Genomic DNA, 72,089 nt, shown 5'->3' on the forward strand with positions numbered 1-72,089 from the left:
TTCAGGATCAGGCTTCAGGGCCACCTCCGCTTGGACCAGCACCGTCAGAGCGCGGCTGCCCAAGGAAAGCCTTAAGGATGTTTAGCCCATCATCAGCAGCAGCAGCTTCATTCACCTTCTCCACCACTGGATGCGGGAAGGCAGCGTACTGGTTCACAGCTTGGTCATAAGCAGCTTCAGTATTAACATTGAATAAAGGGAAGTTGGAGGGCGGAAAGCCTCTCTCAGCAAACCCTAGACCAAGCAGGAAGCCAGTCTTCTCCCCATCCTCATGAGAAGCGTTGAGGGCTGCGCTCATCGCATCGTCATAAGAGGTCTCTGAAAGGACCCGACGCACAACCTACAAAAGAATACAAGTTAGAACATTTTCTAATTACGAGCGGAAAGCGTAAAGAAAAAGATAAAGATACCTGAGGCAACGCTTCTCGAAGCAGCCATTGGAGGGTAGCTTGACTTTCTTTGTAAGCACGTTCGGCTCCGCTTTTATCAAGGTTGGCAAGTTGAACTTCCTTGGCGGCAGCCTCTTCGACGCTTTTGAGTTTCCTTTCAGTGCGGTCAAGCACCCCCCTCTGGTCAAGGATCTCCTGCAGCTTCTTGGCATCTTCCATTGCCAAGGCGTCATGAGCATGCTGAAGAGCCTTTAATTTGCATTTAAGCTGCTCATTCTCTTCGCGAAGCGGCTCAGCAACAGCTTCAGCCTTGGCAGCCCTCTCAGTTGAGTTTCGCGCAGTCTCCTTAGCCAGCCGAAGCTGTTCATTCACAGCTTGGGCAGCCTTGGAGCGGGCCTCGAGTCGCGCCTGGACTTCAACCTCGAGGGCCTTGAATGCTCTCTCCTTCTCGGCGGCGGCAGCGGCCAACTGCCGGTTCTCCTCCCGCAGAGCCCGCGTCTCAGATATTTCTTTGGCGCGAGCTGCTTTTAACTTGTCGTTTTCACGACAAAGCAGCTCGACGCGGGGCTGCATCTGGGCTTGGAGAACCCGAAGCTCATTGGTTAGCCTACCCTCCTGGTAGCTAGCCATGGCTTCCCCCAACGCACCATGAGGAGCAGCGTGGCGAGCCCAATCCACGCACTCCACAGGGGTGCGAAGGGTTGTTCCTCGGCGTATGTTCCATCTTGAAACATACACTTCATTGGAATCCGACACTGCAAAAGAAACAAAGGCAGTTAGGAAAAGATGACAAAAATATACAAAGGAAAAAGAACCCTACGTACCTGTAGGGTCAATAACAGGCCGATAGCCGCCAAACCCATCACCTGAACCTAAAGGAAATCCATCCAACAGGTCAGGCAGACGGGAAGGTGGCATAGATCGGCGGGAAGCCCGGCGCGTACCTGATGGTCCGGCCGTCGGTGCCGGTGGCGCAGGTATAGTGGCAGCCGCTGTGGTAGCCATTGTTGGCGTCGCCTCCTCAGCAACAGTAACCGCCGGCTCCGTGAAAGATGCTGTAAAAATTGCACTCACGGCCGGCAGAGACACCTTCTCAGCTGGAACAGCCTCAGGAAGGCTGGAACCAACGGAAGCAGGCGCAGACGCCTGGGTCGACGCCTCGGGAAGGCTGACCGAGCCTTCCCTCATTGGCGGGGGAATACTTGCTCCAACTCCACCCTGGAATGCGTCAACATCCACACCTGCACAAGCAAAAGTGTTAGAAAAATTTATTTGAAACAACAAATCTAGACAAGAATTATGGGGGTACTTACGGGGTTTCTTGAGCTTGAACGTACGGACGAGCGGGGGCGAACCCGATGGAGCCGGCCTCTTGACACCGGTAACCGTCGTCGTCGCTGCCTCCCCGGAGGTAACAGCTACAGCCTCCGGAGCGGTGGTCTCCTCACCACCGAGCTTCCCCGCCACCTCTGCACTATCTGACTCCGAGTCAGATAGGACTACCGGGTCGGCCGTAGAGGCGACCTTCTCCTTGCCTTTCCCGACGGCAGCCTTCTTTTTCCGCACCAGCGGAGGACCTTCTGCGGATTCCTCAGAAGAAGACATGTTAACTCCAGCAGCAGGCACAGCATTGAGGGGTTCAGGATAGAAGATAGGCTTACCTGGCCGTCGGTGGCTCAAGATCTCTTGGCCCGGCGGGTAAACCTCCACGAACCGACCCGCGGTCTGCTCTAAGATGGGCAACTCGTTCTCGTCCAGAGCACGAGTACCCATCCGCGCGGGACCATCTTCCTCCCGCGGGTTCAGGAGCGACTGAAGATCGTTCCCCTCTGAAATCAACAAGAAAGTTAGAAAAAATCGAAGTCAGCAAAATGAAACAAGACGTACCATAAGGGACAGAGTTCGAACCATATTCGAGGACGATCGGAACCTTATCCGCATTCGCCGCCTTCCACACCCGGCTCATCCCCAGCATCACCATCGCCGACTCCGGAAAACGGAAAACCGGGGACTGGACCCGGGATATCTTCGCGAACCATTCCGCCTCCTCATAGTTGATGGCGGGAAGGTTCGGAAGCGTCTGGCCATTCTTGAACTTCATGGCAATGGGGATGGCTCGAGCGGATATGAAGAAGAACTCTCTTCTCCATGAGCGAAGACTCCGCTCGGTGGTACAAATCTTTAAACCCTTGATACGGGTTGTAAGAGTGTACCACCCTTGGATGCACCTCCAAGTATAGAAGGTCATCAGGCGGTCAACGAGGGGCTCAAGGCCCAGTATCCGGCACACCCACTCAAAGTGCCGGACCTTGGCAATGGCCATGGGGTGCACCTCTGTCAGGTGCACACCGTGCCTCTCTAGGACACGGTACACAAACTTTGTCAACGGAAACCTAAGGTTCCCGTAGACAAAGAATGCAGCATAAACCCCGATCTTGCCACTAGGGGCATCGTACACAGTATGGTGGGGCTCAGGAAACTCAGGCTCGAGAGACTCGAGCATGAACTTCCTGACGATATACTGGTACAGCTCGACAGGAAGAGAACACTGGCATTCGCCAGCAGTCTTCTGATCATCAGCATCGTGAGAAGACATGGTGGAAGAAAGAAGAGATTTCAGAGTAATGCTTTACCGAAAAAGAGAAATTCGCCGGAAATTACTGGAGAAGAAGAGATGAAAGTGGAAAGTGTGAATTGCAAATAACCCTCTCCCCCTTTATATAGTAATCGCAATTAATGCGATGAATTTAATACGGAAGAGAGAGAAATCAAAGGTGCAATGAAACTATGACGCGTGGCAAAGGCAAGCTGGCAACAGCTGTCAAAAGGACGTGTGCCAGAGATTTCGCGGCTACGCGCCCGAAATCCCGTGCCCACGCGCCTGAAAAAGCAACTGGAATGACCACATAATGTCATGTCGCCATAACTTCTGGCACGTCCTGACACCGTCAGAAGAAACCGTCACACGACGTTTGAGGTATTGGGTTGTTCTTATCCATCTACCAACTCTTCAAATTTCAAATTTAAAATTTGAAGACAAGATTCAAAAAAAAAAAAAAAAAAAAAAAAAAAAAAAAAAAAAAAAAAAAAGCGGGAAAATACCCCTTACCTTGGCAAACAAGTAACCGTAAGACGGATGCGGGTACAGTGTAAAGGCAAAACCCTTCACGCACCGAGCACCCGCAGGGAATTGGAGCCAAGTAAAACCTTGGCAAACAAGTAACCGTAAGACGGATGCGGGTACAGTGTAAAGGCAAAACATTTCACATACCTAGCACCCGCAGGGAATTGAAGCCAAGTAAAACCTTGGCAAACAAGTAACCGTAAGACGGATGCGGGTACAGTGTAAAGGCAAAACCCTTCACATACCTAGCACCCGCAGGGAATTGAAGCCAAGTAAACTTTGGTGAACAAGTAACCGTAAGACGGATGCGGGTACAGTGTAAAGGCAAAACCCTTCACATACCTAGCACCCGCAGGGAATTGAAGCCAAATATTCCTCGGCAACCAAGTAACTATAAGACGGGTGCGGGTACAGTGTAAAGGCAAAACCCTTCACATACCTAGCACCCGCAGGGAATTGACGCCAGGAATACCTTGGAAGTAAAGTAACCGTAAGACGAGCGCTGGTACAGTGTTAAGGCAAAACCCTTCACATACCTAGCGCTCCGCTGGGAATTGAAACCAAGAAGGATCTTCTGGGCAATGCTTGCGGAAACGGAAATAACATCCCCGCATAGCGGGAACGTCGAGAACTACGTTGTTTGAAGCTCTAGGATGGAATTGGTGGTTTTAACATAATTGATCACTATGTTCAAAACCACCAAAACCTCATGGAGAATCTAAACAAGTAGGACTCAACGCTCCCGACTTGCGAGGAGGTTATAGACCTACCCGCATCATACCCAAAGACCAAGCAGGAAACTCGGGCATTTCTGCAAGTGACAAGGACTTCCGCGGGAAGAATCCCCATGGAAAACCTTACAAAAACCCTTTTCAAAACCCTCTGCTTAAGTCCAAAAGTTCACCTCACTTTATTAAACATGCATGAGACGAACATTGGACTGGGGGGACTTGAAGAGGTAGGTCCCAGCAGAGCCCAGTTGGACCCGCAAGACTCACCTTAAACAGGGACGTCTGCGCAAAGACCAACTGGTTCCGCAGAACCAACCATGCTCGGAGACATGACGTCCTTACGCGCAGTATGCAAGCTGGTCCCGCAGGAAATGCCTCCCAATGGTGAAGGACTCCGCCTGTCCCTGCAGCCTCGGATACAAGCCATTAGGGACTGGCCACCCGCGCAGCATGGCTACACGCACAAGGCACTTAACTCTCCCCAGTGTCACCTGAAGGAATGAGCAAAGGCGGGAGGGGGAAAACTCCCGCCTAAATGAGCCAGTCCGTATGATGGAGGATCTTTTGTGTGATACCTGACGAGGTACAGACAAAAGATCTGACCAAGAATGCGACAGCTCACTGACAGCAGCATGGCAGACAGCACGCCACAGCACTGTGACCAATAGCCGCCGCCTACCCACCAACTCCTGCCATACCACGTGCCTAGCCTGTAGTTGGCAGAAGAGGAAGAGTGCACGACACGCCTGCTCTGTGTCAGCCGCTACCTATCCACCACTCACAGGCAGGGCACGTGCATAGGTTACAGTTGGTAGCGTGTTGGGCCGGCTAAACCCCTTGGAAACCTACCTTCGGCTATAAATACCCCAATGGTATGAACATCTTATCTTATCATATATACCTGATATCTGCTCTAGCAATCTCTTAATATACTTTTATATAAAAAGAGCAATCTAGTCTGATTCTCACGCCGGAGGGTGGTCACAAGGAGGAACCCCCCCCCCTTCTCAGTGACGAGCTCACGGTGTCTGTTTTGCAGGTTATCAGAAGAACCATCTTCCAAGGGTCTAACCCTTCGAGGGAAACATTACTTAGCCCCCAGATTACCCATAATCTGCCCGGGGTCACTTAGTGTTTCTTCAGTACCCTAATGGGCCTAGCCCAGTTAGGGTTACCTCCACAAAACCCCCTCAGCCCAATAACATTGTATTAGTCCATGTAATAAAATAAGCCAAACATAATAGATTTAGGGTCGTAGAACCGGGTCGTAGAACCGGGTTTTAGTACCATACCCCTACAAGCCCCCCAAGTCCAGCGTTGCTCCTGGGCGCGCAAGCGTCTAGGTGGAGCGCTGGACTTAATAAGGTGTGAGGCGGTTTTTTCCCTTTTCTTTGGCCTTGTCTTTATTGTCTTTTGAGTTTTGGGAGGTTTTCTTCATGATGGTGACATGTTGTAATAAAAGCCTGCGCGCGAGGCGACTTACAAGCTATGAGAATAATAAAGCTTGCGCGCGAGGCGACTTACGAGCTAAGAATGATATAGCCTGCGCGTGAGGCGTCTTACGAGCTATGAGAATAGTAAAGCCTGCGCGTGAGAGGCGTCTTATGAGCTTTGAGAATAATAATTAAGCTGGCGCGCGGGGCGACTTACGAGCTAAGAATAATAAAGCCTGCGCGCGAGGGGCGTCTTACGAGCTGTAGCATAATAAAGCCTGCGCGTGAGGCGTCTTACAAGCTAAGAATAATAAAGCCTGCGCGCGAGAGGCGACTTACGAGCTAAGAATAATAAAGCTTGCGCGCGAGAGGCGTCTTATGAGCTTTGAGAATAATAATTGAGCTGGCGCGTGAGGCGGCTTACGAGCTGTGAGAGTGATAAAAGCTTGCGCGCGAGAGGCGTCTTATGAGCTTTGAGAATAATAATTGAGCTGGCGCGTGAGGCGGCTTACGAGCTGTGAGAGTAATAAAGCTTGCGCGCGAGAGGCGTCTTATGAGCTTTGAGAATAATAATTGAGCTGGCGCGTGAGGCGGCTTACGAGCTGTGAGAGTAATAAAGCCTGCGCGCGTGAGGCGTCTTATGAGCTGTGTGAATAATAAAAGCTTGCGCGCGAGGCGTCTTACGAGCTATAAGAATAATAACAGCTTGCGCGTGAGGCGGCTTACGAGCTATAATAATAGAGCTTGCGCGCGAGGCGTCTTACGAGCTAAAAGAATAGTAACAGCTTGCGCGCGAGGCGTCTTATGAGCTGTATGAATAATAACAGCTTGCGCGTGAGGCGTCTTATGAGCTGTGTGAATAATAAAAGCTTGCGCGCGAGGCGTCTTACGAGCTATAAGAATAATAACAGCAGCTTGTGCGCGAGGCGTCTTACGAGCTATAAGAATAATAACAGCTTGCGCGTGAGGCGTCTTATGAGCTGTGTGAATAATAAAAGCTTGCGCGCGAGGCGTCTTACGAGCTATAAGAATAATAACAGCTTGCGCGTGAGGCGTCTTATGAGCTGTGTGAATAATAAAAGCTTGCGCGCGAGGCGTCTTACGAGCTATAAGAAAAATAACAGCTTGCGCGTGAGGCGTCTTATGAGCTATTATTAATGAAGCTGGCGCGAGAGGCGACTTACGAGCTATAATAATAATACCAGCTTGCGCGCGAGGCGTCTTAGGAGCTGTATTATGTCCCGTGCCAGGCGCAGATGTTGCATGCGCGTGCGCGTAGACTTTGGTATGTGTTATGCGCCACGCGCAGATGTTGCATGCGCGTGCGTGTAGACAGCGATATGTGTGAGCATGTGATGCGTAAGCATGTGTAATATGTGTGAGCATATGTGATGCGTGAGCATATGGTATGAGGATTCCCAACCCTTAAGTTTGGCGCGTAGCCATATGGGATATTATGAGGATTCCCAACCTTGAAGTTTGGCGCGTAGCCATATGGGATATTATGAGGATTCCCATCCTTGGCGCGTAGCCATATGGGATATTATGAGGATTCCCAACCTTGGCGCGTAGCCATATGGGATATTATGAGGATTCCCAACCTTGAAGTTTGGCGCGTAGCCGTATGGGATATTATGAGGATTCCCATCCTTGGCGCGTAGCCATATGGGACATTATGAGGATTCCCAACCTTGAAGTTTGGCGCGTAGCCATATGGGATATTAGGAGGATTCCCAACCTTGAAGTTTGGCGCGTAGCCATATGGGATATTAGGAGGATTCCCAACCTTGAAGTTTGGCGCGTAGCCATATGGGATATTATGAGGATTCCCAACCTTGAAGTTTGGCGCGTAGCCATATGGGATATTATGAGGATTCCCAACCTTGGAGTTTGGCGCGTAGCCCTATGGGATATTATGAGGATTCCCAACCTTTAAGTTTGGCGCGTAGCCATATGGGATATTATGAGGATTCCAAACCTTGAAGTTTGGCGCGTAGCCATATGGGATATTAGGAGGATTCCCAACCTTGAAGTTTGGCGCGTAGCCATATGGGATATTATGAGGATTCCCAACCTTGAAGTTTTGGCGCGTAGCCATATGGGATATTAGGAGGATTCCCAACCTTGAAGTTTTGGCGCGTAGCCATATGGGATATTAGGAGGATTCCCAATCTTGAAGTTTGGCGCGAGGCCTGATGCGCACATGCACGGCGATGGAGTGGTGACTCGTGTGTGCGCGTGCATGGCGGAGGTCTCTTGCGCAAAGCCCAGATGGTGGTTTCCGCGGCGGCACATGCACGGCTGTGGAGTGAGAATCCGCGGGCGCGCGTACATGGCGGCGGAAATCTGGCACTTTCTGGATCTGCATTTTTAAAGTCAGATCTGCAACTTTAGACCTAAAATCCAGGTCTGTAATCTAGACCTAGATCAGTAAATCAGATCTGGACAGATCTGAAGCTCGGAGCAGATTTAAAACCTTCACAGATCCGGAGACCTGATCATTCGAATCAGGCCGTTTCTTCTTGCCCAGATCTGGAAGCCTCTTTTTAGATCTATGGATCTTTTTGAGCTTTAATAGAACAAGCCTTGAAGCTTTTTTCTGTAAACTTCCAGATCTAGGTTTTTCCTGGGAGAGATCCGACAGCCGAGATGAAGATCGAAGGGCAGTTCGTTGCCGTCCCACGGATGGCGCCAATGTCGAAGCACGAGATGAATCTAACCTGATCCATGACGATGTTTCCACGGATTTTCGAGATGAACGAACCACGTCTTGATCTTCTTCTTCAGCTGCGCCAGGTGACCTGCAATGGTTTTCGGGGGAGTGGAGGTGACTGCTAAGATATCCTGAGGATTTCTTGTTCACAGACACAAAAAAGTGGTGGTGGCTCTTATTGAGCATGACCCTTGATAAGGAGGTGGAGACCTCCTTATATAGAGTCTCATGGCCACCATCATGGTACCCTAATGGGCCTAGCCCAGTTAGGGTTACCTCCACAAAACCCCCTCAGCCCAATAACATTGTATTAGTCCATGTAATAAAATAAGCCAAACATAATAGATTTAGGGTCGTAGAACCGGGTTTTAGTACCATACCCCTATAGTCGTTACATCCTGTCGTCGTGTCTTGTTTGTTTGAGTTGGATAGAAGACAAAATAATGACGGAGAAATATACTGGGAATGTAAGTTGTTTTGAAATGATAATGATACGGACGCAACATGATATGTAGAATAGATAACTTTTAGTGTATTGTATTTTAATAAGATTATATAGCTATACACAATAGCTCACGATAGATTGTCTTATACCTGTCACTGTCAAAAGTTATATTGTTAAATACTGTTAGAAACTTTGTTGTACTTGTCGTTACGTTAAATTTTGCTACTAAGTATCTCAAACGAGTCAAAAAGATTAGGTTAAAAAGTCTGCAAAATAGCAAATGTGTCAAACGGATTAAATACACCAAAAGCTTCTCATAATTTCATCCCCCATTCTACAGCAATAACAACGATACCAAGTAAAATCTTACCAATACCAAAGTTACTGTCTTATTTGTAGACAACCCATATACACGTCTATCCCAAAGGGTCAGAGAGTTGATTCCATCGAAACCCCCGACTCAAAATCTACTATTTAACTTGCAAATATATCATGACCATATACACAGTCAGCAAAAGAAGCTAAAAATATATAAGAAACTAAAGAATACATTAAATATAGTCATAATTAAATTAAATAAATATATAAAAAGTTTATAGCGAGACGAGAAAAAGAAGATTATGACACGCGAAAACACTAACAAAAAGCGTACCCCCCCCCCAAAAAATCGATATAACTTTATTTAAATTTTGTACAAGTAACATACCCAAATCTAATAAAAAAGATATATTATATTATATTTTGAACCCCAAGTACCATTCAAAACATGTAACTATTGAATAAAGTTGATGTTACATATGTATATAGCTAAGATATAAGGAAGCAATTAGAAAAAACACAAAATTGTTGATGGGTGTGATGGGGGGTAGGTTTGATGATGGGTGTGGGGAAGATGGCTCGGTATGGTTAGATGGGCATGGGTCAGTGGGTTAGTGGGTGTGGGTGAGGATGAACATTAGGCCGACAAGAAGCACCTCTTTGGGCTCACATGCCCCCCAACCCTAACTTCCATGAACCACTCAACTTGGACCACTCTATTTTGTTTTATAGACTTCTTTTGAAATAATAAAATAATTAGGTTGAGTCATCTTTTTTTTTAAAAAAAAAAACTTTATGTGCTTCTTCTTTTTAGAAAATTTAATATCCAAAAAGGTTATAATAAAGGTATAAACGAGCCGAGTCGTTCACGGGTTATTTGAAATCAGACCGATAAAAAGCTAAAAATGAGTTAAGATTTAACGAATAGGGATGAGATCGATACTGTACTGGCTACCGATTCTAAATTTATGGAAGAAATGGGTGAGCAATACCGTATTGATACTATTTCAATACGGTGCATGTACACCTTACAAAATATTCGTCTTTATATCGTATCGATGTTGTGCCGATACCGAATTTCTAGGAATACGAGTACCGATTCTATTGGCAAAGTATAGGTTCAATATTGGTACTCATACTCAGTAGTCGGTACCATATACCATATGCTCATCACTATTAAAGAGCCTAAGTCACAAATAATGCTTGTTTAGGCTTGTTAAGCCTTAACAAGCTTAGTGTATTTTTTAATTATAATTTTTTTATACTTTTATGTATTGGTTTCACACTACACAACCGACTAGTCGAGCTCGAACCTAACTTTGGCTTGCTTACGATATTGTTCACGAACTTGAGCCAAGCTTAGGCTCGTTAAATTTTTATCAAAATATATAAAAATAATTAAAATATATATATATATATATATATATAAGTTAAATAATAAATTATATAGGAGTCAAACACGAGTCGAGCTCATGCTTGAAAAACATTCACGAGCCGACCTTTATATTTAGGGAAAAAAAACCCGAAACAAGCAAAGCTTGAGCTCAATTTCTTATAAATCAAAATGAGCCCAACTCGAGCATAATCGAGCTCGGGTCTTGCTCGACTATAATCTATATAGGAATTCTAAAGTAGTAATTAAATAATTACCATTACATGTATACTCATTTATAAAAAAAGTATACATATTAAAGAAACACATAAAAAGCCTTACGTGAACAATGAATACAAAATACAAGAAAAGAACATGAAATGTTGCATGTGCAATAGTCACATCTCATTTTTGTGTGTATTGGATTTTAGTTCATGTGCAACGTTTATGTCCTAACACATATACATATACAAGTATATAGACAGAGGATATGCTAAAATGGAATTTAGTTACATGAAAAGAATGAGAAATTATCATAATCCATTACGCGTGTCAAAGGTGGAGGTTAAAATGATCAAAATTTTTATACAAAAAATTGAAAAAAAAAATAGAAAATAATAATAATAATAATAATAATAATAATAATAATAATAATAATAATAATAATAATAATAATAATAATAATAAACTAGTAAGATTTTGACTCACCCGAGATAAATCCTGACAGGTCGTTTGAAAAAAATCACAACGCATTGTGATATGCAGTTCCTTCCTAAGGAGTTTTAAATTTTTGTAAAAATTTCTAACACTATTTAAGTTGAAGATAAGAATCTTCAGTTTTATGGTGTAATCTTATAAAAAAATAATTAATGTTAAAAAAGTAAGAAATCCTAATAAAAAATAATAGTCGTGGGATTTTTTTTCCTTCGCATTTTGTCACACTTACACCATCTTAATTGTGATTTGTTTTGATCCAAAATAATATATTAACAACAATTTAATATACTCGTAACTTGTCTAGTAACTTAAAAATCGTATATTTTCTCTAATAATGATTCAAAAAATCGCTAAAAGGACTCGACTGTTATCTGCTTCAGCCTTCGGGTCTGGGGGCTAGGCGGACATCGCAAAGTAGGGTTTATTACACATGTTTCTATCCAGTTTGGAATCTTAATGCAAACTAGTTACAACAAAAGGGTGGAAACAATGTTTTAGTTACATTATTTACTTACAATTGTGTGTGTTTTGATTTCTTATCTAGTGGCAGCTATCACTTGGCGATATGGGCCTTGATTAGAATTGCATATTTGGATGTTTATGTTTCACCTCTTATTTTTGTAGTTATCATTTATTTTATGAAAACTGTGTTCCTTTTATTTTTGTAAAACATATAATAATCATGATGTATATATGGTGTATGCAATTAGGGCGTATTTGAATTTATGATCATTAAAAAAAAACTATCATTGAATCCAATGATCAAAAGTTTTTACAATTGTAATATGGCCTTACCAAGCATCATGGGCCTTAGAGGACCCGGGGCATCGCGTGATGGAGCACCCATCACGCGTGATGGGTTTTTGAACACCGCCGCCACTCCCTTATCAACCCTTATCAAGCTTGATGGAGGTTCTTTGCGTAATGGCCATCACGCGTGTGATGGGGTGAAAACCAAGAAATCTATCCGTTGGGGTGAAACCAAACTCAAAATCTTTTATTTTTATTTATATTTATTAAAAAAAATCTCATCACACCACACCACCACCCATAGTAAAAACCCATCACATGTGATGGATTTGGGGTTGGTGATGTGGCACCATTTGATTGGGTGGGGTGTGTGATGAAATTTCACATCCACCCCCCCCCCCCCCCTTTATGTGTTAGCCGAGTTGCTTCTTCTATGAGAGGTATCCAGTTCAGGCCGTGGTGCCTGGTTGTTGGGGCTTTCGCTTAAGGGGTGTTTTCAAGTCGACTTAAAACGTCAAATAAAAAAACTAGGGATAGTTGAAGTCCCGCCACAAGTAAACTCGGAAAAACGCTAATAAGAAAAGATGGTGTTACCAAACTAATAAATGATTTTTTTTTTTGTATAATTATTCTGTAACATCCCGAAATTTCTAAAATAATATCATTTATATTAATTATTTTTGGTGAGAAAGTTTACTCGGGTTAGCGGATAAATAATTAAATGAAGTAGGAGTTAATACGAGTCGGGCTTGTGTTGGGTTAGGTAATATGGGTAATGGACTTGGGTTAAAATGAAAGGAAGATAGACCATGGGCTCAAGCCCATGACCCATCATATAAATACCTCCATTATGCCCAAATCCCTTCATTTACACATATTCCATACACCACCAAAACACACACTTAGCTCTCTCTCATCCTACTCTCTATCTCTGTAGCCGAAACCAAGAGGAAGAAGAAGGAGAATAGGTTTTCAACCCGAGGTAAGATTAGTATGTTGTTGTATGAACCCAAACCCGTTAGGTTTAGTAACTAAACGACGAGCCGACACCGTTAAACCGTTAGAGCCATGAGATCCAGGTGGATTCGGGTATAAACCGAACCTAAGATGAGCTTAGGGGTCACCCTTGCTCAGATCTGGATCGAACGGGACGAAAAACGGTGCTGGAATGCGTTTTTCCGGCCACCGCACGGTTTTCCGGCGAAGGCGGTGCCGGAGTTGGTTGTACGAGGTAAGGATGTCAGAGAATGTTCTCTGACATTCTGACCTAACCCTAGTTCGTTAGCGGTGACTTGACGAACTAGAAGTTAATTCGTTAATCCATTTCGTTAGGAGGAAGTAACGAACTAGAAGCAGTTCGTTTAGTCGTTCGTTAAGGATAAGTAACGAAGAAGCTCCATTTCGTTAAGTAGTTCGTTAAGGAAGAACTGACGAATGAACCCCAATTTGTTAAGGGTTCAGTTCGTTAAAGACCAGTTCGTTATAATAGTCAGTTCGTTATAATGAATGAGTTCATTTGTTAAGAACCCCATTCGTTAAGGGCTGGATAACGAACTAGAAGATTGGCAGAATTACAGAAGTGGTCCCTAGACTTAGAAAATAATGATATAAATACATAATAGCCCTTGGACTTTGTTAATTAATGAAAGACACCTTAAAGGTCAACGAGTAACGATTAACTAACCGGGTAATGATTCAATAAAGTAAAACCGGCTTAGACGCGTAAGGCTAATTAAGTAGCAATGAGAATGACTAGAGCGGTACTTAATATTGTAATTATTAAACAGTTAGACGCGCACAGCTCGAGAAGGAATAACCAGTAGCAGAAGAAGTAACCGAGTTCAGGTGAGTTTCTAGCCCCATTTCCTTGTTATGTTTTCGGGGCTGTGTGCATACTCGATGTGAAGTGTGAATACACTTACCCTAAGTGGTAAGTGTATGCTATAGAAGTCATACGAGGTAGTTATTATATAATGCTTGTCGGTGCGTGAACAATCTTCGGATATTGCACGTATCGCCAAGGATAGTGATTTCCAAGAGGTTGTTAGTGTGTATGAATGCTATGATGTGACTTGTTTATTATGTAAATGATGTAATGATATGAAGTGTGTTGTAGACGAGTAGAGGTAGAGTGTGTTAGAAGTGGCAAGAGTCTAGTAAGAGTGTTAGTGGCATGACGGCAGTCGTGGTAGGGTAAGTCTATACGTGACTTCGTTATTAAAGTGGCAAAGTGGCATAACGTTAATTCGTTATTAAAGTGGTTAAGTGGTAGGGATAAATAAGAGGTTAAGTGGTAAGGTGAGCAGGTCAGATAGTGGACTACGTGTCTTCGGATACGTATATATTGCATGTAGTGGTTGTATGATAAGTTGCTTGATTAACTAGAACTCACTCAGCGTAGCTGACTTTTAGTATGCACGCAGGTGAGTAGAATGAGGCAGCTCGCTTGAGGGGACACGTGGCATTGAATAAGAGGCTGGCATCGGAAGACTCAATACGTTTAAGTTTAATGTTTTGTTTATACTGAAAGGCAAGATGTTGTTTTAAGACAAGTTATGGTTTGATTATGAAATGTTTTATGAAAGTTTTTTATATTCCGCGAATGTTTTAATTAACTATAATAATTAGAACTGTGTTTATGAGTAAATCCAACACTAAAGTAGGGCTACCGGTAACGGGGCCTTACATATTCTTATTTTCGTTTACTAGTGCACAACCCGGTTAACCGGATAGTTGAAAATGGTTGTTTTCAAACCGGTTAGTGGTCAATGGTCAAATAACCGGTTAGACCGATTAATCCGGTCAGATACTAGCCGGTTTTGAGACAAAAAGCCCCTACCCGGTACAACCAATTTAGGGTATAACCAAACCGGTTAACCAGTAAATGGCCGGAAAAAACTGGTTTTAAAAAAACAAAAAAAAAACAACCAAATAACCGATTCCGTTAACCCGTTTGTAACTGGTTTCGGGTATCAATAATATATATCGGTTGCTAACCGGTATGTTAGAATTGGGTATAAACCGGTTAGTAGTGGACTGGTTACTAACCGGTTATGACTTATGATTTCGGTTTGGAACCGGTTAACCGGGTTGGCCATGGAACTCTACTTTTGTTGGTCACGTTTTTTTTATTTGTTGTTTTAAACCGACAATGGGCTTTGTTGGGGCTTCATATACCTTATGGACAACTATCTAAAGCAAAATGGCCTTATGCATCGGCCCAACTAAAAATTGGGCTAGATTATATCGTTACTGGTCATGGAGAAAAAATTCAATGAAATAAAATAACGAAATTCGAACATTTGTACACAATGATCGATTACTACTTGATCAAATGCTTTTGTTTTAATAACATCATAAAATTAATTATAATTTATAAGTTTATGATAATATTAAAATAATTGATTAATACGTAAATAAAGTGTTATAAAATATCGCTAATATAAATTAGAACACTTCATTTCGCTGAATCAATAGTGCAAAACAGTTAGATTTCATACTAGAAGTTTTTAATTTATTAACGTGTAACAAGTACATTGTTATTGTGCCTTATTCTTAAGGTCGCGTATGCCTCCACCACCTATAGCGTTCATGCCACCTAACCCGGTCCAATAAAATCTTGCATCTCTTTGCATAACCACACTAGCAACGGTGAACTTGGTCCAACCACTGAGCACAAGTTTCAGAGAATTCATTATAATTGCCTTATCCCACGCAAAGCAATCTAGAGGTACTTAATCGAATTAGTGGAGATTGTGGGTCCCAATCCAACCGATTAAGGTGACTTGGTTGCGAAAACCGTGGTAAAAGATTACAACTGTTGAATTTTGTCCAATTTGATACTTGAATAAAATTTTGCAATTTAAAACACAGTGATTTTCACAACCCGGTCCAACCTAGTATTTTAGTAACCAAATAACATACTAGGTATGAACATATGCAATATTTTATATTCTTTTATAACAATAATTTTATTTTATTTATAACATGTAATCATGTTACTAGAATGAGAAATTGTATTGATATGTATCATCCTTCTTATAGAAATTAAAGATATGCTTGGGATTATACTGAAGTTGAATATTTAGGAGGACATTTATAATTAATTAATTAATTCTCATCTATTAAACAATCTTTTGCATCTTAAAAGGTGTTTGATGAAATATAAAATACTATTAATACTATTATTTAATTATTCTTCACCTTACTTATGATTTACAAAGTCGTATTGGATCGTGAGAATTTTGGTCAGTTTCCATTTTATATCATGGATTGAATATTTAAAACATTTAATAATCATTCAACTTGTTAATTTCAACCTTTTAGCTGGAATCATCTATGAAGGGTGAAGAACAACTTAGGACTAATATATAATATTTTATATTTTGTCAATGGCTTTCTCTTTTTCTTTTTCATGGTTAGTAACTATATATAATATTTAATTTATTTATTTACAATATATGATTTTACTAAATTTTGTTAGAGTTATTCATACTGTATTTAAGTAACTGATTATAATACATAATATCTTCATATTTTATTAATTTTTAAATATTTCTAGATTGCGTATTCATCTTTCTTTTATTTTTTTAATGGTAACAGTCCTTTTAATCAACATAGTTTACTTTCATAGTTTTCGTATTTTGCAAGAATAAATAGAAAATTTTAACTCACCAATCTCATTATAACATTTTCTACTATGCTAACAACAACTTACAATCATATACCCAGTAATATCCCACAAACAGCAATGTTATAAGCATGGTTCACTTACTTTGAAATAAGTCGTTTTTTTTTACTGAAAGCATGTAAAACCATATTTAGTTATTAATCTATTATATTTACTTTTATGGTTAATGGCGAGTGAAGGTAGTGTAAGAGGTGGTGATGTTGAGCGAATTAGATGACAGATATAGTGGTCAATACAATAACGACAATGATAGAAGTATGGCTAATTGTGGAGGCAAAGGCGGCTGATAGGAAGACACTAACCATTTTACTGCATCAAATAGCGCTAACTAAATTTTAAAGACATAAACGAGATGATTTGAGCAGAGTCCGAGCTTAGAATAAAAAATAAGCTAGCCACTGGATATTCATTTATTAATTATATATACACACACAATTCTAAGTTCTATATATAAAATAATATATGTTTAGTGTAATAATTAAAGCCATATAAATATCTCATACTTAGTAGCCTAGTGGTGAGAGGTTTGAGTTTCCAATAAAGACCTAATTTCGATCCTCACTAGTGGCACTTTGGGTGAATATTGGCAATAAATGATTTAAGCTAGACTTTGTGAGATTGTTAGTTCAAATCTTGAGCTCACCCGAGTTTTAGTCCAACCGTGCGTTACGCCAGAGAGTTCTGCTCTTGTGATAGCACAATTGTCAAGTACAGCGTGAGGCCGGTTAAAGACAACATAGTCTAGCCAGAGTGGGTCAACAGGACTATCGAAATTGAAAAGTACAATGGCCTAACATATAAGAAAATCGTCGTTCTATAAATTTTTTTTAAAGCAATATATATAATAGTCTTGCGGGCTTAATGAAAAGTCGATGCGTGATAATCAGCTGGATTTAATTTATTAGCGATTTCACGTCAAATAGCTCATAAGCGGCTCGGTTTTTTTAGGTTAAGATGTTGTATAATATTTAGCTTTTTACACATTTATATTATTCATTAAATTATTTATACCTAAATTGACCCAACTAGTGTGATGTGTGGTGTATATCAATCTTTGAACATTAAAGCCCTACAAACTACAAAGTCCACTAAAGTGAATATACATTTTTTGTCCAATATTTAAAGTTAAAATTCACTTGGTCATAATTTGCAAAATATAACTAACAAATTCATAACTTCAAAAGGTTCTAACCATCACAAAAGAATAAAGGCAATAAACTATATTAAGACAACATTTTTTTATCAAGAAATAAAGGGACACCTACCTAACAAAGGTTTTAATCATCATAACATTCATGTACACGGAGCAAGTGCAATAACTTCTGAATCCCAAACCTTATACTGTAACAAATCTTTTGTTAGAAACACCAAACTCGCTCGTTCACCATTTCGTTGACCTGCATTTAGCTGCGGCTTTTCCACCGTCGCTTAGGTGAGGCCTAAACGTCTTTATAACCTCCTCATACGTCGGCCTTTTGTAGTCCACTGCCTGCTTGTTATTATTAATATATATGTCACGTTGTCTCATAAAAAATGATACACAAATGTATAAGGCATGCAGTATTCAAACACCAGGATGTTATATACAGACACCGTATGCTATCTATACGATTCGTATAGGCCTATAGAGCTTCTAGAGACGTTGACCAGTAAAACATACCCCTTGTATAGACCTACACGAGTCATATACGAGTCATATAGGCGCCTATACAAAATGCAACTATACGAGTCATATAGCCCAATATGAGTCATACTGACACCTATACGGTCGTATAGGCCTAAGGCTCTATACGAGACATCGGGTTGGAGACTGATGTCTGGAAAATGAGGCTGGTGTCTGAATATAACATCCCATATAAAAACAAGAGAAATTATTAACCTGTTCAATGACTTCTTCAGGGCTAGCCCATTTCCACTCCGAAAACTCGGGGTCAACTTCACCACTTGCCAAATTGATCTCACTTTCATCTTTTGTTAGTCTCATGAGGAACCTAGTAATCATTCATTTAAAAAATGTATGATAAGTTAAGTAACTAAGGTTATTAATTCATTTCATTAGTATATGTTTTATAACTTTTACCATTTTTGTGCTTGTCCGTGCCATTCGCCACCTCCCCACAAACGATTCACCTTAGCTTTAACAGCGGGCGGGAAGTCATAAGTCAGCCATTTTGGAACCTATGAACAAAGATTGCATTTAGTAATATTATTATGAACAAAATTTAAATTTTATGCAGAGCAACACAAAATCAAAGTTTTTGCTGATAAATTATTAAAAACTTATAAATTATGCATATGTGTTATATAATTTGAAACTAACCTCTGCAATTATCTCAGCAGAAACGACTCCCGTTTCTTCTCGAAGCTCCCTAACCGCAGCAGAAAGTGGCTCTTCCGACTCTTCAATCCCGCCCTAACAAAAAAACTTTGAATATTAATAAACACATTTTATCAAAAAAATGAAATTATTCTAAGGATTTGGTCATTATGTATATAAAAAAATATGAAAATTAAAATGGATTATATTTTTTATTTACCTGAGGCATTTGCCATGCTCCTGGTACATTTAATCTGGAAGCTACAAACACCTGCAGGCAATCATTAACAAAACGAATAAATCGCAAAGATTCATCGACAGATCATCAAGTCAAAAGCAATCTGTTAAGGGAAACAAACAGGTTTTATCTGGCCCGTATCGAACTAAAGTTGAATTATTAAAAATTTAAGAAAAAAAATTAAAATATTAAGTCCATGGAGACAAACAGAATATACATGTAAACAACAATTTTATCCAGATCCAATACAGAGCCTCAAAGGCCTCTTCCACATGCTCACAATAACAATATTATACAAAAGTTGAATAAATAAATAGATTAATGATAACTATAAGACTAGTAAACCAATTTTTAAATCCAACTTCAATGAGAAGACTCATCATAAACATGTTTTAATAATAATTCTTAGAAAACTTAAAACAGAATTCTCAACACGTTGAACACCTAACAGACGTATTTGATACGGGTGTAAATGAGCTGAGCCGAGCTTTTTTGAGCTCAAGCTGAGCCCAAGCTTCAAATAAAGTTTGTTTAGTTATCGAGCCTGAGCTCCAGCTTTTTTAAGTTTGACCTCTTTCGGACTTCTATGTATTAATTTCACACTGCACGGCCAAGCTCGAGCTGCTTTGGCTTGTTTAAGGTATTACATGAACTGGGCATAGGCTCGTTCAAGGTTTTTCTTATAGTGTATAAAAGTAACTAAAAATATATGTAACTTAAATAATAAATAATGAATAAGCGAGCTTGAGACGGAAAAACGACTCATGGGCTGAGCTGGAGCTTTAAAAAAAACTCGAAACAAGCCTGAAAAAAAGACTCGTGAGCCAAGCTCAAGATTTAGAAAAAACAGGTCGAAATGAGTCACCGAAGCTCTCGTAAGTCAAACGAGCCGAGCTCAAGCGTAATTGAGCTCGGGCCCCTCTGCTCTATTACACCCCTTACTGCCAAATTTATTAGTTTTGTGTATTAATCTGGACTTCTATGTATTAATTTCACATTGCAGAGCCGAGCTTGTGCTCATTTAAGGTTTTTCTCAAAATATATAAAATAATTAAAAAGTAAAAAGCGTATGTAAACTATATAATAAGTAATAAATGAGTCGAGCCTAAGCTCGAGCCGAGCTTACAAAACTACTCACGAGCCAAGCTCAAGCTTGAGCCTAGTCGAATTGAATATCAATTTAAATCTATGAGCTCACATACACAAACAACCACTAAGGGGGTGTTTGGCCTAGCTTTTTTAACAAAGCTTATTGCTTTTTTAGCTTTTTTTTTACAAAATAAGCTTAACTTGGTGTTTGGCTTAGCTTTTTAAGCTTATGCTTATTAGCTTATATAAGCTCATTTGAAGAAGCTTATTTGAAGATGGTTTTTTAGCTTATTTGTTTAAGGGTGTAAATTACTCATTTGTCCTCAAATGGTGGTGGATTAGTAAATGTTGAAACAACTTATTACTCTAATAAATTAAGAATGGTGGATTTAACAACTTATTAAGACACATAATTAACTTGTAAAATATAAGCTAATCCAAACACTTAAAAAGAGCTTATCAAAATAATAGAAAATAAGCTATAAGCTAATTTAATATATAAGCATAAGCATAAAAATAAAGGCTAGGCCAAACACCCCCTAACAACACAAAAATAAACAACAATTCATTAAATAAAATCACGCAACCAGTGTGACTTGTATTTCTAACAGAATTCAGTTACAAGTACCAACCGTCCAACAAACAATTAATCCGAATCCAGCTTGTTAAATTTTGCTGGATTCGGATTCACTGCTACTCCGTTCTCCGTTCGTTCTTACTATACAAATGGAGTAGATTAGCATCCGAATCCAGCGTTACAACACAAAATTCAACAACTACTACTAAACCGGTGTTGTTGAATTTTGGGTTATTAGTAGTTGTTTAGACGCTAGATTCGGACTCACGGTTTGGTTGGTAAGAAGCAAATGAAGTAGATTACTCCATTACCGAATCCGAATCTGAATCCAGCGTCACAACACAAAATTCAACAACTACACATGTGTTGAATTTTTTGTTATTAGCAGTTGTTTAGCTGGATTCGGATTCACGGCTGCTCCGTTCGTTCGTCCTATACTAACGAACGAAGTAGTTACTCCATTACCGAATCCGAATCCAGCGTCACAACACAAAATTCAACAACTATGACCGGTGTTGTTGAATTTTGTGTTATTTAGATGCTGTCCCTCAGTTCGGCTCGTATTTTTATAATAATAATATTAAAAGTACGAACCGAACGGAGTAGAATACTAATAATAAAATAATAATTAGTAAGTTACCAGATTATCGGAATTGATGAGGCAAACGCCGACGTTAGGGCGGTAACCGGAAGGAAGACTGTCCATAGAATTAATTGATTGATTGATATATGGTTTTAGAGAGAGAGAGAGAAAGTGATTGTGAAGAAGAAGATGAAAGTCAATGAAATGTCAGTACGTACAATACAAGTGCGTGTGTGTTTGTGTGGATGTAAATATATATATTTGTATATGTATATATATATATATTGTTACAGATTTAAGCTTATCGTGCGCACCCGTTGAAAATATAAACTTTTTGAAAGGGAGAAAGAATCTGATACTTGCTGCCCCACTGGTTTAATCGTGAACCGCCGTCTAACGCACTTCAATCAAAATCTAATAAGCAATATTATTTAAAAACCTATATTGAGTTTATTAATAACGAGCTTGAGCTTGAGCTCTCGAGCTGAAGAAGTGCTTAGGAGTTGAGCTCGAGTTTTTGAAATATTGAAATGAGCTAAGCCAAGCCTGAGAATGAGCTGAGCTCTAACAAGATACACTAGCTAAAGTTGAGCTTAGGCGGGTTTGGATTCGGGTCGGCTTAGCTTATTCACTTATTTGCATCCTTGATTATATTAAAACTAAAAACAATTTTAAGATTTAAAGATTGGAACTTTATAAATTTTAAATTTTGAGTTTTATTTTATATATTTAAGTATTTGATAGTCTTGTGAAAATGTTTTTTATTTTACCTGGACATATCCTAGGTTTCTTAAGAGATTTTTTTTTATCAATTATTGTAAACCGAGTGATTTTAAATATATTGTATTTTAAACTAGGATAAAGTTAAAATATAAAGGACAACAAAAATAAGAAGAGCGAGAAGAAATCATGTCCATTGATCTTAGATTTGAATGGTTGAGCCCTGAGATTAATTTAACAAATAAAAATTGATGGAAAGGGCATGAAAGTAATAACTTACCTTTCTTGACTTTCTCTCTCCACATGCAAGACACATGTCAATTCCTCCATCATTTTAAAATGCTCATAACTTTTTCATACGCCATTATTTTTAAAAAAAAATCACCATAATACTAAACGTTTTTTTTATCTTTAATATGAGTATCATATTCTTATATAAAAATAAAAAAAATTAATAGGTTTTTTTAATTGTGTTTTTTGTTGTTCATTGTGTAATATGTTGTTTCCATTGTTACGTTTCAAATCATTGTGTTATATATATATTCATCATTGTGTCTTACGTTTTAGGTCATTGTGTTATACGTATTCACCATTGTGTCTTACGTTTTAGGTCATTGTGTTATACGTATTCACCATTGTGTTTTACGTTTCAAGTTATTGTGTAGGATGTATTAATCATTGTGTTTTATGTATTAGATAATTTGTTGTTATTTTATCATTATTTTTACATATTATTATTACACAACGGTATTATTAGTATTTAAAAAAGCATAATGATGAGTTGAAAGACACAATGACGAAAAAACACAATGACGAAAAAAGACAAAATAATAGGCGAAAAGACACAATGGTGTGCGAAAAGACACGATGACTAAAAAAGACACAATGATAAGCGAAAAGACACAATGGTGTGCGGAAAGACACAATTACGAAAAAAGACAATGGTGTGCGAAAAGACACAATGGTGTGCGAAAAGACATAATGATAAGCGAAAAGACACAATGGTGTGCGAAAAGACACAATGGAGCGAAAAGACACAATGATAAACGAAAAGACACAATGGTGGGCGAAAGGACACAATGGCGTGCGAAAAGACGCAATGACGTAATTTTTTTTTTAATTTTTATATAACAAAAATCATACTCATATTAAAGATAAATAAACGCTTGTTATTATGATGAATTTTTTTTAAAAAAAATATCATACGAAAAAGTTATAGACGTTCTAAAATGATGGGGGTATTAACATGTGCTTTGCATGTGGAGAGAGAAAATGTGTACAATTACCTCTATACCCCTTTTCCTTTTGGTCCCACTTGACACATGTCAATTATTTATGGCTTCTCACACTTCTCATTTTTGTTACTTTTTGTAGAATAACTTGACCATTTTAAACTATTAGTTATCACTTCGTGATTATTTAAATGATTTTGTATATAAATATTTCAAAATGTTGTATGTGTGTTTTAAAAATACTTTTTTGTAAAAAAATTTTGTATAACTTACAAGAAATTTGTTGACTTTTTCTTAATCTAGTTGCATCTGGTGTTTAATCTCACTAAATTGGTAAGAGTACGAGTCTCACACTATGGGCAACAAACATGATTTAGAGACGTGTTTTCGTTGTTCAGATAACATATACTCCATCCGTCCCATTAGAAGTGTCTTAATTTGAAAAACACAAAGTTTAAGGTAGATTGAATGATTACTTTTTTTATTTACCAAATGACAATAATGTCCTTGAAACTTGGGTCAATTAATATTGTTTATTAATTTCAGTTGTGTGTGTTTAAGAGTAAACTTGAAAATTAGCCATTAAATATTTTGAAAGTGAACATTTGTAATTAGACAAAAAAAATGTGAACACTTTTAATGAGACGGATAGAGTATATTTTAAGTAACTAAGACTGAAACTAGAATTAGTTTTTTAAGTTAATCTCACATCCGATCTCATAACTAATAACTAATTCATCCTAGGTTTTTTGAATAGTTGGCTTATCATCCTTAATTTCAATCAAGATATGGAGGTGTACAATAAGTACCATGAACATGGCAACATGTTACAAAAATTGAGAGTTGGTGGCGTACGTTAGCGTGACGCATAATGAGGCAAATGAGTTTGGGGGAAAGTTGGAAGAAGACAAAAGGGAGTGGGGTTAAGAAATAGAGTTGACTTTCAGTCATTAAAGTGGGAGCACCTATTAATATTGTTTCCTTCTTATCATTTTCTATAGTACTATAGTACAAAGTTGCAATTATGGTTGTTTATATATTATCCATTTCTATTTCTATATTCTTATTAATATTAAATTATTGAAGAAAAATAATACATGACGTTTTTCATGTTATTACGTGTGAAAATATTAAAGTGTGGAACTTTTTTATATACTGCTTGTTTAAAGTCAGCGTTACGACTGGGTGTGAAGGTCAGTAGCGGTTTAATTTGTTATAGTAAAAGTTATGATACATGTTTCATTACTAAACTTGAGAAGCCAAAAGGCGAATATGTAAGTTTGAAATGACAAAAAATGATTAAAAGTCTAATGAATCAAACTTATCAAATTGCCTTTTAGATACATGTATAATTGGCAAAATAGTTATTTACTATTGTGTTATAAGCACAGCTAAGGGTGTAAATGAATTGAGATCGAGCCTTGAATGGGAAGTTTGTTTAGGCTCGTCGAGCCTTGCATATCATTAAGTTTTATCTCTTTTGGGATTTTCTATGTATTAATTTTACATTTCACAGCTAAGCTCAAGTCGAGGTTAGGCTTGTTTAAGGTACTAAAAGAGGTTGAACCGAGCTTAGTCTTGTTTAAAGTTTTTCTTAAAATATATAAGAATAATTAAAAACATATGATTCTTTATTAAATAATAAATGAGCCGAGCTGGAACTTGAAAAAACAAATCATGTGGACTTTCGTCTAGTCGAGCTCGATCTCACCTCAGCTCATTTACACATCAACCCGAGCTTTAGTCATGATATGTGGACTTTCATAGCCACACTTATATTTTCACTGACACATCATATTTTAGCTTAACAATGCATATAATCCATTACCACTAAGGTTACACGAAGGGCTTTCGGGAGTTAATTCGAGAACCAAAATTAATACGGGATCGGAAGGGGGGTTGTTTTTTTTTTTAATTTATTGACGTGGCAAATAATACTGATCCTTCATCTTTTAGGCACACCCATCACTCTAACTACATAAATTAGATGGGGGTGAATCTGATTCCTATTTCCTATAACATTTATTATGGATGAAAACTTAAACTACATAAACACTATTCTTTTAGATGAAGTCCTCATGATACAAACAGTTATTTCTAAAATGACACTATTATCATTTAATATTGTGTTATTTTTTTCCTTTCCAAATCTTTCTCGTGCATTTTTACATAATGCAACTTGGAGAATATTTATTTTTAAATTAACAAGTGGCATTGGATAATTATTTCCAAAAGGTAGTCAAATTTAAGTTTCTTATAATAATTTATATTATATTTGACAAATCTAAATTAAATCTAATTAATTAAATAAACGCATTTTGAGTTTTCCATATGATATTAAAAAAAATTAAAATCATATTTGTACAACGTATTAAATATTCATCTTGTTATAATAGGGTATTATGCTCGGAACATAAACCGAGTCGAATTAGAATTCCGTTTTACTTTTGGTTTTCAGTTTTGATTGAAGAATATTCAAACTTGGAAACCAAAAGTCGAACCATCAACATATAAAACCAATGTTTGTCATCCATTAGACTAATTAACATTTTTTTTAAATAGAAGACTTTTAAAATGCATATTAAGTTTCTAGCTAGTTTATAACACATGCATGTATTCGTATGTTTAGTTGATAAGTTTATTTTATGTACTCGTATTTGTATGCTAATTATCTATTAAACAAGAAAATATAATCTTGAATTATATTATAAAGTTTAGTCTTTATATTTCGGGGCAATTTTATATACACCCTTACAAATATTGAAAATATCATATATACCCACGCAAAACAAAAAATATCATATATATACCCTTACAAGGTTATTAATATATCATATATACCCAATTCATTAAAATCAATTTAAAAACCGTTATATTACCATGGTGCGATTATATGCGATAAAAGGTTTACAATGTAGATAGTTCGATACGATAAACCTTTGCAGGGTTTGCAATTTTGAAGAAGTAACGAGAGACGATTTGATTAACGTTAAAGATGAGAAATAAAAAAAATTGCCATATATGCAAGTTAAAATTTTAAAAAATAACGGTAAATGATCATTTATTAAGTTGTTATTAATGAACGAGAGACATATGATACTTTTAACTATTTGGTGAAGGCATATATGATATTTTACTTATTTTGTAAGGGCATTAAGTTTTGTTTTGGTATATATGATATTTTTAATGTTTGTAAGGGTGTATATGAAATTAATCCTTATATTTTTTAGGTTTCAAGAGACGGTGAGTTAAACACAAATAACTGATTTTTAATTATCAAATTGTTAATTTGTTAACAAGTCAAATTGGTGCACATACAATTCATATGCAAGAAGTCTTTTTGGGAGTACAGTAGTACACTAGTACACTATGAGTAATAAAACATGGTGATTAATCTCCAAGTTTCCAACTAAAATGAACATTTGGGCTTTCTTATGTTGGGCTGTGTGCATGGACTAAAAAATGACAGTTCATGCCTTCATGGTCCATCAAGTTGACGTGATGGGCTTTAGTGGGCAATCTTTGAGGCATGTATAATTAATTGTTTCAAAATGTGTAATACCGGGCATGCAAACTGTAGGTGGAGGGTACGTCAAACCCGGTACGACCTTTTATTTATTACATAATGAATTATGTTTATTACATTATTATTATTGTCTACTAATTAAGCTCATTGGGCTGGGGGTTTGTGGAGGTAACCCCTAACCGGGCCTGGCCCAATAAAGGTTAGGGTTCATGATGGTAGCCATGGAGTCCCTATATAAGGAGCCTTTATCATTTATTGAAAGGACCTTCTCTTGGACCCTTGGCTCCCACATATTTTTGTGTCTGTAAATAAGAGTTCATTCTCTTAGCAGTCACCTCCACTCCCCCACTTTTCTATGACAGATCTGAGCAACCGGAGAGGAAGATCAAGGCGTATCATATCAGCAGTTAACCGTATCCTACCATGTTGACTCATCGGATCTAGGACCCGTTAAGGGGAGTAGATCCGTGTTTCTTCACAAACCAACTAACGCCAGACCGTCCTAGGCCCATTACGTTAGAGGTAAGTCATCCTAGATCACTCAAAGACAAGGCCACTGAGCTACAAAACGGGGACTGGGGTATTGTTAATCACTTAATTGGTAAAACACTAAAATGCAATTGAACTACATGTGATAATAATTTTAACAACGGCTAAGGCACTCTCAATTTCTACTCTATTACTTGTACCTTTTTAACAATCATCAGACTTGAACCTATAACATATAGAAAGACAAAAGCTTATTCAATTCTTTGATATCGTTGGTCAAAAGCCTTTAGGTACTTATGTTTTATAACTAACATTTTAATTGCCATGATCCCAAATCTTTCTTTAATACATTTTTTTTCATAATGACTTGAATAATATGGTCTTAACTCCTAACTTTTTCTACTACCAAACTGAATTCAGAGAATATGTTCTATAACCATACTATGTTATTTCTTATAACACATAAATAATCAAAACATTACATGGGTGTTCCAAAACTATACTTAACTATTTGTCCCATAACCTTCTAGGCACCTTACAATATTAGGTCCCTAACAAAACCTTAAAAAACACTACAACCTTTATAATACTTGAAACACACTACATTCATTCCTTAACATGACACAACTTTCATCGATGAAAATAGCGACGAAACCGCTTCTCCTACCGTCAAGTAAAGATTATTCGGTTGCAAAAGATCGTGCGTCCCGTCCACCTTTTGCAATTTCTCCACTACTTCTCCAACCGGATTCACCAATACAAGCTGTAAACAAATTTAAAGTGTTACATTTTTTTTAAACCATAACTAGAAAACTGACTATATTTTTGTATATCAATAATATCATATGATTATTATTATACAACATTATAACTTACCTCAACACCTTTCTTTTCTAATACCCTTCTGAGTTCTTGGAAAAACATCACTCCATTTGCATCAATGGCACTTACAGCTGAAATTTATCGAAAACAAGACAACGTTTTTAGAATTTTAATTTTATTTTGCATTAACGAGTCGAATGATTTTTCGTTTAAGGAATTACCGGCAAGGTCTAGAATTAAAAATTTGAGATCAGAATGACTTTTCATCTCTTCTTCCTCATAATCTTGTATCCACCTCAAAATCCTTCAAGAAACAATAAAAAAAATCAAATATGACTTAAAACCATAAAATGACAGGGGTGTGAATTTTTAACATGACACGAACATAACATAAAATTTGTGGGTTTGGTATAAACGGGTTCGGGTCCCGAACCCGTCAACCCATTTAGCTAACTGAGTAAGGTTAATGTCAACTTGACGGGTTCACAAGTTTGACCCGTTTATTTATTTTTTAAATGTATTTTTCTGTAATAATTTAAGTTGGTTGAGTATTTTATGTAAAAAGTTACAAAAGTAAAAAAGAAAATTAACATAAGATTTTATAACTGAAAAGTAATTGTTTTATATAAATTTGTATTTTTTTGCGGTAAACATAAACTTATAGTATTAATATGTGAAAGTTCAAAAAAAAAACCTTTCGAGTCAAATAGGTTGTGTTCGGGTCAACCCGTGAATATGTGGGTCGTTTCCGGGTTCGGGTCGTATTGGGTTGGACCCGCAAACACAACCGTTTAACACCAAAATGAACTAAATAATATAATTAAATCAAGTTAATTACCTTTCATTGAGATAGTTGGAGTTTGCAAAACTAATTGGAGCTTGAATGCTTAAAATCAAGAAACCTGGGACTGACACAGCATCCTTGTACTGATGTTTGTTCCTAAATATGTGAGTACCAGGTATGTTCCCCAACACAACTGTTTTCGGTCTTGTCATTTGCAACACCATCTTGAATATCGAAATTCCCACCTAAAAAATATAATAATCAAATGAGTAAACTGCGGTTTCGTCCATGTGGTTTCAGTTTTTAGTAAGCTGTGATTTTTGTCATTTTTCTCCCCAAATAAACCTTAGCCAAATTATAAATTTCACTTATTTTACAAATTTTATAATCATGTTACACTATGAGATTGATCAAACACTTACCGCAAGTGCGAGTCCTTCTTGAACCGATATAAATATAACACCAAAAAAAGCACTTAACATCACCACGAAGTCGAATTTATCGACTTTCCATATTTGGTAAGCTGCCGGGAGATCAACGAGACCAACGACTGCCGTGACAATGATTGTGCCTAGTACGAGGTTAGGTGTGTACTGAAACAACGGCATTAAGAAAAGAAGCGTGATCATAACCGTCACAGACATTATTATGTTGGAGACTGCGGTTTTGGCTCCTGCGTTATGGTTCACAGCTGACCGTGAAAATGCACCTGCAATTAATGATTCGGGTTATGGGTTAGGTAAATATTTTAATGTGGGCCCATTTAGACGAGAACCCAGTTTAACCCGAAACCTGACCTGTAGTGACGTAGCATGACGTGGTGGAGCCCACAGCATTCATGACACCAATTGCAATCATTTCTTTGTTGCCATCAACTTGATAATTCTTTATGGCAGCAAATGTTCTTCCTACCGCTATACCTTCCTGTGTGAAATAACAAAAATACCCTTTTTAAAAATGGCGAGCTATAAAATATGTTTTTAAACTATGCGGTGAAAGTTGTGTGCTTACGGTTAGGGAAATGATGCCGGTGATGAGACCGGTTTTCAAGACTAAACCGATGTGACTTCCGCGGAAATGTAACATGTTCCATGATGGTGGGTTTAATCCTTGTTCTAGTTTTCCAATCTATGTAACACATTAAGTAATAGTTATAGTTTGAAATTTAAATGTAATTGGTTAAATTATTAAGTAGATAATTAATAATATATATACCACAGAAATGCCATGGTTTTGTGCTTTGAAAGCAAAAACAAAGAGAGTTGAGACCACTACTGAAAGCAAAGGTGCTCCTGCTGATATCCAAAACAACTTTGGCTTCTTAATACTCTGCATATAAGAAATATTAATTTTATAAAATATATAAGACCATAATAACTTATAGAGAAAAGATGCAATACAATAAGTGCTTAACGTACAAGAATACAGGAATACTTATTTTCATGAAACCGGTCCATGAAATCACATCACAAGATCTCGAAATCGTCAATATATATCCAATTAATCATTGGTTCACCGAAATAAACAGTTTTGGATCGTTAATCGATCAATTTTTTACTTTTCTTCACAAAAACCGTTTTTGAACGTTTTTTGAGCGTTTTAGTTTTTGGCTGAGCGTTTTAGGTTTTTGGTTGAGCGTTTTAGTATTTTTGCCTTTGAGCGTCCCGCGTACCTATATATCGTACGTTAAGGCATTATTGTACAGTGTCTCGACCCATAACTTATAAATGAATTATATTGATTTTTTAAACATTTGTAGTGTTTTTTTTTTTTTTTTTTTTTTTTTTGTATAATAGTATAATTTTAGGCTTAAAAACGATTAGGCCCAATGTGCATATATACTTACAATGTGTCTTGTCACAAGCAGGAATATAAGAAAACAAAAGCCCATGAGGATAGTTTGCCATGACCACTGCACCACAAATTAATATACAATACAATTAGAACAAACTATTAGAAATATATCATATATACCAAAGAGAACAAACTATTAACAACAGAAATTATGGAAATATTGAAATAGGAATATAAGAAGTTAGACTTAATTAATGGTGTATTAAATGTTACAATAAAATAAATTACCTCTTTAGTATTGTGAAAAACAGAAGACATGACAGGAACCAAACCCATTTCTTTAGTGAAATGAGTGATCCCAAGAAGGGCTTTGAGTTGTTGAAGTGATACTATGATTGCTGCTCCAGCCATGAATCCAATAAGTGTAGCCTTTGACAAGAAGTCAATTATGAACCCAAGCCTATAAACATATAAACATCATCACATAAATGTTACATGTTTTGTACATCATGCATTAAACAAAATTATACATTATTTGGAAAAAATGGGTTGGTCCCACTTTCGGCACGACCCATAGAATGTTTTAGACAAAGAGAGATCAACATCGCCCTTCGACATGACATGTGATAAATGTCATTAAAGCGTGATATCATGGATTTATGACATCATTTGGTTGGTAAGACCATCTGTAGTGGAGGAGTTTCTCACCTCAAAATCCACAAAACGTCTCTCCTCATCTCTTCTAGCCAATCAAATTTTTTGTTCCACGTTTATTTCTTTTATTTATATTAAAAAATTAGAAAAGAATTAAAAAAATAATAATTATCTAACGATTGCTGGAGAGTTTCGAGGCTTTTTACCACCATACCATTTTTACAAAACTCTCAATTACTGACTGGGATAACACGTGTCGCACAATGTCCATATATGAAGAGTTTTAATTACACATGGTCAGATATTCTTAGTTGTGCAAATTAAGAAAGTGCCAAAATGTGATTTCCACCATTTTGTCACTAGAAAGCATGATTTTTTATGACATGTGTCAACTTCTGATTGAATAAACTTTTATAATAAGTCATTTATTGAATGGTCGAACGGTTAGGTTGTTTCAAATTTAGTCAAATGGCTATTTACCATGATTTTACTACATATTTCATCATATTTGTTTAGTCAGATTGACTGTCAATGTTAATTTTCTTTTTTACCACTACGATTACCGCAAATAAAATTAACATATTATATTTTTAGTGAACTCATGGCCAATGATGACCGTTGACTATATTTGACCACTAGTCCACCAATAGACTTTTTTCATGTTAGATTAACATGATTGATCAAGTTTGGATGGTCAATGATGATAGTTGACCATATATTAGACTGTTACATGTTTATAAGAGGGAGTGTGGGGACCTTAGAAATCCAAGAGAGGCTTGAAAGAGTCCTGCAAAGAAGGTTGAAGTGAAAGCCAACTGAAGATACAAAATAGGGTCAAGGGTTGGTGACACTTCTTGTCTTAGCATTGATCCCATCAACAACGATGCTATCGACACTGGTCCAACTGCTAAATCTTTTGAGCTCCCTAGCACAGCATACACTAGCGGTGGCACAAAACTCGAATCTACACCATATAACCAAACAATATTAATCATATAAATGTTTTGCATGCATTTATTTATTGTTTTTGCATAGTTTTTTTTGTCACAAACTAGGCAAAAACATGTTTGAAGCCACAGTGTTTGTGATTTCAAACATGCATTCTAGATTTTACTTGTGTATTTGTGTTAATAGTTTGTCGATTTGTTTGTTGTAAACAAGCAATCATTCTTATGATAAATGCAAAAAGAACATTTTATTTTAAATGTATAAAGTACAAAGATTCTTATTGTACTCCTTTCACTATTTCATGTAAAGTACGGTGTCTTTTTGCCATTTTCCCCATAGAAGGATAGGCCGGTTTGCTTAAACATAATCCTTTCTACGATCAAATACGAAACATGAAACGATCAATAATCTTGACGATCAACGAAAAACGAAACATACATAGACCAACGATAGGAGGGAGATTGGCAAGTTTTGCATAGCTTATACCCTGAAAACAAAACGATAAAACCAAGAGGGATTCATATCATATCATATCATATCATATTAAAATCCAAACACACATAAAAAATATATAAACCAAATGAAAAGACAAAGATATATATACCTGTGGAATGGCTAAACTAGCAATTGTGAGACCCGAAACAACATCGGATTTGAGTAGATTAAGGTTGTAATGAGGAATCCATTGAAGTATAGGGAAAATGTACTGAAAGGCAAGAAGCCATTTTTGCTTAGTGGATTGGCCTTTAAACTGTCTAAGAGGGTCATCAGGAAAGAAAGTTTCTTTGAGCCTATTTTTCAACTTTTGTAAACTACTTCTCTTAGGTGGTGTCTCAACCTTATGAGTCTCCATGGCTATCTCTACACATGGATTATGATGCTCTTCAAACTTACCCTCCATTTTTTGTGTTACACAACTTAAAAATCGTGTCAATAACACGAGTTGTTCAATATTATTACTAGAGTGTATAGAGGAAGAACAAGAACAAGAAGATGGAAACAATATGAGGGGGGTGTTAGCACTTATAAAGAGTCATGAACTAGCTAGCTAGTTGGTGTTTTTTATGTCATGTTATGAAACATGTATCCCCACACACATCCATCAACTTTTAAAATTGAAAAGATGAGAGAGATTTAATTTCTTGATTTTTCTTACTTTTTTTTTCAAGAAAAGAAAGGGTGGGTGTGAAATACTGTGTGGATGAGGGGTAGGCAACTTTTTAGGATTCTTGGTAAGTTCAAAAGGACATAAACCAAAAGGGTTTTGGTTGGTTTCATGAGTGGATCAATAATTGAAAAGAGTTTTGATTCATGTTAGAAGTTGGAATATAAAATAATAAAAACAATATTGGTTATTTTATGTGTTTCTTGATTGCTACTTATCCTTGAATGGTGGTGCACCTATCTAAGCTGCAGGTCATGACTTCAATGGTGGTCAGTTGACATGGTTTAAATGCATTTCTGGTGTATGAACAGATGTTACAAAGGAAGCATGTCTCTCACTGCTATGCACGCATGGTCGGTGTGACGGTTCTTGATAACTTTGAACTGACTTGAACATGTCACATGTTCTTGTTCATGTGATGTTTTAGACGGTTGTAAAGATGATCACTTATGTATATCATATATTTTTGTATAACTTTACTAAAATATATTAAGCTTAATTTACACAAACTATATTTCTTAGTCACTTGCTAAGTTATTATATAAAGAGTTCCATGCACCTGACTTTTTATGATTACATGCTTGTCATTGTTATTACACTATTGAAATGAATGCCAATAAGTTTTCTTTGATTCTTTCTAACTATATGAATTAATCATTGATTTGTTTTTTTATATAACTAAGTCATGAAGACGTAAGTATTATTGGGTTCAACATCTAGACCCGGTCTTAGTTGTGGTGAGATCGTTGTGCCTAGGCAAACCTATTTTGTGGCCCCATATCTGAAAAGGCTCGGGATGTTAGACACGACTTGACCCGACTAGGAGACCCGTCCTGAATTTCGGCATAGACGCGGTAAAGATATATTTTGTGATCTCTTTTTGGATTCTTTTGTGAACCTAATATTTATTGGGCAAAAAGAAAAGGGGGATTTTATAGGCAAGTTATGCCTTTTTGAAATATAGGTTTGATATGGCAAGTATCAGAATGGGAAGTAGGCAATGAATTGCCCTTTTTAATGTTTGTAAATGTTTTCTATATTGGTGGTACAAATTATAATATCATATGCTGGAACAGATGCAATATTTTAGTTGATATACAAGTTAACGATCAAAAGACTTCTAGTCTAGTGGTATATAGTGGTATCTTCCTTTGTAGTGAACAGTGACACAAAGTTGGGAGTAAATTTAATGGACGTGTGAGTTAGTTATTCTGAAAAGTAATAATTTAACGAGCTTTTAACTAAAATGCAAGAAAACTTTAATATTGTTGGACTAGTATTGCATGATTGCTGCTCACAAAGTAACTAGAAACGTAACACAACAGTTACTATTTTTAAATAATAATCAATAACAATTTAATACCACATACGAGGATTCTTTATTAAAAAAGAATAAACAATATTAAAAACAATAAAGCGTGGACGGCAGGATTCGAACCTGTGAGGGCAGAGCCCACATAATTTCTATTCATGCCCGATAACCACACCGGCACGTCCACATGTGATTACTTTTGGGTAAGATTAAAATTTATATATAGATGATATCTACGACCTCTTTTGATGTTGATAGTATTAGTTATTATTATATATTTAGAACTAGGTTATAAATCCGTGTTACACGGGTTTGAAAAATTAAATCTTATTCATTATCTTATAATATGATTCCAGTTCTTAAAGTTTCAATAATCATATACAAAAAACACATCAAAGCTTTTGAAAAATCACAAGAGTTGAATATGTAAAAAAAATGCTTCTAATTATGTTGTTGTGTTAGTTTTAACATATATTGTTGCTGAACTAATAGTTGCAAGAGTTTTCATCGGTAAAATTTTTTTCAAATTATTCAAATTGAGGATTTAATGATATTAAATTATTACCATCCATAACCAACAAAAAATAAACTTATGTGGCTTACTTCATATCTTTTTTTCTAATTCATGTCTTAGGTTATAAAATAACAAGAGCAACTGTATATTTGATAATATCGGCAAAGAAAGTGTAACACTAATAAAGGTATAGGCATTTTATCACAATTATTTTCGATTTCAAACATGCCATCTTATTAACATTTTTTCGATTTCAAACATGCCGTCTTATTAACACGTTTTACTCAATTCCAACAACATACAAGAAACTGAACAGTTATAGTGATTTTATATTTGTGTGTAAATTAAAAAAAAGTGTAAAGAAAACATGTTCGAAACCAAAAGTAACATTTTCTTAAAATAACCAGTTCTGACCCTAACTTGTACCGACATAACCGGTTCTTATGCGTTGCGCCGACTAATACGACCCGTCCTTTTTGCCAGTCATAAGAGAACACAAGCAGCAAACTTAACCCATTTACTTAAAGGGTCGAATACAAATTGAACTTGCCCGAAATGTTATAAGTCATACTAAAAGTGGGTCTGTTTTAAATGAAATTTGTTGTGACCCATTACGTAAATCAGAGTTAAAAAACTGTTGCGGATATTTTATTCACAATAAATAGGTATCTCATTGAAAACCAAACCATCATTCCTCCCATAATATCAAATAATTTTGAGATTCTTGTATAGAATATATAACACAAACAAATGATAATAATAAACGACCAACTTAAAATCAACAGATTAATATTTCAAACACTCTACTCATGATCTTACTCCTCATAATGATTTTGCATAAAATCGGTTTGTAACACCCATAATTATAACCATTTTTCTATCATTTATATTAGCTAAGTATACTTCATGGCCTTAACTTGTAAGATTTTTTTTAAATGAGTGTTATGCCTATAACAAACAACACAATGTCATCAGGTACGAAATCACAGGGGGGTCAAGAGGGTCCTTTGACCCTCCGTCGACCTTCTGGCAAGCCAAGTTTCTTCTAATGGTGGTCTTTAATTTCGTCGCGATCTTTACTTTGACCCTCCCATATTATCTTTTACTAGAGTTAGATGGTATTTTTGATGAAAAAAAGAAGTAAAAGTAAGCTAGTTTTTTCTGACCGAATATGTAACTGTGTGCTGTATGTTCATAGTTATAGAAAGAGGAAGACGGCGACCTAATTTCTATTTAGAAGGTGTTGGGCTTGTTACAAGTTATGTTCGGCCCAATATCAAAACAAACTTTTAGTTAAGTCAAAATTAAAATAAAACAAGCTGAAAGTCTAAAACATAGATAAAACATAATTTAATATTACAATATTGAAACTTGTTTTCATAGTAAAACCTTAAGCAACAATTGTATGTTATAATTTATAACTTATAAACATTTTATTTCTCTGTTACTTTTCCAAAGTCTAAAACATAGGTTTCTTGTTTTAGAGGGTGTTTGAGATCGCTTATTTTGATCAATTTATGACTTATTAACTTTTAAAAAATTAATAAGGTGTTGGGGATTGTTTTTGGTGTTAGAGAGAAAAGTTAATACGTTATACTCTCACAACTTTTGATTCATTTGTTTTCCCATTTATCTAGTTTAATAAACTTATATATGTTTTCTCGTTTTTACTTTATATGTGAATAAAAAAAATATTATATAGATATATCCTTCACAAAAATAATTTTATACAAATATAAATATGTGATTTTTCAAATCCTCTAAAATACCAATTAAAGTAAATAAAAAGAGGCCAACAATCGTTCTAGTGTGACATCGATGGTAAAAAAGAATGGCTGACATATGAGTATGAATACGAACAAAATTTATTTTGGACCCTTCATTTAATATTTTCTGGTTCTGTCACTGAATGTTATCACCACCAGGATACTCTTCTGAAAAGATATGAATTTTGCTTCATGAATATATATGAATATCATCAAGGAAACAAACCTCACCATAACATCAATGTATTTAGGAATCAAAACAACTCATTTTCTATATCAGTTTGGCCAGAAACTCTAGTTGACGTAAGTTTGTGACAATGAATAAGCACAATAAATTTCACTATCAGTTAACATATGACAAAAAAAATGCAAATAATTATTAGATCTGAATGAAAGAGTACTGATATGTACCATCATCAATCTACTATTCTCCTTGAGTGATGAATTATGTCAATTTAGTAAAAGTTATCAATGCATATAAGAAATTTATATATAGAATTAATTGTAAAAAATAATCGAGGAAAGACGAATCGTGGCACCTTCACTAATAAACTAAAAACATACAACGCAAATTTACAAACACTAAAATAAAGTTCAAAAGTTCTACATACGCTCTTTTATTTTTTAAATTTTTTTTTACTTTATTTACTACTATAAAATTATAGATAAATCATTAATATGAAATGTTTAAAATATTTATTAATTGTTTTAATTAGATAGTTATGACTTCTTTACTTTATTTACTACTAGTTTGATCCTCCCGTGTTACGGGGATTTATTCAAGTTTTTGTTTTAACCGTTTTGATATTTTATGATGATTTATTTTATTTTTTAACGTAGCTTAGTTTTAATTTAATACATATATATTAGTTTGTCATTATATTTTTAGCGTTTGAATTTTTCAATTGAGATGTGTATGTTTTTTAGATTTTTAACGAACAAACATAAACGGACACAATCATGTTGATTTTTTTAAATGAACAAACATGAGCACAAATATTTGTCTAATGAAAAAGGGGATGCTAAAGTAGTTGACAATGATGGGTAGTATCGGAAGTTAACCGTCGATGAAGACGATAGACCAGCAACAAAGAACATGTAAAGGAGATAAATTAAATTAGGGTTTAATGATAGTGTTTACTAAATGAGACCTTATAACCCATTTGAGGGCTATTAGGGTTTGGTAAGACCCATAACCCGTGTAAATTATTCTTGGGATTTGATGATTAATGGGTTATTTCACAAATAAATGAGATGTTATAACCCGTTTAGGAGTTATCTGGGTTTGGTGAGACCCATGACCCGTAAAAATTATTGTTTGATTATGAAAGAGTTCATAAATATATGAGATGTTATAACCCATTTAAAGACTATCCGGGTTTGGTAAGATCCATACCTATGAATTCGGGTCAAATGCATGAGAAGCCTCTATTTAGAAATCAAGCAATCTAGTGGCTCTAGAGAATGGGGGAACAACCTGAGAGCGACACATAGAATTTCATGGTAAGCAATTATATAGATAGTTAGATTATAAAATTATAGATAAATTATTAATATGGAATGTTTAAAATATTTATTAATCGTTTTAATTAGATAATTATGACTTTAAATATTAAACATTAGATTATAAAATTATAGATAAATTATTAATATGGAATGTTTAAAATATTTATTAATCGTTTTAATTAGATAATTATGACTTTAAATATTAAACAATAATGATGCCACTTGGCAAAATATTGGGATAATTAGGTGTCATATAACACAACAATATTTTTGTTTATTATAATAGTAGATTTTAAACCAACCTACCAATTAAATTATTTTACTATTTCTTACTTGTGGACTACTGATAGGAAAGTTTGTTCTTCAATGGAGACCAAAGTTTAATATTTATTTGTGGCATTTTGGGCGGATAATGGCAATGAAATATTTGAGCTAGATCGTGCGAGATTGTCAGTTTGAATCCCGAGTCCACCTGGGTTTTAGTCACACCGCGTGTTACGCCAGATAGTTCTACTCTTATGGTGGTATAACGACTATCAAGTGGCAGCTGGTGGTATAGTTTCTCGGGGTGCACCCAAGCCAAACTTTGAAGCCAAGGTGGGCCCGGTTAAGACAATATAGTCTGTCAGAAATAGGGCAACGAGGATTGTCAAAATTGAGAAGTGAGGTGACCTAAGAAAGTCATTGTTAAAAAAGTTTTATATTATTTGACTGATTTAACCTCACCCACGATAAATATGATTGCCACCTTCCCACTAATGTCGTTATCGAAAATATATATATAACATATGATACAATAATGGTTATGGAATTAAACAGTTTGAAAAAAGTCTCTTGAGTGTTATCTAGTGATATATAATAAATTCCAAACCAACAAGCTAGATTCACGTCATTAGTTTAGTTTGTTCAAACAATTATAATTACTAAATAAATTAACATACTAATTTCAAAAACTTGAATGGCTATTATAGTTACTAGGAAAATATATCTAAGGGCATTCGGTCTAATGATATCTTGATGTGTCATGAGGTGTTTTCTCCTTTGAAGGTTAAGGATTCGAGTCTCATGGTGAACATTGATATATTATTATTAGTAGTAGATTAAATTGTTAATAATAATTTAACATAAAACAAAATTTGTTTATGTTTCTTTGTAAATAAAACATCACTAAGGTATAAATTATGCATATCGGGTGTTCAAATATGGTATTGAACCTTCAATTGGGTGCTAAAACGTTAAGTGTTCGAGTCTTCAAATCAGCGGAGAAGCTTGAACAAGAACGTCGGGGAGTGGGGGACTCAAAATTTCGGTCGAAAACGAAGAAATTTACACTACATATAAAAAATTTCATGCGAAAACAGTTAAATTTATACTACTGTGCGAAAAAATAGGGGGGGGGGACCACCCTGGCCCTCACTATGTTTTGCCCATGCTTCTAATAAGGGCCTAGTGGTCGAATACAACATCTATTGGTTTTCTATCTTTAACATGATCAAAGGATCAAATGTTCATTATAAATTGTGTTTTAACTTTTAAAGATCTAAATTTTCAATGAGTAGCAGTGTATTAACGAGACATAATAAGGGGGTGTTTGGGATTCCTTATTTTTGCTCCTTAAACCTTATATCTTATGGGTTATAAGTTATAAGGTGTTTGGGAAAGTTAGGTTTTGTGAGTGTATAAGGCATAAGTTAAAACTTTGTAACTTATACCTTATACCTTAAATAAGGTATAAGGAGGTCAAATAAGGAATCCCAAACACCCCCTAAGTTTGATAATGAGTTTGCTAATAACATGTTTGTACAGTATAACTATATTTAAGTATCTGTCTCTTCTAATAAAAGACTATTTACTTTTGTCACTTGTCAATCTCATAGTCATTCTTACCTTTTTTACATTTATTTCAATATGTAACCCTTATCTTTTAAGCTATTTCAATATATGAGATTCAAGTTTGTTTTTATTACATGTAAATCTTAATCGATTCATTCATTAACATTAATGGTGAAATAAGAAAAATAAAGAAATATTAAAATTGACGTTGCAGGTTTGTTAGAATAAAATTTTAAAGTCACAAGTAAAATTAAAGCAAATAAAAGGTGCATCATTGTCGAATAATTTGAATTTGTATGATAAACTACAAATTGTCTTTTTAAACTTGGATTCGAGCAACAATGTGTAATTTGAACTCAGGAAAATGTGTATTTTCTTTATTTTCTCCAAACGTTTTGTATAAATATTACAAACATGGAGAATACCTATTATATATATCTTGGTGTTTAGCATTAAATTATTGAAATTGAATATGATAATTATAATCTATATGTATACCGATTTACTGGTATTTCATTTATTTATATGATTTTTTTTGCTTAGTATAAAGGGTTTTAGCAATAAGAAAATCAATATTTAGTTTTCAATATTTTCTTCTATAACTCAGACCAAAATGCTTAAGAAACATATATATTCACATAAATATAAAAAAATAGTTAATCCGGTTAAAAGTCATTTACCATTCTTCCAACAAATCCGAAATCTTTGTTTTTTGTCTATAAGTTGTTAAAATATAGATACGATTAATTAAATATACCAACAACTCCCATAATGTTAACTAATAACACGGGATTAGTATTTAAAATTTAAACATTTATTATCCAATACTTTCAACTATTATAAATAAGAATTACTACATTCACTTTATGTAACTTTAAATATTTTAATATCATGCTAACTCAGAATAATTACTTTTATTTGAACATAACTTTAAGGTTAGTATTTATTTGTCATTTTCACTAACATGAAATGGAAAAAAAATCATTTTGTTATATTTTAATTTCAGGTTTATATGTTGCTTGATTATACAATTGTTAATTGTTAATTGTAAAATATGAATCAAGTAAAAATTTGTTATACACAGAATATTAATGACACCAAATTTATCATGATAAATCAATTTCAATTTATAAAGTTTATAACGATGACTATATCATCAAAGTTCAGGTAATCTGGTTTTTTTAGATAATCATGTTTTTGGAATAAACATGAGTAGATGATCTCAAATGATATTATATTAATTGATGAAAATGTATGATATTTTATTTGTATGAATATTTTTTTTATAGTTTCATGGATATTTTATCATTTATCTAGGGTTGACATGCAGTTGAAGAATCTTATCAAGAGTTATAAGCATACCTAGACATTGACTAAAAATTTTAATATGTGATAAACAATGTGTACCAACCAATATAATCACAATGTAGTGTACAATGGAGGTTTTACTCATTTGTAACATATTTGTGTAATCTTAGTTATGTATGTTTTGTAATTTTAATTTAAATTGTAACCATATAAAATATATGATCATTTTGTTAACTATATTTCACTTAATGGTTACAGTATAAAACTTTTAATAATTACCCGTGTAATACACGAGTCTCAAACTAGTATAAGCTATAAAGTATGGGATAAGCTTGAAAATTTTCAACTCAATTACTAGAAGTTGTGGATACTTTAAAACGCATGTGCATTGAAATCGTGTATGTTGTTTCTATTAACAATAATAAAGTAAGTCATTTTGAAAACAACCAATAAATAATTTGTTGTTTAAAATATAGCAAATTCCTTCCTCTAAAGTTGGTAAAAAACAGAGGGATATGCATAATTTATTGGGAAAATTCTTAAAATGATTTAAATGAGGAGGGAGAGAAAAAAAATAATTCTAACTATATCAAGATTCCCAAAACAATCCTTAAAATATGTATAGAGAAGACGCATTGGGAAAATAAACGACGATATACTTCGTAAAGAATTCAATATATATATTATTATTTGATCAATGATTATGCGTATAGAAATTTATTTGCTCGAATTGTGTAAAGGGATTTTTGTTTTCCACTTTATTTCATATTCTTCAGTCTGTTTCTAAGATTGAACCCTAAACCGCCACCGTAACCACCACCACCATACCCACCTCCGCCGCCGTAACGATCACCACCACCATACCCACCTCCACGTCCACCTCCATTATAACCACCACCACCTCCGCCACCATAACGATCACCACCGCCACCGCGTCCACCACCACCACCGCCGTGGTTACGTCGGTGGTGGAGGTGGTGGCGGCGGAGAGAAGAAGATGAAGATGAAGAAGATGAAGTTATGATTAATAATGATTTGAACGGACCAGACGAGAAACATAAAAAAACCGTCTGGAGAGACGGTTTTTTAAAGAGTTAATTAACTTAAAAATATGGTCGGACCAGACGAGATTTTTAAAAATCTCGTCTGGTGTGTCAGTACCTTTACACTTGTCACATTTTGATTGGTTAAAAAATATCGTCGTTTATTTTCCCAATGCGTCTTATCAGTACATATTTTAAGGGTTGTTTTGAGAATCTTGATATAGTTAGGATTATTTTTTTTCTCTCTCTCCTCATTTGGATCATTTTGGGAATTTTCCCTAATTTATTTATATTTTGCCTTTAATGTTAGTTTTTAAATAATTGCTAATCTATCAATAGTGACAAACATGGTACGTTTGCTATCTAACCGGATTTAATTACTTTATTGGTAATATATACACAAATCAAAATCCACTAAAAATATTAAAATAACTAGCTTTAGAACCCGTGTAATACACAGGATGATCTAAATAATAAAAATAAAAGTTTCTTTTAAAGTTAAAGATGATATTTTTGAATTCAAAACTTGTTGGATTATATGTGTATATATTATATATAATGGATACAAATATAAAAATATACATGTAAAATGGGTGTTACACGATATAAAGTGACTATATTATACCTACCTATATGCATGATGTAAGTATCAAGTTATTAAGTCGAATCTAACCAAAATAACTCCGAATCAACCTGTAAGAAAATCCAAAATACTAAAATTACTTACTTATCAAATCATTATAAATTGAATTAACTTTCAACACTAAATTCTGAAAATACCATTAATTACAAATTTTGACCCGTTTGACCTTTTCAAGTCAACTCTATCAAAATTCTAAAATTTTCAAACCAAAACTTATAATGTATTTCAAGCAACTCATTTGTCCCGTAGTCAATATATGCACTAATTTTTTTTCCCGAAATGCATAAGTAATTTAAATCCGATGGCCCGACCCAACGGCATCTAAGTCAAACCCAATATCAAAATCTTATGAATGACCAAAACTACCTTTTGCAATCAAAATGACGTGTATTAGCTTTGACCCGTTTAAAACCAGCCCAAAATAAATCGAGTTATCTTTTCTTTTACCCATTGTGTTTGCCCACTACTTTTCTCTGACTCCCCTCCTCACACTTGTTTTGTTGAACTGCCACACCCAGACACTCGAATCTATTTCCAAAATAATCATTATATAATATTATATGTGGTATAAGATTAGAAAATATACAGTAGCTTACCACATGCACAGGCGTATGGTACACTTATCATTTTGATGGGTTTTTATAAATATAATGGTGGTGGTTTTTTAGGAAATTCCGGTCAGATGCATCACCCTTTGCAATTTCTTTTTTGTTTAAAGGCCAAGCCTTACTGCAACAAAAATCCTCTCTTCTTGTCCAGTTTACTCTTCTCTTCCAAGTCTAGAACTGCAAAACTTAGACAAAACATTTATCAGGTGAAACTTTCTGTTAAAAAAAAAGTTAATATTTTGTATATCTTCTTGTTAAAACATTTAAGGAATTAAATAGCATACCAGGAGGTGAACATGTTACGTTGACTGCAAAAGTCAAACTGTAAAAATGTATTCTGGTCAAATGTAGGACCTTCCAAATCCTATGATGAGGGTGTCCGTATACCGTTTCTGCATACCAATGAAAAACATATTAGAAAATCTATTGCTAATAATGAGTCATTGACTAACTCACAAAAGCATACAATGACAACAACAATAATAAAGGCATATATACACATCAACTATATGCGTGTCCATATGTGTGTGCCTGTCGCAAAATAAGTCTGCAATTAGTGGGTATTCATAGTCATATAACCGCCAAATAAGTCTGCAATTAGAAATAAGGGTTTGTAATTTAGTATTTTTATCGTATAGAAAAACAATGAAAAACGAAGAACCTCGTGTGCTAGAGTAACTACAACCATGTAACCAAATTTTCAATCAAATATTCATTTGAGTAATGAAGACAAATTTAGAAGATCAGAAGAGCATAAAACCTAATAAGCTAGATGGAAATAATGTTACAAAGCGTTTCGAATTTCAAAAATCAAAAGCCATATATATTGCCCAACTTAGACCCGTTAGAGCATCTTTCATTTCATTTGACCCATTCGAGATCAAACATATTGAAATACAAATTTCCAAAATAATAAATAACGGAAAGCAACTTAGTTTAATTATTCTTTTGTTGAATCGCGAAATAGCATTTTTCTTCTCTCTTCAGTATATTGTAAGGGACAAACCCCTTAATCATAAAATTCAATTCTTACAACCAGTTATTATACTCAACCCAAATATCAAAATTCAAAAATGAAACTGAAAATATATAGAAAAAAGGATACACAATCTGTTACCTTGGAAACAAAACTGAAGCATAAATTATCCATTTATATAAGTCTACCTCTCTAATCCAAGCCCACAAGAGTAACTAATTTAACAAAATAACACCAAATTTTATGATCTATCAACCCCCTAAACAAATTCACCAACATAAACCGCCTTTTTAGCCTATTTCAGTTCAGGATGGTTCTTGCCACAGTCATATTCATCAAAATCCAATATCAAACGAAAATATTAAAATGTAAAAAAATAAAAAAAATCAGAATGGCTCAGAGAGATGTTCTTTTTACCTTTCCGTCATATATAGCATAGGTTTCTAACTAATGTTGAACTTTAAAAGATATATAATTGTTCACTTTAAACATCTCTTTTATGAAACGTGTCAGCTTGTTTATGAAAGCTTTTGAATGTTGTGTTACTTGAATAAAAAGTATGTTGGTGTGCAATCGGAGTCTTAAATGACGGACTTCGGCTAACAACTAGACTAAACCACTTACGGCGGTTTGCCACAAGGTCTTGTTCACCAAGACTTGTCTGTTAACCAGGGCCGTCTTCGAGAATTTTAATACCTCGGCCAAGCCAAAATAAAAAGGTCCGTAGGCCTTGATGAAAATTTTTTATACGCTAATGTACATGGATAGAACTTTTATTGACCGATTTATTATAAGCAGAAACCATTCTGAGTATGTAATTATCTCATAAACCATTGCAAATAACATTATTTTTAACACAAAAACACATATATGTAATATTTATAAAAAAAAGTTTGTGCCCCGGCCGATGGTGCGGCTCGCACACCCTCCGAGCCTCCTCTGCTGTTAACTATTAGTGGGTCTTGTAATTCCACACGTAGCCTAAGTTACACTTTCAAGTTTTGGCCCTTTCGACCATGTTTACCATATCAAATTAGGTCATATAAGAGGATGCCAACTAGGTCATATAAGAGGTCATATGCTCTCATAAACAAACATAATAATAAGTTTGGGTAACGGAGTTAAGGGTTTTGCATTTTCTTTAGCAAAGGTTCAATGAGAAAAAAATAGTGTAAATGATAAAACTTGTGGCAAGAATATTTTCAACTGGTATTATTATCGGCAGTTACAAAATTGTGGAATTTTTAAGAATCTAGTTTGCTTAAAAAATAGTTGTTCATAAAAGATAAATGAGTTGTAGAAAACAAATTACATAGCGTAACAAGTTCACACTAGATAAGAAAAATTTTATATATTACACTATAGAATAAAAATATTTAAACTTATACTTAAAGATTAATTGCTTTAATTGGTGGACGGAGATGGGGAGAATTGTGACATCAGGTAACACGATTAATGGCGGTCGTTATGTGAGTGAAATCGAATCAGCGAACCATCTATCTATTGATTTCTTGTTATGTTACCTCGGAAAATTTGGCAATTTATTAGTAACTGGTGCAGCATTAGCCTCGTGTTCTTAAATGTCATCATATCGACAGTCAACATGAGGACGAAAAACAAAGCGATTCATGTGGCAATTCCGTAATTCTCACGACATGTTGTGTTTATGGAAGACAAGAAACGAAGCTCTCTTTGAGAACAAACATGCTTCAATCAACAAAATCAAGAAAGACATCAAGAGATTAAGCTACATTTGGGTGAAAAGTAGGGGAAAACAAACAGGATTAGAAACAACGATGTTATTTTACATTTTAATACTTTGTTCTAATTGGTGTAATCGATGTAGAGAATCGGGTGTAATGTTATGTTCTAGTTTAGCTCCTTGCTAGTCAAAATGATTTTTTTTTTCCTTTTTTAATAATAATAATAAATTGGCCGTTAAAAAAAAAGCTAGTGAACATGTCATGTATAGAGTAATTAGGTATGCCTAATCAAGTGTCGGCCTTTCAAGGAAAGTAATGCAAGAATTTAACTAAAGAACTTATAAACTAATTAATAAATTACCAAAGATTAAGGGATGTTTTAATTAAGATAATTAAAAGTAATCAAGTGGCAAGAGTAAAAGACTCAAGAAACAATAATAGACCAAACATTCATACGAGAATGACTCCCACTAACCAACGATAGTAATAAAGTAGGAATGAAATTCAAAAGTGCAAATAGAATATTGTAAAGGTAGGGTACCAAAAAGACCCAAATACCCTTAAGTACCACCCGCGGGTCACAGATAATGTTCTTATAAGCCACCCGCGGGACATATGGATCACCCGCATATCACGATAGAGGAGGAACGTTCTCATAACACGCGCGGAAGCATCCGGGCATCCTCAAAAGTCATCCGCAGGACAAGACATATGTCCGCATAAAACAACTGGAAGACAATGCCAGCGGGACAGCTGTCACCACTCAAGGACTCTCTAGAAGAAGGCTCATGATTCTTACTTGGGGAATACGTGACATATTAGCCAATGAACAAAGGACACCTGGCCAGGTTGTTATAACCGTGCACATGGCCAGGGTGCGATTCGTCCTATCATTTGGCGACACGCGTCTAGGTTGTTACGCCCATGCACATGAGACGTATAGCTCAACCTATCACAAGAGGACACGTGTCTAGGCGGTTATCAAAGGCCTTCTAGAAGAGGACAGCTGCCCCAATCATCTTCCATCATCCTTCGGCTATAAATACCTTGTCAAACGGTATGAGGTAATCACTCACTCGTCTATATTCTGACTGCACTTAGTCTATATACTTCAGTACTTTCTCCGTTACGAAGGTTACTGATTCTCACGCCGGAGGGTGGTTACAGGAAGACCCCCTTCTTGTCCTTCCTGTAACGAGACTCACGGTGTCTGTTTTGCAGGTTCCGGTCACTGGACTTTGGGAGGTTGTACTCATATCTTGGTTGTAATTATCGTATCCTACCTTGTGGACTCATTAGATCCAGGACCCATACCCGGGGAGTGGATCCGTGTTTCTTCATTGGCGCCATCCGTGTTTTGTGTTAGAACAGCAATAGTTTTCGTTGGTTTTTCGGTTCGTTTGATATGAGTAAACTTCTTGAAGGGCCGACGGGAACCCCTGCACCTGATTCACGTGTACTAACACAGAAGCACCTCCGGGTCTTAGTGTTTTTGCACATATTACGACTTCAAGTGGCCGTGTTCTTAAGCGTGTCACAACTCCGGGGTCAAGAATCACTAATGTAACACCTGGGGATTTTACACCAGAGAATGCTACAACACCAACCGGTCCTACTACCACAGATATGGGACGTGGCCCGGAACCAGAAAGTTCAAATCTGGGTAACCTCAGACGGATTACGGAAGAAACTCGACGAAAGCGGTCAGTGTTGGATCTGGAAGATGATTCAGGTGACTCTGACGTGGCGAGATCTCATCAACGTAATTCCAGATCTAGAGGACATTTAACTCCTGAGGAGTGGCTTCATGTACAGCAACAAAGTTTTGTGGCCGAGTATGAGCGCAGAAAACGTGATGAACGATTTCATGCCCACACTTTGAATTGCGAGGAATCTTTCAGGAGATCTCCTTCTCCTCCGCCAACAGTAAGAGGAAGTCAGCTCCGTTACAGCCAATCGACGGAACCAGAGTTTGGTGAATTACCAAGGTTACGTCCTCGTCCTCACATAAACATGCGGATGCCATCTTACTTGGAAGAATTTGATAGTTACGACTCAACTTACCAACCAGGAGAATACAGTATGTACACTGGTGATAGTAGGATGAGCTCACGGGCAAGAAGTAGTCATCCGCAGGGCATAATCTGTCACACCGAATACCATAGCAATGCGGAACGAGACTTTACCATACCATACCTCCTCGCGGCCTTTGCCGAAAAATCAAAATTCATTGCAGCAATTGCCACTGCACCCTTCCCTGTCAATGTCAAAATACCTACATCAGTAGGCAAGTACAATGGTATGACTGATCCAAGTGATCATCTCCAGAACTTCGTGGCAGTAGGTGGTGTCAGTGGTTGGACGCTCCCTTAATGGTGTCATATGTTCGCATTGACACTAACAGGGGCAGCAAGAGAATGGTTTGAAAAGTTACCCGATGGTGAAATTTCTAGTTGGGACGATCTGGTGAAAAAATTCTCTCAGCAGTTCAGCCAGCAAAAGAAACATACGCGAGACCAATCAGAAATTTTAGATGTTGTCCGCCGCGATAACGAGTCCATAGAAGATTTTATCACTAGGTTCAACGACGAGAGCTTGAACATCGGCGGAATCAGTAAAGACATGCTTTGCGGTGCCTTCCGCAAAAACGTCAAATGTGATGATTTAGTCTGCACACTTACGGGCAGAGATGGAATGCCAAAAGAGTGGGACGACCTTATGACTGTAGCAAAGGTGTATGCTAACAATGAGAAAACATTGAGGAATGGTAACCCGAAGCAAAAATTTAAATTCGAATTTCGGAATCCGAGACCTAATAGACAGGCGAAAGGCCCTATCTGGTCGAGGCTTCAGCCGAGTGAGGAAGTGTCAAAACCATTTGATGCAAGATCCCTCATAGGCAACAAAAACAAAGCGGGACCAGCAAACCGAGGCCCCAATAATTGGACTCCTCTTTCAAAGACTCCCGCTGAAATTCTCACTACAGAAAATATAAATTTCAGGAAACCACAGCCACTGACAAGAAGGTCATTCTTAGATGCTAAGAAGCATTGTTCGTATCACGATGACATCGGTCATAATACGAATGAATGTAGATCATTGAGAAATGAAATTGAAGCGGCTGTTAAATCTGTAAAACTCGGGCACCTGGTAAAAAAGGGGAAACCTGATAATGGTAAAGCGCCCGTTCGGGACATCCAAGGATCGAGTAAGAAGCAAATTAAAGATTTGAACTTTCATATGATACAAGGCGAATCCCATACAAGGAATAAGAGGAAAGAGTCTGATGATGAAGAGTGGAAAAATGAGCCAGTGATCTTCCCTCGAATTAAAGGGGGCCCGAACAATAAGAATCCCCTGATCATCACTGCTCTTTTCGGGCATTATCGTTCTCATTACGTCTTCTTCGACACCGGCAGCACATCGGACATCATGTATGAACAATGCTTTGAACAGCTTGACGAAGAAGATAAAGAAAGATTGAAACACCCATCCACGCTCCATTGTCGGGATTTGGAGGGGAAATAATGCATCCGCGAGGGGTAATTTCATTCCCAGTTACCTTGAGCGACGGAATTCATTCGAGGACTGAAGAGGTCGAATTTCTGGTTTTGCCAGCAATATCGAAACATGACATCATTCTCGGACGAGAAGCAATTGGTGACTTCAATGCTCATCCGTCCACAGCACACGGTGCAGTAGGAGTTCCGACCTGCACTGGTATAGCAATAATTCACATCAATCGACATTGCTTTGCAACCGAGAGCTCAAAATCTAGCAAGTTCCCAAAACAAACTTTGAGAACCGAACCAGAAAAGTGGGTCTTGAACAAAGATTTCCCCGATCAAACTGTAACAATTGGACCTGCTATTTCCAAGATAGTACGGACTTTTTTAAAACAGTTATTATCAAAAAATGTTGACGTGTTCGCATGGCAGCCCGCGGACATGACTGGTGTCCTGCGGAACATTGCGGAACACAAATTAAGGATAAACCCGTTGTTTACGCCGATTGTTCAGAAACAACGTAAGATGGGTCCGGAACAGACAAAAGCAATGAACGAGTAAGTCCAGGACCTCTTACAGGCCGGGATCATCCGTCCAATCCGCTATCAGACATGGGTTGCTAACCCAGTCATAGTCCCCAAGAGCAACGGGGCGTGGCGGATGTGCATTGATTTCAAAGATCTAAACAAAGCATGTCCTAAGGATTGTTATCCCTTACCAGAGATTGACCTCAAGGTTGATGCTGTGGCACCATTTAAATTCAAGTGTTTCTTGGACGCCTACAAGGGTTATCATCAAATCCGCATGGCAGCAGGAGATGAAGACAAGACAGCATTCCGCACCGATCAAGGCACCTTTTGTTATAAAATGATGCCTTTCGGACTAAAGAATGCGGGAGCCACATATCAACGATTAATGGACATAGCGTTTAAAAACCAAATTGGTCGAAACTTAGAGGTGTATATGGACGATCTCGTAATCAAAAGTGTCGAGGAAGACCAGATGTTGAGAGACATTGAAGAGACATTTGAAACTTTAAAAAGTATTAACATGAAGCTGAATCCAGCTAAATGCCATTCGGGATGGAAGAGGGAAAGTTTTTGGGAGTGATTATCACGGACGCGGGCTTCAAAGCTAACCCAGACAAAGTTCAAGCTATAGCCCGCATGCCTTCCCCATTTTCCCTCAAGGAGGTTCAGACACTCAATGGCCGGCTCGTTGCTCTAAATCGTTTTTTGGCAAATCATGTAGCCAAGTCTCATCCTTTCATCTCAACTCTAAGGAATTACCTCAAGAAAGCACAATTCAAATGGACCGCGGAGGCGGAACAAGCTTTGTTGGAGGTTAAAAAATATTTGATGGACTTGCCCACGTTAACAGCACCTCACGTGGGAGAACCTTTAACGTTGTATTTATCGGCATCAGACATTGCCATCGGGGCCGTCCTTCTGACACACTGAAAGAACGTTCAAACACCGATCTACTATGTCAGCAGAACATTATCGGACCCGGAAACAAGATACTCCATGCTTGAAAAACTTGTTTTGGCGCTGGTCTATGCCGCCCGTCGCCTCCGCAGATACTTTCAAGGGCACTCCATCAATGTTTTAACCTGATACAAGCTCAAAAATGTCCTCAGTAAACCAGAATTGTCTGGACGCTTGGCCAAATGAGCCATCGAGCTAGGTGAACACGCAATAGAATACAGACCTAGGCCAGCAATCAAAGGACAGGTATTGGCGGACTTCATCACAGAAGTCCCGCATCACAAAGAAAAAGAATGTTTAATCGAGCAACAACCCCAACTACCTCCGGAATCAGGACAGATTTGGTCTTTATTCACGGACGGAGCTTCAGGCAGTGAGGGATGTGGCGCAGGCCTCAGGCTAGTCAATCCCGAAGGCCATGAGTTTACATATGCCATAAAGTTGGATTTCAAAAGTACCAATAACGAGGCAGAATATGAAGCTTTCTTAGCAGGCTTACGGATAGCCAAAAAGCTTGGGGTTAAACATTTGGAAGCTCGGGTAGATTCCATGTTGATTGCGGGACAGATCAATGGCACGTATGAAGCAAAAAATGATTTCATGGCTTCATATATGTCACAGGCAAAAGATTTGATGCTCCAGTTCTCTTCCTGCAAAGTCATTCATATAAAGAGAAGTGAGAACAAATCCGCAGATGCTCTCAGCAAGTTGGCTTCAACAAACTTCGAACACTTTGCCAAGGACATCCGTATCGAGATATTATATCGTCCGTCTGTTCTACAACATCAAGTTTTAGTGATCTAAACGGGAGTGGAATCCTGGATGACACCCATTATGACATACTTGTCATCAGGAGCACTCCCAGAGGGTAAAACAGCGGCCCAGAAGATAAAGCACAAAGCCTTGAATTATCAGATTCTTGATGGTGTTTTGTACCGACGTTCCTTCCCCGGACCACTACTTCGATGTGTGGATGCCGAGGACGCGAACTATTTAATCCGAGAGATTCACGAAGGCATTTGTGGTGTTCACGCTGGCCCGCGCATGGTTGTAGCCAAATTAATGAATGACGGATACTATTGGCTAGGAATGCATTTGGATGCTATGCAAGAAATAAGAAAATGTGATTCATGTCAACGTCATGCACCTAACACGCTACGACCAAAGAACGAGTTAGTTCCAGTCACTTCGGCTTGTCCGTTCTAGAAATAATGGGACCCTTCCCCGAAGCCCCTGGACGAGTCAAATTCTTGATAGTAGCAATAGACTACTTCACGAAGTGGGTAGAAGCTAAACCGGTCGCCTCCATAAGGGCAGCAAGCGTTAAGAAATTCTTATGGGAATTCATAATATGCCGGTTTGGTCTTCCTTTGGAACTCGTCAGTGATAACGGAACTCAGTTCGCGGACAATGGGCTACAAGAATGGTTAAAAGAATTACACATTTCTCAAGTCTTCACCTCAGTAGCTCACCCGCAGGCGAATGGTCAGGTTGAACGAACCAATCGGACCATCAAAGAAGGAATTAAGGCCAGATTAGGAACTAAAAGGACGGGTTGGGTTGATGAATTGCCCCAAGTGTTATGGGCTTTCCGCACTCAGAAGAATTCCAGTAATTCCGAAACCCCCTTTAGTTTAACTTATGGCACAGAGGCCATGATTCCGGCTGAAATCGGAATACCATCCGCCAGAGTACTCATGATCGAGGATAATGATCATGAACTCCGGATGAACCTTAACCTCCTTGAGGAGAGAAGGGAATTGGCATCAATCCGCGAGCATAATTATAAACGCCAGTTGCAAAAATACTAAAACTCGCGGATCCAAAGGTGCAAATTCGACGCGGGAAACTTCGTCCTCCGCAGTAACGAAGCCTCAGGGCAAGAGCCCCCGGGCAAGTTGGCCCCTACCTGGGAAGGACCTTATAGAATCTAGAATGTTCTATCTAAAAGTGCCTATAAACTAGAAAGGTTGAACGGGACGGAGATCCCCAGAACTTGGAATGGGGCCCAATTGAGGAAATGCTACATTTAGTAAATTTATCTTTTGACCTGCGCGCCTAACTAGATGTTAAGAACCTTTGTAATTTCATTTCTTGTAAGTCGGCTTATGTCTTAGTTATGAAAATTTTCATTTCAGTTATTCGAGACTTATATTATCATGTAATCCTTTATTGGCATACAAAGAAGACCCTACAAACACTTATATTATGACAAATAAACAAAGTGTACGGGGTGCAAAATTAAACTTTCTTTATGTACACAAATGGGATTACAACAAGCAAAAAAGATCAGTTACAAGGACAGAAAAATTTTGGGCGCGGCATCTTCATGTTTCGCATCATTGCCCCCTGCATCTTCTTCTTCATCCTCTCCATCAAGCTCAAGAAGAGTCCTTAACTGTTAAATGCTATCCTCCTTATCAGCAAGCTCGGATATCTGCTCTGTTAAAGAAAATTTCAAAGAATCAAAGTCTTTTGATTTCTGTTTCAGAATGGCAGCAGTATCTTGGCCGGCCAACACATACTCCTAAGGAAGCCTAGAAGTTGAGCCAAACTGGTAGCCCTCTTGGAAACCCAGTTGACGGCCAGCTTGTTTAGAAGCTTTCAGGAGGATGGCAACGCAGTTCCCAAGCTCATCACTAGCCCGAACATCGGCGATAACCTGTTAAAACAACCGTATATAAGTAACTCTAAAAACACTTAGATTATTTATGACAAGTAAAAGGTACATACCTTGGGAATAGCCTCTGCCAATAGCCATTTTTGGTCCACCTTGGCCCGGACAAGCTCCATTTTGTGTTTGGCGCATTCCAGATGTGGGCCCAAGTATTGAAGACCGGGCTATTATGTTTCTAGAGGCCCAAGATCGTGCAACAAAGGGTGGCCCACGAAAACGGCCATAACTTGGCCCACGAAGCTCCGTTTCAGACCCATTACCAGTCGAATCGAAGCTTGAGATGAGAAGCACATTGTGGCAAACGCCTACGGCGATTGGCCCCTGTCTGAAGCCCAAAAACGACTTCTAAATAAAGTTATGGGCCTTTTATTGTTTTTTCAGCACTTTTTACGTTTTTATTTTTGGGTTTGTGTTTGGCCCATGGCCCGTTTTAGGCCCATTTCGTATTAGAACTCTTATTTATATGTTGGTGATGTAAGATGAACAATCAGACTTGAATATTAATAAATTTCGTTTTTCTCTTCATTTTCCCTAGACCTTTGGATGGGATTTGGGAGTTTTGAAGTTCATCACGGGTATTCACTGAATCAACGTGATTCGATCTTCGTTTTGTTTACCCAGCTGCATCACATTCCAAGGCTTGGTCGCGGTTTCTGACGTTAAGATCAGTCAAGCGCTTATCCTTGGCTGCGGATTCAGCTTGAAGGGCCTCCACTAATCTAGCTTGTTCGTCCAATTGTTTCTGGAGAACAGCCTTGGCTTCATCAGCATCGGACCGAGCAACCTTCTCCGCCTCCAAGGCCTGGCTAGCTTCCCTAGCTTCATTAATAGCCTTAAGGGCTTCATCTTTGGCGTTGGAAGCAGAGGTTGCCAGTTCATCCCATTGCTCATTCATCGCCAACCAGTCCCTGGTTATTTCATGGGTAGTGGACATAGTATTCGCCAAGTAATAAGAATGGGAGTTCAGCAACTCTTGGCGGATACTAAGGCGACGTCTCTCCTTTTCACCATGAGGAAGACATTCCCCCAGGAACTCAAAACATGTGTTCACGTCACGGAATGTCGAATCTCGACGTAAAGACCAATTAGGTTAATGCGGGGTAGGGTCTTCCTCCTCAGAAGTGGGAGAGGTTTGGGAAGCATAAGGGAACGTGCTTATGCCCCCTTGATCCCTGAAGTGGTAAACATTACAAGAAGGCGACGCCTTAGCATGAACAGTTGCGTCGGCCTCCTTCTTCTTTAATGGGGAGTCGTCCGCCACAATAACAGGATCTGTAGCGGTGTTAGGTGGTGGTGGCAGACGAATAGGTGAATCCTTCAAACCCGAAATACCCTCAGAAGGGTTATCCAGGTTCACTGTTAAAACATTTATGAAGGGTTAGGAATATTCCAATACAAATAAGATAATAAAGTACAGAGAGGTTTTGCATACCTAATGAAGGGTCTTCAGCATCGAGTTGTTCCAAACGCGCTTCTAAGGCGGCAGGATTTGTCTTTTTGGATTTTTTCTTCTTTTAGACAATCTTTACCGGATTAACCTTACGTTTGCCCGCCACCTTAGAAGCACCAGCGTCAACGACCGGACGATCACCCTCAGCAGTGACATCCTCAGAAACAGGTCTCTTACATTATGCTACATTGGTAGCATCGTCTTGATCCGCTGTCTGGTGGGACGCAGCTCGTTGACGGGTAAGACCTGCAATTGAGCCCACAACTTTGTTAACAGCAATCGAACATACTTCTCCGCAAAGTGATGACTCCTCGATAGAAGAGAAGAGCACAATCACTCTGCTAGAAGTAATAGCAGTCACAGGTTTGGGTTTCAAAATGCCCTCACATTTTTGGATGCAATATTTAACATATGCCTCACCTTTGGCATACATCGCCTCGGAAAACTTTGGGTTCCGAGCGAAAAGCTGTGGGAAACACAAAATTAGAACGGGTGCGCTCAAGAAATGACGCATCCCTTTATCGATCAGACGGCGCACCATCATTCCTCCCTTGCGATCCAACAAAGTGCTAAAGGCGGAACCTTCACCTACACAAAGCAAGAAAACAAGTTAGAAGATACTTGATGACAAAACAGAGATAACAACAAACTTACTCTTGTTGGTCTCCTCGTAATACGGTTCCAGGTTGGGAAACGGCCACAGGCGGCTCATCTTTGCACACACCATCGCTCCTTAGTGGATTGGGCGCATGGGAGTTGGTGTGGAGATCAGCGTTTGATACCATGACTGATCTTCATGAGCGGAGGCCGCAACCACCGGCATAGCCTCTTTTGCCTTTCGTTTATGCATCGTGAAAGGAATGACATCCTCCCGGATCCGGAAAAATTTGGGTTTCCATCCATGGAGGCTACGGAGCCATTCCGTGCCTATAACCCTCTTTTCCACAGACGCAAAGCTATACCATCCGTCACGGAAGGTCATCTTATAAAAAACGGCGAACATGCCAACAGTCGGTTCAAGGTTGTGAGTCTGGCAACATAATTCTAAGTGTCAAATCCTCAACATCCCGAACGGATGGATCTGGAAAATATGAACCCCATAAGTTGTTAAGACCGATTGGACAAATTTGGTAATCGGAATCCGGAAGTTCCCCGTGGTAAAATGGTCCACGTAGACGGCCATCTTCTTCGGAGGAGGATTAGTGGCGATAGAACCACTAACAAGCCGCTCCGGTTCCCACTCCTTCGTTAGTCCATACACGTTAACAACATCATTATAATCCTCTTCTCTAAGGCAGACTTCAACCTCACCGATAGAAGGGGTACTCTTTTTCTCTTTAGCCATTTCAATTTTAGAAAAGATTAAGAAATCTCAGAAGGGCGAAGAGATCTCAGAGAAGATTCAGAAGTCTCAAGTGTTTGAAGGAAATTTGAAAGCGATAAAAGTTGAATAAAATCCACAAGTGGTTATATTTATACTCATCGCAATTAATGCGATCCATAAAGAGCCAGAGGAGAGAGAAGCCGCGGACCACCAGATGGCTGACACGTCAGACGGGAAATTCAAGATAATGAAAACAAGCTGTCAAAAGTGTCACACACATCTTATCAGTTGTCCTCAACGAACTTCTCTCTCCGCCACGTCACCATAGGTATCCAAACTTTCAAACACTCAAAAAAGAGATGTAAAATATCAAAAGTATTTTCTAAAGATATTTCCATCAGACAAGTAAAATATCCACAAATGACAAAAGAAATCGTCCTCATTAATTATCCAAAAAATAATTACAAGAAGGAAAAGAAAATATTACAAGATAAGCAACATTAACGCCTACCCTAAGGGTTTGAGGCTGCTGGGTCTTCCGGAGCCTTCAATGATGTGTCTTCTGAAGAATCGTCCTCAGACTCCTCCCCAAGATAACTCTTTAAAGTTGTACGCCGTCGTATATGGAAGCAAACTCCGGAAGCATATCTTGTAAAGGAAACACTAAAGCGTCATGTTCCTTGAACCGGTCAACACGATCTTGTTTGACATTTACGCCATAGAGCGGATGATCTTTAAATGTGCGGTTACTTCGCGCGTAGTTCACTCCTTCATGGAAACCCGTAACACGCCTAAGTGATGAAGAAGCAGCCATCACATTGGCAAAACTGTCATTTATCTCCTTACTTCCTTTGATATGGCGGACGACTTGGTAAGACAAAAACATAAGTTCCCTAGTATAAAAAAGTGAGAGTAAAATAATAAGCAATAAAGAATAACTTACAGCATCAACGCCCCGAGTAAGGAACCATTGGCGGTCATGCTCCGCACATTCTGCCCGCGCTCGGAACTCCTTTGATTCCGCGATGGCTTCCTCATGGGCTTGAAGGAGAGAGTCATAGGCAATCTAAATTTCAGCAGCACTTTGGTCTTTAAGTTCGACTCGCTCATTCTGTAACTTCAGCTCCGTCTCAAGATCATGAATTCGTGCACCCTGAAGGGCCACTTGATTTTCCAGAGCTGAGTTTGTTTCTTGGGCCCGGACCAAGTTATCCTTTTCCTTTTGAGCTTTCGCTCGAGCAACCTCAAGAAGGGAATTTTGCTTCTCACAAGCTTCCTTCCATCGACGTGCCGCACTAGCATTACGATCTTGCTCACTTTTGAGGGCATTCTCCGCATCAGCCTGCCTCCACTTAGAAGTTTGAGCAGCAATACGATGCTACTCAGCCTCTTTCTTAGCAGCCTCAGCGGCCCGTCTAGCCTCTCCCACTTTCCCCCCCAGAGTACGCCACTCACTTAGGACTTCTTGGTTACCGGCTAAAGCATTGGCCAGGTGGTAAGCCACATTGGTATGAAGGTCATGGCGGGAAAGATCACGCTGGTATGCCATCTCAACGGGGGGGCGTGCAGTGCTCAATAAACTCCATACAAGTCCTCGGTTGGGAAAACCGAGAACCATTAGTAATGCCCCATGGAGGGACAAACAGCTCATGTTTGTCACCTAAGCCCGTATCCCCATAATAACGGGAGCCTGAAGGTTTAAGGCGAGGTGGGGGGAAGGCTGTTGTGGAGGAGGAGACTCCACATTCCTAACATTTTCCTCATTTATAGCAGGATTGTCCTGCTGATCACCAGCACCACCCCCAGCTTGAAAACGATAGTCAAAACGAGTATCAGTTTCAGCTTCCCCCATCGAAGTATCAGCTGGCGGGGTTGGCACCCTATCTTCCATGATATTTTCAGTTGAAGGAAAGGTCGACGGACCCCCTACGTTGATGTCACTCGGAGGAATAGACAACTTAATTTCCGCCTCTCCCCTTGAAAAAGGGGAGGATGGTTTTTCAGTATGAGGAGTTGGAGTAGATAGCCTCTCCGATATATCCTCACTAAAGATCAACGGATCTACATAACAAAGTTATACTTAGCCAAACACTCATAAAAAAGAATACATTATTTAAAGGTTGACACGTACCTTCAACAGTGTCAAGGCGGTCAGCAAGGCTATACTGTGGCTTCTTGGGACGATGTACTTTCCGTTTTTTCTTCGATGGTCCCGCCTCAGTATCCGCAGCCTTCACGTTCGTGTGACCCATCTGAGAAGCTAAGAATGCTCTCTTTTTCTCTAATTCTGCGAACAAAGACTAGACAGAAGAAAATTCAGAATCACCCTCGTCTGAGTCCTCTTCTTCTTCCGAAGCGGAAAGCTGAGAAGCATCTCCATCATCATCACTTGATGATAAGATGACAATCGTTTCGTCGGAAGTAACGACAGTAAGGGGAGGAGGGTTTAGAACATACACACCTGTTTCAAAGGTGGCATTCGAAGTCACAGGTTCAGCTCGAACCTTTTTCGGAAACAAAAATTGGGACTTAGTTTTCTCAAGTATAGGTTGGTCCCCCGCTTCGCGGATACTCTTGCGGACACAACCCCGGTCCCCAAAAAGAACGTTAAACATGGAACTCCGACCTGAAAAGACAGAAACTCGATCATAAAAGTATTCACAAAAATGAAAAGGCAATAACAGACAACTTACGCTCATTAAGATCCGCAAAAATAGGTTCCATGAACTCCGTCGGCCACAAACGGCTCATGCCCGCCCACACTAAAGCTTCTTCCGGCAAGGCACGCATGGGTGAAGGCTCCATGGTAAGAATACGGTACCACTCATGACCTTCATGAGTAGCTGTGACAACCTCCGGAAGGGCGGAATTCACAGGACGACGAACCATGGATAGTGGCACCACATCCTCAGATATCCAGAAGAATTTGCTACGCCAGTTTGTAGGCAACTTTTCACCTTCATACCCAAGACTTCGATCAGAAAACCCTTGACACGTATACCAACCATTACGGTTAGTAAGACGGTAAAAAACTGGGAATCGATCTATGTGAGGAACCATATCACGTGATATACATACAAATTCATAATGACGAATTCGCATCATAGCACGCGGGTGCAATTGGGATAAATGGATCCCATAAGCAGTCAGAAATCTTTCAAAAAATTTTGTTATGGGTCAACGGAAATTCCCATAAGCAAAATAATCAGCATACAAAGCCATCTTCCCAGGCGGTGGGAAACTAGCTATAGAACCCGGAGATGGAAATTCCGGTCCCCATTCAGGAGGAATACCGTACGTCTCCAGCAACTTTTCATACTCTGAATAGTCCCATGACACTTCTATTTCGCGACTTCAGTCTGAACGTTCGACATTGCAAATAGAATTGGGTAAGATAGAAGAAAGATATATGAAAATTCAGAGAGAATTTACAAGGTAATCAGAACAAAAAGTGATAAAACTTCGAAAGGAAGGAGTCCCTCCTTATTTATACCCATCACAATTAATGCGATGGGATATGAACAGTAGAGAGAGAAAAACACCACCCAACCAGTACTTGCCACGTCACGCGGGAAATTCGAAAAAGAGAAAAAGTTGTACAGTCGGGTACAGTGACAGCCGTCAAAAACGTTCCATCATCTGTTCATGCGCCTTAAAGTGGTCAACTTGTCCTTTTTCATGATTATCCATACCAACAGAAGATATTTTCTACCTAATTTCCGAACAACAAAAATTCCCAACATACATTAAGTCTAGAATTTCACCCGCATAAAGACTTCACATGGAAGAAACACTGGACTGGGGGGACTTGTAGAGGTAGGGTACCAAAAAGACCCAAATACTCTTAAGTACCACCCGCGGGTCACAGATAATGTTCTTATAAGCCACCCGCGGGACATATGGATCACCCGCATATCACGATAGAGGAGGAACGTCCTCATAACACACGCGGAAGCATCCGGGCATCCTCAAAAGTCATCCGCAGGACAAGACATCTGTCCGCATAAAACAAGTGGAAGACAATGCCAGCGGGACAGCTGTCACCACTCAAGTACTCTCTAAAAGAAGGCTCATGATTCTTACTTGGGGGATACGTGACATATTAGCCAATGAAAAAAGGACACCTGGCCAGGTTGTTATAACCGTGTACATGGCCAAGGTGTGATTCATTCTATCATTTGACGACACGCGTCCAGGTTGTTACGCCCATGCACATGAGACGTATAGCTCAACCTATCACAAGAGGACACGTGTCTAGGCGGTTATCAAAGGTCTTCTAGAAGAGGACAGCTGCCCCAATCATATTTCATCATCCTTCGGCTATAAATACCTTGTCAAACGGTATGAGGTATTCACTCACTCATCTATATTCTGACTGCACTTAGTCTATATAGTTCAGTACTTTCTCCGTTACGAAGGTTACTGATTCTCACGCCGGTGGTTACAGGAAGACCCCCTTCTTGTCCTTCCTGTAACGAGACTCACGGTGTCTGTTTTGCAGGTTCCGGTCACTGGACTTTGGGAGGTTGTACTCATATCTTGGTTGTAATTATCGTATCCTACCTTATGGACTCATTAGATCTAGGACCCATGCCCAGGGAGTGGATCCGTGTTTCTTCAAAAATTATGTTAAATGTGTTCATAGATATCTCATTAGTACGAGAAGAAATATGAACCACTCATTTTTTTAATCTTAAGGATTAAAAGCTAAATAATAAAAGTGATAATGATGAACATTAAGTAACTTTATTTCTTTAATTAATCAGTTCTTTATTTGAAACTAGTTCTTCATATCAAAATTTATCTTACAAATCGAAAGTTATTTTACACAAATCAAAACTGAAGAAAGACGGGCTTAATCGGGGGTTAAACGGGTGTTCTCAGAGGGTGTGGTCAACTAAGAATCTTGAATCCGAGGGTGTGATATTCTATGATCTGCAAAACAATAAGAAGCCGTGGAAAAGTATATTTTGGTGGTGGTTAGGTGAGAGAGACGCTTTTGAATCATAATAATTTTGTGACCGCTAGCATTGCAAAACACAAAAGAGATAGTAAGAGTCAAATCATTTTACCGTATGGTGGAGTATTGTATTTATAGCCGGGGTATGGAGTGTTGTGGAAGGTTTATTGGGCCATGTGTCAAATAAATATCCGACTTCTCCATTCTACAACTGTCACAATGAAGGGTGCCGTTTTGTGCTGGGCCCACTTTACAATATTATTGTCTCCATTGCGTTACTATGGCAGTGGCTCTGCGCATACACGTTGCACACGTGGTGCTACCATGGTGGTGCATGTGCCTACACAACTCTGGTGTTGATGGTGGTCCCAACTAGGGACCGACGCGTACTAGAGCTGTGCGTGCACATGCTACAACAGGGTTCCGCCACCTCCCAAGTGTACCTCCACCTATGTGGTGTTTTTGGACTTGTCTGCTCTATGGTGTGCGCCTACGGGAATGCTTTTGGCCCTTTGGGGTATGTGCCCGAATCTTGGATCAATTCTATCAAAAACAAACATTAGTTATTTCTCATATGGTTTGCCCAAAACCGATTTTGACTAGTGTTTGACCAAACCAGACCAGTTTATAACCCGAACCAGTTTTGTACACGGTACCTCTAGTTGCCCCTGATGATATAAGCTGGATCAGTTGCAACCCCATCTTAGGCCCATGCCCACACATTGAGCCGAATACAAAAGGATACATTATCAACACGCATTACTCATTCACATGCCTAAACATGAATCACACATACACAATTACACATCCAAAACGTAACTCACGAACATAACCAAATTAATTTTGATGAAGGAAAATATAATTAATTAAATCTTTTCAAACCGATTTCATGACATGTATTCCATCATGTAAATCCCCATTCGACAACGGACAACCTATCTTCATAATCGAGTTCATCCAAACAGAAAAACATCCGAACACTAGCATGTTTCATAATCAACCATCATATATACAACTTCTATTACAACCTTTCCTAGGTTTTTAGTGTTTCACGTTATCTGTATAGGATTCTTCAAAAAGTCTGTGGCTCACTCGAAGTTCCTTGGACCAAAGCTCTTGAAGCCGAGCCAGGGTTGGCCTTGGTTGTGACACGCTAGATAACTGGCTCGTTGGCTTGGTCGATTGTCTTGATTATATATGGATAGAGAATAACAAAATTTTAATGATAAAGATTGAAGTTGACACATCAGTATAACAATATTGATGGAGAAGGGACAACCACGTGCTATTGAAGCCTATTTGGGAAGTTTATTGTCTTAATTTGACATTTGGATTATTGGAAGTTTGGAACACACCACTAATGCTTTGTGTGGTTGTTTTTGTTTCAAAGGTAAGACTTAAGAGCATGATCTAACGGGACATCTATGGACGCCTTTGGACTGACGTGGAAGAAAGAAAGACGAGAAGAATGTGGTTGACGAAGGAGAGGAACATTAGAGGGGAGAAGAGAGAGGGCTACCCGTAAAGCTTACGGTGTGAAGATAGAAGTTGTCTACATCTCGTGTGGCTATACGAAATTATGAATAGTAAAGGAATGCAATATTATTTTACGATTAAAAATAAATAACATGTGAAATTATAATTTCTCATTTATGTTTTCATTAAGTATTATCTTTTGCAATTAAAAACAAACTTTTGTAGAACTTTATATAGCTTTTTTATTGGAATGCAACTTAAATATTTTCAATACCAACTTTATTGAACTCTATTAAACAATTATACAATACTCTATTTAACCCAAAAAAAAACTTTATAGTTTGATGGATTTATGTAATTTTGATGTGATTATACTAGGTTTTAATTGTTTGATGATATGAATTTTAACAAAAACAACGTTGTTTAAAAGAAAAATACTTTTGGACTCGTAAGCGGTTTTGATACGTGCTTGGATTGACATTTCAGATGACAAGTAATTGTTTAAAAACAATTGACAATAATTGCTTAATATAACTAATAAAATACATTAAAATAGAATAAGACCACTCGTTATCACATGCCTTACATACGCTAAGTGAGTGCGAGTGGGGGATACTCTGCATGTCTATGTGAAGCATACATGATATATTTATTATCAGTATCATTTACCATTACATTAGATGTTCAAGATATTTGAACCTTATAAGGAAAAAAACATTACATTGTCATTTTTCATGGTACCAAGAACAATATCAAGTAGTTGACCTTGTAACTTGTAAGTTTGATAATACACCACATAATATTTTTATGGCTCTCTCTTAACACAAAGTGTGATTCACTGTGAACGTTGAAAAGCATGTCACTTATTTCACATCATATGAGCCGAAATAGACATGTTATTCCATTGGACCAAAATGGTCAAGTATTTGAGGCCTAAAATCATCTACAATCAAATGATTGTAACTTGTAAGCACAATTTGTTCTCTCCTTTTGCCTTTTACCTTAAAGAGTACATGTTAGAAACTCATGGAAGAATATATGCTTTAAAGTTTAAAGAAACGTATACGATTTGAACATTAAATATGCAAGAATCTTGAAGTGATAGAGACGATGATGGTGGATGGGTGGTCCGATAAAGGGGCACAAAATAACATTACTACCACAGAAGGTGCACTCGTGGACTGCCATCATCATTTTGATCATCAGTTGCTTAAATGTTATTTTCACTAATTTTGAGCACTCGGTAGATTGAAACAACCGCACTATCTATTTATTGATAGAATTGATCAAATCAATCAAAAGTCTGATTGGTTTACTGATGTTATAATTAGTTTTAAAGCGCACATAAATATTCATAAAAGTTAAAACACCGTTGTTTTGTTGGTTAAAATTAGAACTTATAAAAAAACATTTTTTAAAGAGTTTACTTTACATATGTGTACGATAACTCTTAAATTAAAATATTACTTCTAAAACTATATATACATATATATATACACACACAGGCACACACTTAAAATTGGTCTAGCCACTAAATTGGATCCTCGGTTTAACCACCACTAGAAGAGTAGTCTATTCAACTAGAGATCTGGTTTCCATCCAACCGATCGTACTGACAGGTTAGATTCAGATATGTTTTTAACGAAATTTAATATATCTTCTAACTCTTGTAATCCTTATGTTTTTTTTGTTTTCTCGATAGTGATAAAGATAATTGTGTTGAAATTAATCTTAGTAAAAGTATTTATCATTGCTTAATATTATTCCTTTTGGTTGGTGTCTTCCCAATCAAATGGAGGCCACAATTTGGGAGGAAGAAAGAACCATGTTTATAAAGATTTAAGGCCCACAACTTTAAACCACCAATCACCACTTTAGAATATACCAAACCTTTTTCTACTCCTTTCATTACTTAGCATATACAATGGTCCTAAAAGTTGTCATATGTAACCCTCCAAAATGGTTCTTGTTACCAAATATGGTCCCTAAAAGGCACTGGTTTTTAAGAGGTGGTCTTTGTCATACGTATCTAGACTTGTAAGTAAAGAGTTTGTGACACATTAAATCACAAAAATGCAAAAAGAATATTGTGTTAATAATGTATACAATGACATTTTCAACCAAAATTGTAATGATGATGTGACAAATTGCCACACTCTCACATAACATAGGTTGTTTGGTATCTTGTCGAGTTCATTCTTATCTTTACATGAGTACGTTTTAGTTTGATATGCATCCTTAGTCATAAAAAACACGTCTCTAAGATGGTAAAATACGGAATAATCTACTTACGATAGTGGCCTTACAATATATAAAGATAATAAGGGAGCCCTAGAAACTTAAGGTAGATCCGTAGGCTCGGGTAAATAAATCTTATTAATAATATATTTGAATAGTTGTTAGTTCTTAATTTCTTATCTTGTGATAAGTTCCTATTTCATATTGGCAAGTGGTGTTTTGGTGATCGAAATGGACAATAGATTGAATGGGAAAGTGGTCATAACCACTTCTATGAAGGTCAATGGTATTTCAAAAGTGGAGAACAAAGTGAACATCTCATTTTCTTTGCCTTAATTTTCTTTCTAAAGTTCTATACAACCATAAAAAAAAGTTTGATCTTTGCATGGTTTTTTTATATCATAAATTAAAATTGAATTTTAGTTATTTTCTTAGAAGTCAAATGTATGGATTTTATATTTAGAGTGGTCGGATGCTTGAAAAATATGTAAATTAGTATAAAATTGCTATTTACTCTTACCAAAAAGTCGTAATACATATAAAACAACTTTTAAATCGAAATTGAAGGCAAACGGATAATAAGTTGAGCCAATAACCCTTTTTGAATGAAATAACTAAATTTCTTGAAAACTACATTAAAAACTAAGTTTAATACCTGACTTCCCACCTCATGTCTTCTTCGCAATCTTCTCTGTGTCTTCTTTGCAAACTTCTTCTTTGATCAATTTCGCTAACAATTTACCCTACAACGAATAAGTCGAGAAAAGCACAATTTTATTTTGTAATTTCATTATCATTTCAATAAAAAAAATATATCATTTTTTTCTTTTACTTTACATTTTAAAAGAAATCCACCAAATTAAAACCCACACTCCTAAATTGGGCCTTTGCGTTTGAGAGGCCCCTTAATAAAGTATAATTTATCAAGGCTTCGTACATCTGGCCCACAATCATTAAGTTCTTTTTCTCAAGACCAACAAAGACAGAATTTTCTAGCTACTCTTTATAGGGTGACTCAATGGCAAAAGACCACCGTTAATTGACCCAACCCAGCCGTACGGAGCCCTTAAGCGTCTTTAAGTTATCTCCAGTTTCGGGAAAAACGCACCCGGCCAAAGACCTACTAATGGTAAAACCCGAAGATCACAAAGATCCCAATCTTACTTCACTGAGCCACTCATATCATTCCCAAAGTGTTTTAAGTGAGAATTTAACTTAAGTCTCTATTGAAAAACTGAAGCTTCCTACCGCTATTATCATTAAGTTCTAGTGGGCTGGTGGCACATTGGCTTACTGACATACATGTTAGTAGTGCTATGAGCCTATGATATATTATTATTTTATTAAAATAATCTATAACTATCTATACTAATATTATAAAACATTTACAAGGGATATTTTAATAATTTAGATGACATTATATTGCATATAAGACAATGATAGATCTTGTAGAGTTGCTTCATGTTGTAAGAAGGCATGATCTATTGTCTAGATTTTCACACTTACGGGTAATTTTTGGGTTGTAATTTAATAAGTTTTCTAATGTTTTCAATGTGTTCAATTTTATCTTATTGAAAACTTATTAAATTACATCTTATTGATTTAAACCTCTATATACTAATTGTATGATGTATTTTTGGTAAACTAAAGTCATTTGCTTTAACATGCACCACTCTCGAAATAAATACCAAAAATTATACACATAAGTATTTGATTAAGAGGCCCCGTACATTTCAATTAACTAAGCAAATTACGGGTGGTTGAGTAAACTAATAATCGGATTTTGTTTTTATTAAACCTAAGTCAAAATATACACACTCAAATATATGTCGTATGAAATATTTAAACAACTTTTAAGTATGTTCAAACTTAAGTATGTTCAATCTTACGTAAGAACTCGACTGTGAAATTTAACCAATGACCGGTTTAGCTAGTTTTATGTTTTAAATTGAAATGTGAACACCCCTAAGAATAGGTAATTAGTTTTAGCTGCTTGAATTTTATTTTTATTTATTAAGTTTTGTTAATACATTATAAATTCATTCTATCTTTCTGTTTCGTTTATATTGTTCACATTTGCAAAGTAGTTTATACTCTTCATAGGTGTAAATTAACTTCAAGCTCATTTCTACTTGTAATGGGACTTGCTCCTAGAGAAGGAGCACATTGTTATTGCGAGATAACGTATGCATCTATTATCTTCGTCATAATATTTCCATAACCGAACAAAACTGGCTAATATGGTTAAGGGAATATGAATAATTAGCTATTTGGTATTTATGGCTATAGTTAACGTGTCGTCGTAAAACTGAAAGCGAAGTGAACCTTGCATGTTTAACTGACTTTTATACCTCTATTTCATCGGTTTACTTACATTAATGATAATCGAACCAATTTCAGGTAGAAGAAATTATCCATATTAAAAAAAATTAATGACTAATTTGTTACATTTCAAAGAAAGAGAAAAGGTTTGAGCGGCAACAAAACACCACACAACACACTCTTCTTCTAACCTTCATTCCACATAGCTTATTTCTCATCATGCAACTTTCGTAAACATGGGGGGGGGGGGGGGATTGACACGTACGACGCTCTCGGTGCTACAGATCTGGAAATCAGTCGTTAATTGGGGTATGGTTTTCAATTCTAAGTACTTATTTATTACCTTGAATCCAGATTTAGAGGACAAAGTATTATGAATAGGTTAATAATATGTGGATTTGGTATTTGATCTGAGGAATTAATTATTTATTATTATTATTATTATATTGTTTGTTGTTTTGCTTATTTATTTGCCCTAGGCTTATGTAATTACCACTGTTGAAATATTGTTCTAGACCTTCGGTACGAAATTTACCTAAAATACATATTTATTATTATTATTATTATTATATTACGTGTTGTATTTATTATGATATTATTGTTTACTAACCAAGCCCAATACGTTGGCGGGTTTTATAGAGGTAACCTCTAACCGAGATTGGCCCACTAAAGTTAGGGTTTCATGATGTTACCACTGAGTTCCATATATAAGAGGTCTTCACCTCTCATTTAGGACACACTTTTAGCCTCCACCATACTTTTTGTGTAATATGGGAAAACTTCTGGCAGTCACCTCCACTTCCCTATTTTTCCTTTCTTTCAGGGCCAGCCCATAGGGGTGGCAGGGTGGTCGACGACAACGGGCCCGACACCCCGTTAGGCCCGAAATTTTTTTTTTTAAAAAAAATATATTTATTTTGTTAAAAAAACAATATGTATTTTTAATGTTTAAACTTAAGTACATGACAACTAGCTTGGTCTAGTGGCAAAAGGATATTACTCTCAACCAATAGGTTATAGGTTCAAGTCTCATTTGAGACATGTTTAATTCTTTTTTTATACAAAATCTTTTTACACAACCCAAATTATAACCAAGTAAACCTATATAAAAATTTAATTGTTTAAACTAACAAAATACTCATTTTTAATTAAGGCCAAAAAAAAATTTCGTCTTCGGCCCAAATTTTTTTTTTCTTTCTCGGAGCCGGACCTGCTTTCTTTCATGGGAGATATAGTGCAAGGTGTGGCTTCGTTCACCTTGAAGATTGGAGAACATTCATTCAACCCAACCCCGGGTTAAATCCATGTTTCTTCAACCACATTTGGCTATTAGGATATTATTATGTTTATTAAATTTCTAAATTTATTTTATTTTACTAGTCTATAGGTATAGTTTTTAATTCGAAGCAGCTTTATTACCTCAAATTTAGATTTAGAGGAAAACATTATTACACGTTTATGAATAGGTTAATAATACATATTTGGTATTTGATTTGACAAACTAATTACGCTTATTTGCAAGTGATATGCAAAGCTCAAGTGAAATTGAAGAAGATAAACCCGAAGATATGAAACAACTACCGAAGGACCAAACCATGGACATGCAAAGCTCGAGTGAAATCAAAGAAGATAAACCCGAATATAAGACCAAAATCGGGGATACTTAAGCAAATAACAACCATGAAGCTTATGGCACTGTATTTGTATTTGTTGTGCACACTGTAGTGGATCATAATACACATTCGTCGAGTTTAAACCGACATCGAGGATACTGATCAAGCAGATAACGACTATGGAGCTTATGAAAATGTATGTGTTGTGCATGCTGTGGTGGATCCTAATGCTGATTTGTCGGTTTAAAACCTGTTGAAAGAGAAACACAGAAGTAGCTTAGCACCAGAAAAGCTAGCAGACACTGCTTACACTGTGATATCGAGTGTGTTGGGATTTCTGATGAAGCAAGCATGGGATCTTCTGAAAACGAAATATCAAAGTTGGAAAACGAGAGCAGCAGCGAATGAACAAGGTCCCGATGAACAGGTTTTTGATGCCGTGGAATCGGTGACTGAAGATGATCACGCAATGCAGAACACGTTTTAAAAACCAAAGAGGCTTTGGATAACCAAAGCGAAAAATGTGCAACATCTTCTGGTTCTATCTTATGAGATTCCAAGCTTGAAAAATGAGCTTTATGATTTGAAAAAGGTGTCGACATATCAAGGAAAGGAGGTGGATGACGTGAAAGAGATTATTAAAAGCTTGGTAGAAGAGGTTCATGACAAAGTGAATGTGAATGTAAGCATGATTGATAACTATAATTCAAATTTCAAACATGTTATATATTATTTATTTAATTTAGTAGTAATATAATAAAAATGGATATTGTAGGAGAGCAAGGCGAGTGGCGGGCCGAGGACTGTTGAGTACCTTATCAAGAAATGAGAAAATAAATGGTGGAAAGGCTTTTGAAGCAAGAGGGAATGGCTCCGGCATTTGTGAAAATCGATTGGAATAAATGGGTAGATGAAGATGAGCGGGATGAAAATGGTTCGTGTGACTAGTAATTAACATTGTGTGAATTGGGGTGTAAACAAGCCGAGCACAAGTTCTCGAGTTAAAAGAGTCAAACACGAACTCGGCTCATTTACACTCTTAATATTTTAAATAGTGTTATCAACCAACTTTGCAGTTGTTTATTTGATTATATGGTAATAATGTGGTTTTTGAGTATGCAGTTGGACCTAATATGGACTTTGATGACGTTGCTTTTCTGCTAATTCTAATTAAGCAATTTTTTTTTGTTTCATGTTAATTTGTGATTGCCAAATATAATCTTTATTCTGACTAGGTATTAAATATTAGTGGATTGGTTATGAAATTGCAGGTGATGAAGAAGACAATGTGAAACTGAGTTGAGTTGAGGCATGAGTTTAAGATTTTGGTGAAAGTGATGATTTCATTTGTTTTGTGTTTACAGTGGACTTATTGCCAGTCATTGTGAACTGATTTTTTCTCTTGATTTTGACTTTTGATTTCCCTTTGATTCAAATTTATAATATGGGACTTGAAGAGGTAGGTCCCAGCAGAGACCAGTTGGTCCCGCAAGACTCACCTTGAACAGGGACGTCTGCGCAAAGGCCATCTGCTCCCGCAGGACCCACCATGCTCAAAGGATCTTACGCGCAGTACACAAGCTGTACACGCAGGGAAAACCTCCCAATGGTGAAGTACCCCGCCTGTCCCCGCAGTTGCGGATACAAGCCATCAGGGAAGGCTACCCGCAGACAGCAGGATTACACGCGCAAGACACTAGCTACTTCAGTAGTCACATGAAGGAATGAGCAAGCCGGGAACAATCCCGCCTAAATGAGCCAGTCTGATTCTGAAAGATCTTTTGTACCATACCTTCCAAGGTATGGATAGGACAGACGATCTGACCAGAACAGCCCATGAGCCAATCACAGGGTGACAGCTCATCGACAACAGGGCGAGGAGGAGCACCCTGTAGTACTGTTTGTCACTATTAGCCGCTGCCTACTCACCAACCCTTACTGAGGAGCATGCGCGGCCTACAGTTGGTGGAATAGTGTCACTGTTGGCCGTAACCTATTCACCAACCAGCATGGCCTGCGTCCAATCCACAGTAAGTAGGACGTGCATAATCTATAGTTGGTGGAATAGTGCAGCCGACTTTGTTACTGTTGGCCGTAACCTACCCACCAACCAGTATGGCCTGTGCATAGTCCACTGTTGGTTGAACAGGAATACTATTCAGCCGGCTGTGCCTTCTAGGAAACCTACATTCGGCTATAAATAC

General features: G+C 37.3%; 2 protein-coding genes across 2 annotated transcripts; both read right to left on the reverse strand.

Moving 5' to 3' along the window:
* Positions 1-17,841: 17,841 nt before the first annotated feature.
* LOC143609972 (nudix hydrolase 25-like) lies at positions 17,842-21,716 on the reverse strand. Its single transcript, XM_077084576.1, has 6 exons — positions 21,544-21,716; positions 19,220-19,270; positions 19,003-19,095; positions 18,763-18,860; positions 18,562-18,673; positions 17,842-18,171 (listed from the first exon to the last, which is right to left on the reverse strand). Exons 1-6 carry the CDS (start codon positions 21,607-21,609, stop codon positions 18,064-18,066), a joined length of 528 nt encoding a protein of 175 aa, XP_076940691.1. The 5' UTR covers positions 21,610-21,716; the 3' UTR covers positions 17,842-18,063.
* Positions 21,717-27,908: 6,192 nt separating this feature from the next.
* On the reverse strand, positions 27,909-33,942 carry LOC143609980 (putative sulfate transporter 3.3). Its single transcript, XM_077084584.1, has 13 exons — positions 33,060-33,942; positions 32,894-32,942; positions 32,264-32,471; positions 31,142-31,313; positions 30,906-30,971; positions 30,275-30,388; positions 30,071-30,187; positions 29,857-29,983; positions 29,482-29,768; positions 29,114-29,304; positions 28,497-28,579; positions 28,330-28,406; positions 27,909-28,216 (listed from the first exon to the last, which is right to left on the reverse strand). The coding sequence occupies exons 1-13, from the start codon at positions 33,354-33,356 to the stop codon at positions 28,067-28,069; spliced, it is 1,938 nt and encodes a 645-aa protein (XP_076940699.1). The 5' UTR covers positions 33,357-33,942; the 3' UTR covers positions 27,909-28,066.
* Between the last annotated feature and the right edge of the window lie 38,147 nt (positions 33,943-72,089).

This window comes from Bidens hawaiensis, unplaced genomic scaffold (assembly GCF_021521415.1).
Source record: "Bidens hawaiensis isolate Kalapana, Puna unplaced genomic scaffold, B.hawaiensis_p1.1 tig00022572_1, whole genome shotgun sequence".
Lineage (NCBI taxonomy): Eukaryota > Viridiplantae > Streptophyta > Magnoliopsida > Asterales > Asteraceae > Bidens > Bidens hawaiensis.

What these genes read in the sequence shown, in the direction of transcription:
- LOC143609972 (XM_077084576.1), bottom strand. Translation starts at nt 21,609, where the DNA reads ATGGACAGTCTTCCTTCCGGTTACCGCCCTAACGTCGGCGTTTGCCTC. An exon ending in GAGCATGGCAAATGCCTCAG is followed by an intron (nt 19,096 to 19,219) that starts GTAAATAAAAAA and finishes TTTTTTTGTTAG; the next exon opens with GGCGGGATTGAAGAGTCGGA. An exon ending in CTGAAGAAGTCATTGAACAG is followed by an intron (nt 18,172 to 18,561) that starts GTTAATAATTTC and finishes AATAACAAGCAG; the next exon opens with GCAGTGGACTACAAAAGGCC.
- LOC143609980 (XM_077084584.1), bottom strand. Translation starts at nt 33,356, where the DNA reads ATGGAGGGTAAGTTTGAAGAGCATCATAATCCATGTGTAGAGATAGCC. An exon ending in TTTTTCACAATACTAAAGAG is followed by an intron (nt 30,972 to 31,141) that starts GTAATTTATTTT and finishes TTTGTGGTGCAG; the next exon opens with TGGTCATGGCAAACTATCCT. An exon ending in GTCATGCTACGTCACTACAG is followed by an intron (nt 29,769 to 29,856) that starts GTCAGGTTTCGG and finishes CATTAATTGCAG; the next exon opens with GTGCATTTTCACGGTCAGCT.